Source organism: Callospermophilus lateralis, chromosome 17 (genome assembly GCF_048772815.1).
Source record: "Callospermophilus lateralis isolate mCalLat2 chromosome 17, mCalLat2.hap1, whole genome shotgun sequence".
NCBI classification, from domain to species: domain Eukaryota; kingdom Metazoa; phylum Chordata; class Mammalia; order Rodentia; family Sciuridae; genus Callospermophilus; species Callospermophilus lateralis.
In genome coordinates this window covers 65,191,350-65,258,616 of record NC_135321.1, presented here as the reverse complement: position 1 = coordinate 65,258,616, position 67,267 = coordinate 65,191,350, and the positions used below count along the sequence as shown (strand labels likewise).

Genomic DNA, 67,267 nt, shown 5'->3' with positions numbered 1-67,267 from the left:
TTTTGAGACAATATCTCACTGTGTTGCTCAGGACCTTGCTAAGTCACTGTGGCTGGCTTTAAACTTGTGAAAGTCCTTATTCAACCACAAGGATTACAGGATAAGGATTACAGGCATGGGCCACCATTCCCAGTTTACAGTGAATTTTTACTTGTATTCACATTATATATGCAATTTTTTACTACATAAAAGTAAATGTCAACACTGTCATGTAACGAATCATGTCATTATGTCAGATATCACACTATTCCACTTTACTAGAGGACCTATGTAACAGTAAAACATAATATTGGGTAAATAGTGTCTTAGTAGCCACATCTCCATTAATTCTTTTACACATTTTATTAAGACTGTATTTGGGAATTGCCATTTGCATAAATCAACTCTTTACACATTTTTTTCTGTTTGTAATGATGAACAAATTAAGAGAGTTATAGGAATGATATAAGGATATGAAAATAAGCACCAGATTTACATATCTTCAGTTTCAACGTTAACATCTTTATAGAGTGACAATACTTCTATAGGCCCTGCAACTCTGCAGAGTCATGAACTCATCTCAAGGCCCTAGCACTTCCTCCCTTCAGGGATTTGGCCAGTCTTTGTAAAGTGAGGAAGTGTCCTTGAGGGGTTAACTAGGCCAGGCAAGTTGTTAGACTAGAGCTTTCTTTGCTCTAACTTGTATTTGAAGAGCCCCACTGGGAATAAGATCTCAGAGTCTCACCTGCTTTGCCTGGGACTTCCAGTCAGGACCTGAAGTGTTGCCCCAGGACTGCCAGCTACAGGGCTTCAGGTGTTGGTGTTTACCCAATCTGGTGATGTAATTTTTTCTCTTTCTTTCTCAACTATCACTTTTGCTTCTGCTTCCATATTATTGCTAAAAGAAACATTACCCTGTATAAATTGAGTCTCTTCATTGCCTTTTGGATCTGATGTACAAAATTCAGGAGGTGCACATGTGTTTAAGACTTTCACATCACAAATACACGTATGCGTTATCTAATCTATCTAATCTAATCAGTAATTAGCACATCTTTCACCTCAAATATTTTTCTCTGCTATGGGGAGAAATTTGAGGCTATTTTCTTACTTCTGAGTACATAGTGCATTATGAATAGCTGTAGTCACCCTGTTATGTAATTGCCTCTCTGCTCTCTGGCTTTGTGTCTGTCCACATGATTTTTTATTTCCCATCCTCAAAACACAATGTCACACAGCATACTGGGACACAACAAGGTGTGTACTCCCCAGAGGCCAAACTGATGGAATCCAGATCACCTTGATCCTGGACTTTCAGCCTTCTGAAGTTTTGAATAAATGACATTTTTATTATGAAGTAATTGGCCTTGGGTATTTTCTTAGAGCAATAGAAAAGGGACTCTCACAGTGTCATTCAACTTAAATTTTTATGTATTTTTTAAACAAATAGAAATAGGAAACTAGAATGTCTGTGGTAGTAGAGTGCATATTTACCTATGTGGCTGTATTTACCATTTTTTCTTGTTATTTCACATGGGCTCAAGGTACTGTCTTTTATCCTTTCATTTATGCTTCATAGCTCTATTAGCATTTCTTGAGAGGTTGTTACAACAAACTGCTCAGGGTACAAATTCATCTTTGTCCTTTGAAGCCCAGTTTTTCCTTGAATAATTTTTCTTTTTTTGAAAATAAAGAAAAAGAATGTTTATTGCTTTGCTCACAAAGGAGAAACACAGGGGACTCTTGTCCCAAAGACAGCGATTCTCCATCCACAGGAATAGGGGGCTTTTATAGAGGTGATTTAAGGGCTACATTCCACATGTTCTCTGTTGGAGTTTTAATTCACTTGTTAAATTTGGGAGATAGTCAATTCTGAGTTCTTGTGATACCATCCCAAGAGTCTGCATTATTTTTTTCTTTGATGGGTGTGCACTCAAGGACAGAAAAATCAGCCTAGAATGGGGAAAAAAGGTAATCATGTTTCCCCTGATATTAGGAGGGGGAGAGATTAGGGGGAGAGAAAGAGACATTCATTTAAAAATAAGTTGTAGAGGGGCTGGGGTCTTGGCTCAGTGGTAGAGTGCTCATCTAGCATGCATGAGGTACTGGGTTCTATCCTCAACACCACATAAAAATAAATAAATAAAATAAAGATAAAAAATAAGCTGTAGTGGCAAAACAGGAAGGGCTGTATTTAAAGCACAAAGTAGACCACTGCTGCATTTCCCCACTGTCAAGTTCTACATGCCATTTCTATGGAAAGATGGGTGACAACATCTCCAAACTTCTTCCTGCTGAAAGGGGGGAAAGTTGGAGGAAGTGACCCAGAGCTCTTGTTCTCTATCAGCGGGGTGTGGACAGTGAAGAACCTTTATCATCATAGCTGTCCAGAGGTCCACAGTGTGAAGTGGCAGGTGAGTGGACAAAGGCACACATAGGGCAGGGATCATGCTAAGACAACAATAAAGACAGCAAATCATTACTTTTTTGTAAACAATTAGCACAAAATCAATAAGTACTTCAGCCAGTCTCTGAAAACCACAAAGATGGGAACTCATGATTACAACAGTGAAAAATAGATCACTTTTATCAGAGTAGGAAGTTAGGAAGATTTATTGTCTGAGATTAGACTCAAATCAATTCAGGACAAACTGTGACTCTAGAGTCCTTTGTGATCATTATTATAAAGCACTCCCACACAAGAACCCTTACTTCATGTTCTCCAGCCCTACTTACTTTTGGCAGGGCTGACACAAGTGTACATTGTAAGTTACATTTTTCCTTTTAAATGTCCATGTAGGGATGCTGAGGCTATACTCTCCTGCCAGGTGTTTAAAAGCAAGTTAGTCAAAACTGATCTTATTCCTATCTACTCTGAAGAGTTGGCTGAGATTCCTCAGATCACTCTTGGGGATGTACACAAAGCCCCCTTGTCCTTTAGCTTTCTTTACTGGTGGTCCCATCTACCTGGATATGGGTCAGGGTCCTGCTGTCCATATATGGCTTCTCTTGGAAGCACTGGGGGACATTTCTGTCTCTTATGATCCTTCTGTTTGCAAAAATGTGCATTGGTTGTCTTCTCTAAGTCCACTCAGTCTCCCTGATCAGCAGATCAGATGACTCACCAGAGTTGCAGGACCCAGATAGGGGGTCCCATCATTCACTGGGTCCTGGCTGACCTTAGAAGGCAAGGGCCACAATGTTGGCTGCTTTTCCCTTCGCCCTTTTACTTGACTTTGATCTCCAAGTTTTCAGTTGTAAACACCCAGTAAGCCAAGTTCACCAGTTTTAAAGAAGGAGTAACTTTAATATTTATAATTTTACAATTACCTCTTTCATTAATTGGGGCTTCTATTAGTACTGGAAGTCAGCATTATATACTATCTTTCCTATAAATGATGGCTTATTATATCAAATTAACCCAGGTTGGTTTTTTTTAGAAACACCATCTCTGCAAAATACTAACAGGCAACAGTTATAAACTTTACAAGGAAAATATAAAATGAAATTAACAGAGCAAAGACATTCAGTTTGTGTAATAACTATGAACTAAGAAAAATTATTTTTATAATCTTCTACCTTACTTAGTTATATATTATATCCCGTTTCAGATCACAGTAATCTTTACAACAAAAATCAATCTTTTGAACACAACTTTAGATGAGCTGAAGCCTAGACTATCTTGGAGCTATTCTAACATGGAGTAAGGTGGTGGCAGAGCCTTATCTCAGGTACAGAAGGGAACTTCATAAATTATACAACATCACATCTGAAACATGAATCAAAGAAAGGCTAAGAGAGCTTTTAACTTTCTTTTTGTGTGAAAAGTGGCAAAATGCTTCCATGTTTTACAATGTTCCCTTTAAACAGATCAGGCTCTCCTCATTATCTTTCAAAAATACATGTAAATTCCATTTCCAGTGTGAAGAGTAAAACAAAATTGTATATATAATTTATTGATAATAGGTTATTTTATCCAGCTATAAAACAGCAAATGACAGGAATAAATACCAATAACAATTTGTTATTTCTATACACATCTGAGGCTATTGCTTCAGATAATTTTAGTTTGGAGACACCAACTTGGCAAAGTGCTCTCCTAAGCTTTAGATTTAACTAAGTTTAACTTTTAAAGTACAATTTAGAATCCAGAGTATATGGTAAAAATAATCACAGGTCTGCATGGTTTAACCAAAATCAAAGGATAGCCTTAAATCTCAGACATTTAGGAAACAGTATTAAGGATCAAATTAACTTAATCAAAGCAAACAGATATAAAACAGGTCTTCAAATGACAGTGTGGCCCTTCTATGTCAGATACAATGTATAAAAGAGAACACTTATTTGTTATCTTGCCAGTAAACTTACATAAACTTTTACTTTATAAATTTAGTACCTCCTAACTCTGAGACAAGGCTTAGATAGATATAGTGAGAGGCATACATATACCTAGTCACATGTATTTTGGATGTCAACTGTATTGTTATAACTAAAATAACCGTTGTTTATTTAACCAGTTACAAAGTAATCATTTAAGACTTTAAAACAGGTACAAATCCTAATTCCTTTAAGACTTAGTTTCACCCAGTAATAAAACCTAACAGATACAAGAAATTTATCTTGATAAAAGGAGATGATGTTTCAGACTTTGCTTTATATCAGTATACTAAAATACAAATAACTTTAGCCAACTGTGCTAATTATAGCCAATTTAATCACAAACACAAAATTTTTGAGATTTACCTTCTGCAAACCTTCTGTGACTTCACAACTTCTTTATATCCTTAGTTTTGCCCTCTTTCATCTTTACTAGACAAAATACTTTCTTATCCAGAAACACTTTTTTTACCTTCTAATTTTCCATACTAAAGTAATTCCATATGTATTTTTTTTTTTACATTTTCTAGTTTTGGATACTTTCTTAAATTCATATTCTGGAACAATATTTATGAATGTTGTGGGTACATTTAATTTATACAACAAAACTTATCCTAGGAGAGGGTTGGATAATCCAGTATATACAAAAACTATATCTTAATATTTTTTCTCCAACGTTGCATTCAAGGGGTTGGAGCACAGGATATTTTTGACTCTGATCTGTCTCCATTATTATTTTCCTAGTGCTGTCCACTTTAAGTGGGTTCCCTGCCATCATTGTACCCAGAGGCTGCTTGGGGCTTTTTCCTTGTGCTAGTCATATTGATATGCAGTGGGGGAGCCCTTTCCATCCTTTTCTTAGGCTTCCTTGATGATCCCTTTGCAGATGCAGCCTACAAACATGAGTTGGCCTTAGTTTCTTTTTTCTTTTCTGGGTTCAGTTTTTTATTCTGCCTGTCTCCCCAGGTATTTACCTTGACGGATACGGTTATAGCAGAGATTGCTTATGCCCCAGTGATGGATATCCCCTGGCCACATGGGTTGTCCTGACAAAGCTTAAAAAGAGAGACTATGCCTGTCCCCAGGTCATATGCTGACAATGCTGAAACCTACTGCCACATTCTTTATGGCCCCACGAGCAGAAGGAGCTGGAATCAGGGAAGGGGCCAGGCTCTCTTTGGCCATTCTCCACAGCCCAGGCAGCTTTTCTGGGATTTTTTTTTCCAGTTTAGGACTAATGTCGTAGTACTGCCAAAATACTGGTGACCTTAATAGTCCCAGGCTCTCCCCTCTCTAAAGATCCATTTTACTTTTCTGGTGAAGTGACCATAATCTGTCCAGGCATCCAGAGTACCTACTCATGCAGAGATCTTACATTTCAAAGCTGAGGCTGCTGGATGGCTTCTAGGCCTGCACATGGAGCCCAGGACAATGACTGGTCTCACTTGCAGTCCTCTGAAAACCTCAGGGGCAGCGACTCTGTCAACACCAGAGTTACTGGTGATATGTTCTCTGTGGCCTTGGCTGACATTATCTTTTTTTCATTGGAAGAAAAATTTGATGCAAGTTTTAGCCCCAGGGGAACAGAGGTGACTATACTGAGACTAAACAGTCTTTGTGTCATAAATCATCACAGGAGACAAAGACATTGTGTGCTGGAAAGGATCAATTCACCAAGAAGACAGAATCAATATAAACATAAAAATTCCAAATAAAATGTCCCAATATATGAAGAAAACATTGTGGAAAGGAAGAGGAAAGCACACCAGTATACAATACTCCACTCTGGTACAGGCAGAGCAGACTGAAGATCAACAAGGAAACAGAAGGTGCCAACTTCATGTTGGACCAAGGGACATGACAAACACCAAGCACTCCTACCTAGCAATGGTAGAACAGAGACACTTAAGTGCACACATAAAAATAAAGCATTTATTTTACTTTCTGTTATTTATTCTGTGATGACAGTTATGCAGATAAGAGCTTCTAAAAGCTATCATTTTTCTTTTGCTTGAAGAATTTTTAAAACGTTTCTTGCCAGGCAAGTCTACTAGCAAAAGATCTTTATTTTTTTCTTTTAGAAAGCAAAATTTCTGGTTTGTAGGGTTCAGAATTCCAGTCTGGTGGTCTTTTTTCTCAAAATTTTAAAAACTACATTGCATTATCTTTTTTTCATTTTTCTTTTTTACTTTCATTTACATTTTTTTATGTGCCATGAGTTATTTAAGTGCCTGGGCCATATATTTTTGTTTCTTCAGTTTCTTCTGGGACATCTTTTCCCTCTGTGCAACCTGCTCTTCTGCTTTAGGAACAAGGTGCTCCTTTTTGCTGGGGGTCCTCTCAGTGCAGCAGGGGAGCTGATGTATGAATATTAATCTGGCCATGAGCTCTGTATGTGCTGAGGCACTTTGCTTGCCTTGTTCACCTGAACATGTTCAAAGACCAGAGAATCTCTACCCAAACCCTTAAGATGAGCATTACTCTGCATTTTTAATCATGAGCAGCAAAAATTCAGCACTCTTTTAGGGCCACTAACCCTGTGTCCAGCCCCACTGTTTGGCCTGGGGACAACTCCCAGCTCCACAATTGTAATGCCAAAAGGCCACACATTGCTTCTTTAAAGTGACATATTTCAGTATTTTTCAGATACGCTTGATGGCATGCACAGTTTCATGGGTGTTCTTAAAGTGAACGCAAAGACTTGAGCCTTTGATTTGCATGATTGTGTGGGGTTTTCCAGGTCAAGAGAGTAGTGAACCATTTTCACAGATCATCTCAGGCAGCCAGCATTTTCTTCTGGCTTCCATGCTTCCTGTGGATAAATCAGATGTCAATTTTATGTTAAATTTTATACACAGGCAGCAGTTTTACTGGATTGTGGAGGGAGTTTTTATAGTTGGTTTTCAGCTATGTGAACACAGCATGTTGTCATGCAGAGGCTCTGACCCAGGAAACAAGGCTCAAGGATATGGCAACTGAGAGAAGATGAAGCATAGTGGGAATCTTGGTCATTCTTTTTTGGGAGGTGGCCATAGCCATTAACCAGCTGACTGTACACTAAACAGACAACATAGCCCACCAGAAGTCTCAATGAGGAAGCCTAATTATAGACATTTGGGGCCTGCCCCCACTATCCACCCCTTTAGGATTCCTTACCCAACAAACCATACATCTACACATCTACAATCCATAATGATCCCTTAGCAAGGAGGGCAGAGCCCTGCATCCACAGGCCACAACAATAATACAGGCTGCAAAATCACGCAACCCAAAGCCAAGCCCTATCACTTATGATTACTAAAAGTCATTGCTGCTTTCATCCAATATTGAGGTGGCAATAAAAGTCTTTTCCAGTCATATCCAATTGAAGGACAGACTAAATTCACCAGGGTTGTCCAGTAAAACTCACAGACATTTCAGTGTATACCCAGTAGGACCCCTCTGCATGCCTATGTGTCCAGTTCACAATGGTGTTGGTCAGGACACCCCTACAGATGAAAGGGCAAGGCAGTTACAGGCATTAGGACAGGAAAATCACATCCATCTGGGAAAATGAATGTCAGCTTTGAATCCTGGGAAAGCACTGTGACCACCTACAGTGGCTTCCCTGGGTGGTGATAACACACCGTACAGTTTTGTCTGAACTTCAATGGGCTTAGTGTGCACCCGGGAACTCATAATTGGCCAAAGGGAAATAACAAACAGGCCCTTTAAAATCTGTGTCCTACCCATGGGACCTATCCAAGTCACATGTACCCAGGGGGTCCACTCACTGGTTACAAGGAGAACATGCTTTCGACCCTTTATTCATGGGGATAACAGGCTACCCAGTGAAGGTGGAGGGCCTTCATTGTCCAGGGCCATGTCCAATCACAGTTGTCCCCTATTTAGTCCAGGGGTGGGGCAGACAAAAGAACACTTACTTGTTTCCCAAACCCAGGGTTAAGTACAACACCTTCTGTTGTCACCTGGACCTGTACTGGGCTGCTGTGCATGCAGCGAAACTTCCATAGGAGCTAGTCCCCTCACCAGGATGCCCATTCAGAGCCCTCAGAACGACCCACAGGTGCTGGGCCCACCCCTTCGTGGGAGGTGGATTGACTGCAGTTCTGGGTCCTTGCTAAACAGGCCACTATAGCTCTCTGTCATGCCTGCAGCCTGTGGTTGGTATGTGACATGTGGCTTCCCTTGAATCTGTTCCTGAGGTGCCCAGCACTTCACACTCTGACCTGTAACGTGAGTCCCTCGGTCACTTCCTATTGTGATGGGCGGACCATACAAGGCTGTCAACACAGTCAGGGTGCCAATCGTAGCACACTGATTCGCTTGGCCGCTGGGCCAGGGAAAAAACAAGTGTGTACCATGTCCACTGCCACCAAGGCAAATAGGGTCACTCTGCCTTTGGTAAAGGGCCAATGTAGGCAACCTGCCATCGTGGCAGGGATGTACCACTGCATTTCCTGGCCACCTGGGGGCTCCCTGGTGTAGGGGGTGAGGCTCCGCTAGCAGGGCCTCCCACCCTAAAGGCAGACCCCACTGCATGATGTAAGCGGATGCAGCCTGCCTGCCAAGTTGGTAGGAGGCGCCGCTCTAACCGCGGCACTCTAGCCCAAGTGCCCAAGTGCCTGCTTCATCATTCCTGGGCTACTCCGGGGGCATGGCCAGTGACTTGTGATGTAGTTATCCCTTTTTCATGACCTATGGCCCAAAGATCCTGCCACATGGCTTAACCCCACAAAGGCCGATGCCCTAACGTCCAGTTGTCCACTTTCCATGGAGTATCCACAAGTTAACCCCTGAAAAACAGCCCAGCTGTCTGTACAGACAATCAGGGGTCGTGGTCTATGCACTGCCAAGGCGCAGGACCCAGTTGGCTGGCTGCTGTCCATTCCCACATCGTGCCACAAGGTGTCAGTAGAGGGCTGTGTAGTAACAGCAGTCCCATGGCTGAGGACCCCCTCCTAAATCCACAGGTGTACCAAGTGTAGTCACTTTCGGGGGCTGCTCATTCCTTAAAGGGCCATGGCTCTGCTGACTCTGTTGCATCAGCACGATCTGGGGCCTCCTCGGTTGCATATTGTACTGGCCCTAGAATCTGTTGAAGTTCATGGGACAAGGGACTAGTAGACAAAGCACTTTTTGTTCCAAACTTGTGCACCACTTTGCTAGTATAGGAGTCTGGGTTACCCCTGTCCTCGGGCTGACTGCCCAATTCTATACCCATCCTGCCACAGGATGCACAGTGCACACAAAAACCTCAGCAGCATCAGATGGCCTCTGAGGCCACCAGGGCCTCAAGCTTCTTCTCTGTCCGGGTGTAAGGAGCCTCTGCACCCCTCCACAACCATGACCAGACCTGCTGGTTTCCAAGCATCATGCTGCTGCTATGGCTCACACAAACCATCCTGGGTTACATGGACATCCAGCTCAAAGCGGGCAAGCCGGGTCTACTGCCTGTAGGGCCTGCATTTGCTGGATGGCTCTTTATGGCCTGAAAGCCCTGTTCAGCTGCTGTGTCCAGTCCCCATTGAGCCCCTGTCTTCACTAGGACATACTGGAAATGACACAATTGGGCTAAATGGGGAATAAAGGTCACCAATGTCCCAATGAGCCCACATCAATCTGCAATTGAGCAACCGTTGTTGGTCCCAAATAGGCCTGGATTTCATCAATAATGACTTCTGGCACAACTTGTCTTCCCCGAACCAAACCACACCCAAGAACCTGACATGCCAAGTCCCTGCACCTGGGCAATGTCTCCATGTGACTAAGGCTGGGGCTGCAAGCTCTAAATCTGCATCAGAGTCAGAAGTCAATAGTCCATCATAAACATAATGAAATGTACAGTGGGTGACTGCGTCCACTGGCCACCAAACCTGGGCTATGCGAATAACCTTGGGGCAACAGTTGAAATGTCCACTACTGGCCTTCCCATGTGAAGACAAACTGATCCTGGCAGAGCCATAGCAATAGAGAAGAAAGTGTTAGCCAGGTCCAACACACAGTGGAAAGTGCCCAGCCGCAAGGTTGATTGGTCCATGAGGTCAAGCACTGAGAGAACTGCTGCATTCAAAGAAGGCACCACTGTATTCAGTTCTTGATAAGCCACATCATGCTCCAGGTGCCATCAGGCTTCTTCACTGGCCACTGGAGAGTTAAAGGGGCCGTGTGGGCTCAATTACACCCATCGTCTCCAATTCCAAGACAGTAGCTCCAATTGCTGCATATACCCAGGGAGGCAGTACTGCTTCCTGATTTAGTCCTCCGGGGTTGTGACAGGACCTGGAACGTATGGTTTGCACATCCTCTCACAACCTTTAGAACTCTCTCACAGAGCCGGAATTCCCCACCGTGGTCTACAGCCACAGTCCTTGGAGCACATCTATACTCAGATGTTCTCTGGGGTAGGAGACACATGTACTGGAAAAATTAAAAGCGAAGAACTATACTCCAAATAGACTCGGTTTTACACAGTGGTTATTTCCCAATCATCCCCATAAGAAATGGGAAATGAAAAAGCTTCCCAATTCCTTCTAGGAAAAACTCACAAAAAAATCACAAGAGGAAAAAACTGTGAGCTGTCTTCTCTTTCCATTATTCCTTCTTTCTTAAGACAGATAACAGATGGGCATAGTGTTGCACGCCTGTAATCCCAGTGGCTTGGGAGGCTGAGGCAAGATGATTGCAAGTTCAAAGCCAGCCTCAGCAACTTGGCAAGTCCCTGAACAACTTAGTTAGAACTTGTCTCAAAATTAATAATAATAATAATAATAAAGTAGCTGGGAACATGGCTCAGTGGTTAATTGCCCTTGGGTTCAATACTTGGCACAAAAAAAACAAAAGTCTGGTTCAAGTCTTTTTGTGGCACATGCTTTCATTTAACTAGAAGTGGAATGGCTGAGTCAAATCCTAGGCTTCTGTTTGATATTTTTAAGAAGTGGTCTTTCAAGTGGTCCCAGCAATCCAGGAGAAGTCCAGTTCCTCCACATCCTCATGTTCTTGCCAAAACTCAGAGTTGTTAGTCTTTTGGGGTTTTAGACATTGTATAGATGAATAGTAGCATCTCACTGTGATTTTTGTAGGTGTGTGTGCTGGGAATTGAACTCTGGGACACTCGACCTCTGAGCCACATCCCAGCCCTACTTTGTATTTTATTTAGAGACAGGGTCTCACTGAGTGTTTATCACCTTGCCTTTGCTGAGGCTGGCTTCAAGACTGTGCAAATGATCTTCAACAAATGGTGTTGGGAAAACTGGAAATCCATATGCAACAAAATGAAACTGAATCCCTTTCTCTCGCCATGCACAAAAGTTAACTCAAAGTGGATCAAGGAACTTGATATCAAATCAGAGACATGGCGTCTGATAGAAGAAAAAGTTGGCTATGATCTACATACTGTGGGGTCGGGCTCCAAATTCCTCAATAGGACACCCATAGCACAACAGTTAATAACTAGAATCAATAAATGGGACTTACTCAAACTAAAAAGTTTTTTCTCAGCAAAAGAAACAATAAGAGAGGTAAATAGGGAGCCTACGTCCTGGGAACAAATCTTTACTCCTCACACTTCAGACAGAGCCCTAATATCCAGAATATACAAAGAACTAAAAAAATTAGACAATGAGATAACGAATAACCCAATCAACAAATGGGCCAAGGACCTGAACAGAAATTTCTCAGAGGAGGACATACAATCAATCAACAAGTATATGAAAAAATGCTCACCATCTCTAGCAGTCAGAGAAATGCAAATCAAAACCACCCTAAGATACCATCTCACTCCAGTAAGATTGGCAGCCATTAGGAAGTCAAACAGCAACAAGTGCTGGCGAGGATGTGGGGAAAAGGGTACTCTTGTACATTGCTGGTGGGACTGCAAATTGGTGCGGCCAATTTGGAAAGCAGTATGGAGATTTCTTGGAAAGCTCGGAATGGAACCACCATTTGATCCAGCTATTCCACTACTCGGTCTATTCCCTAAAGACCTAAAAAGAGCACACTATAGGGACACTGCTACATCCATGTTCATAGCAGCACAATTCACAATAGCAAGACTGTGGAACCAACCTAGATGCCCTTCAATAGACGAATGGATAAAAAAAATGTGGCATTTATACACAATGGAGTATTACTCTGCATTAAGAAATGACAAAATCATAGAATTTGGAGGGAAATGGATGGCATTAGAGCAGATTATGCTAAGTGAAGCTAGCCAATCCCTTAAAAACAAATGCCAAATGTCTTCTTTGATATAAGGAGAGTAACTAAGAACAGAGTAGGGAAGAAGAGCATGAGAAGAAGATTAACATTAAACAGGGATGAGAGGTGGGAGGGAAAGGGAGAGAGAAGGGAAATTGCATGTAAATGGAAGGAGACCCTCAGGGGTATACAAAATTACATACAAGAGGAAGTGAGGGGAAAGGAGGGAAAATATAAGGGGGAGAAATGAATTACAGTAGAGGGGGTAGAGAGAGAAGAGGGGAGGGGAGGGGGGAGGGGGGATAGTAGAGGATAGGAAAGGCAGCAGAATACAACAGACTCCAGAATGGCAATATGTAAATCAATGGTTGTGCAACTGAAGTGATTCTGCAATCTGTATATGGGGTAAAAATGGGAGTTCATATCCCACTTGAATCAAAGTGTGAAATATGATATATCAAGAACTATGTAATGTTTTGAACAACCTACAATAAAAATTAATTAAAAAAAAAAAAAAAGACTGTGCAAATGAAAGATGGTTTGTCTTACTCTGGAAGAATGAAGAGACTTTGTTCCAGTATGACTAGGAATTCAGCCAAGGTGCCCACCCTGTGGGGACATGTGGGGACATGTGGAACTTGCCATCCACTGATCCCCAAACACTGTACAGAAAGTATTGCCCCTAGCAGATACTGGAGCTAAGTGCAGCTTGGTGTTTGGGAACCCAGATTAGTAGACCCAAATTATTGAGTTTAATAAGCCAAATTATTTGAATTTATATTTAGCAGCTGATATTTTAGCACTTTAATTTTGCAAATCTATCAGATAATATTCTCTAATACATTTATAAATACAATTTATACCAAACCTCTTTTTTAACAGTAAATTTTAGGTTACACATAAAAACCACAATGTCATGAGCACAGTTAACATTTTAAACCATCTTTCTCTGACAAGGAAACATACTAAAGGCAATGGACATTATACATTAAACATTATAGAAAACACATTCTTGATTAGCTGATCATCTATAAAAATGTGTGGTTATTTTAAAGACAACTTTACTCTTTTTTTTATGTGATTCTGAGAGTCGAACCCAGTGCCTCACGCATGCTAGGCAAGCAGCTACCACTTGAGCCACATCCCCAGCCACAACTTTACTCTTATTATTATTTCTAAATCAATTTAAATTGACTTTTTGTTAAAGGTTTATTTAAGTCACATGAGCTAGAAAGTATTTGGATCTGTCTTTTTAATTTTATGAGTGCTCATTATTTATAACCCAATTTGGTGCCATGTAGATAATATACAATACACATTTGCACATAAATATACATAAAAATATAGAAAAAAACAAGGATTTTTATAGTTCTTATCTAGATTAACCACTTGCCAGGGTGTTTTTTTTCCCCCAGAATCATTTATGAACTAATATCCCCTTTAACCAAGAAGCAAAAGGAAGTGCTCTTGAGACAGGCAGAAGGGATAAAGACGGGGTTTCTTTTTCTAGAGTTTTCATAGACCAGATATTGGGTACCCGTAGGCAGGGGATAGAAAAGTTAGCACTGGTCATTAAACAAAGGGAATTAGTTTGCATTAAGAAACTGCTAAAATATTAATTCCTCCTTGTTCTGATTATGAGATTTCCCTCCAAGTATTTAATTTTTTGAGACATTTCATATTTATATAATAACTGGCACTGCAATAATGTGTGGCTAAACATTCTTAAATATAGTTTAGATTAAAAATTTTGGAACATCACCAACAAGGAAGAAATCATTTTAACTTAAACACTAAATTTCATTTTTATAATGAATACTAAATCCTTGAGATACCACTTTCTAAGATTAAATGATCTCAAATGTTGAAATACAAAAATGTTTTTATTCACTTCAAAGAAGTGAAATAAGTTAATGCATAAAGAGGGACTCCATCTTGTACCATAACTCATAGAAAATAAGCACATTAATCTGAAAAACATCAACGTCTGAGCTCTGAACGTAGGTCTGCTATGCTTTCTTGACATGGTGGTGACTTCCTTTCTGTGTCAGTGATACATGTCCATGACATCACTGCTAAGTGAACTCACTCACTCCTCCCACAGATCACCGGACCATGCTCCATTTTAGGGGTTTTAAAAATTTCAAATCAATTTGTGCTGAGAGTACCTTCAGATCTATACCATAATTCCTGGTTGTATTCCCTGAGATACACCCAGTAAAAGCTGGTTGATTGTTCTAATTTCTACACATCACAATTGTCCCCAGCGACTGATGTGAGTAAACATGAGGACAGATGGGTTCTCGACAGTTTCACCCAATATGGGTCAGGCCAGGGTCTAGGCTGGGGGGACTCTGGTTCTCTCAGGAAAGGAGACATTTGCCCTACCTGCAGGCTACGACACCACACAGCTTCCTGTGATCCACACCTCTCCTGGGTCTCCAAGCGATGCAGCTGTCAGTCAAAAGTCAAGAGGTGAACCTGGGCAGGACTCTCTGGAAACTTCTCAGGGATCCCCAGTCATACTGGAGGGCAGGAGAGGCACACTGTCTCTCTCCTTTCTGGGAGAACCCAGCCTCTCCCTTAAGAGTGTCCCCTTTCTCTTCTCCTGTCCCTTCAATAAAATTATGCCTATTACTCTGAGTGAAATCTCTGAACTCTTTCTGACTTGATGGCAAAAATCTGGGTTTGCTGGGGGGTCTTTATGCTGCCCCAGTTTCCCAGAAGGCACCAGCCCTGCAACAGTGAAGACTTGACAGGTTCTCATGATCGGCTCCAGCTCCACTGCCAAGTTCTCTGGGACCTCGGTCTCAGCCCTTTCACAAAAAGCCAAAGGAGAAAGTGTAAGACAGAGCCAAACCCCAGGACTGTCCCCCCCTCTCACACACTAGCCGGGAGGTCCCCCGGGAGATACAGTTGGACCCTGTTCCTGAGCAGCAAAGGCCCTTGGTCCCTGCTGCAGCAGCCCATGGTCAGTGAGGCCAGGCTGCTCATCACCCACAGTCCCCAGGCCATGTTTAGATGTCTCCACAAGATAGACATACGTTTCCATCACTTTTACACAAAGATTTGCACGTGAGGCATTTCCTGCTAGAGATTCACCTACACAGATGGGAAGCCTCTGCGCTGTACAACCAGCAGGATTTCATAAGAGGACCATTTCCAGCCTGCAGTGTCCAGCACGTAGGGGCTCTGGCAGCCACTGGGTCCAATAAGACCACTGTGCATTCAGTCAGTCAGAGTGAGCAGTGCTCTGAGCTCCTCCCTCCCATCCTGCTCAGCCTAAAGAAACTCTAATACATGTGGCCAATCAGAACTGACCGTGGCTCTGACACCGGTGACAGGAATCCACAACCTGGCTCCATCTGTTCTGTTCACTCAAGGAATATGTGGTTCTTCATGTGCATTGTAGATGTAGTGAAAAATGATTTGCCCAAAACTAGACAGAAATTGTCGGTTACAATTGTTTGCCCACTGACAGAAATGTATGTATACTACAGGAAAAAAAGCAAGCACTTTCAGAGTTGATTTACCCATTGAGACACAATAGGCAGAGTGCCTACGTTGCATGGAAACGTTTTATTTTGAAACCCAAAATAAATAAATTCAATCTGTCCTGGATTATATCCATCTTCATACTAGCATGGTAGGAAAGTGTAAATTTCAACCGTCTGCGCCCATTAAGGGGGCAAGTCTCTTAAAAGCCATGCTCCAACCTGTGGCCAGAATCAGGTTCTTTTCAAGGCTTTTATGGACTTAATGTTTTCCCCCCATTTTTATTATTGCATTATAGTTATACATTTACTGGGATTTTTGTTATATATTTGTACGTGCACCCATTAAAACAGTATAGTTTAGCCAACATTACTGCCCAGCAAATCCCCCCCTCTCCCCCCATTTGGTCCCACCCCTTTGTCCCTTTCCTCTCTGACCTACCTTTGATTTTTAGGAGATCCACCCCCAGCTTTGTTTTTCTTTTTCTTCTTTAGCTTCCCTAGAGAGACACACAACCCTTAACTTCTGAGTCTGACTTATTTCACTTTACGCCATGGTCTCTTGTTCTATCCATTTTCCTACAAATGACACGATTTCATTTTTCTTTATGGCTGAATAAAACTCCGTTGTGTATCCCTACCACATTTTTTTAATCTATTCATCCATTGATGGACACCTAGGCTGGTTCCATGGTTCAACAATTGTGAATTGTGCTGGTATAAATATGGGTATCCATGTATCCCTGTAATATGATGAGTTTAATTCTAGCTGGGTTATATGGTGGTTCCATGTCTTTTGAGGAGCCTCCATGCTGATTTCCACAGTGGTTGTATTAATTTACAGTCCCACCAACAGTGCAAAAGTATTCCTGTTCTTCCACATCCTCTCCAGCACCTGTTTTTATTTTTGTATTCTTGATGACTACAATTCTGACTGGTATGAGATGAAATCTCAGTGTAGTTTTGATTTGCATTTCCCTAATTGGTAATGATGGTGAACATTTTTTTCATATATTTGTTGACCACTTGTATTTCTTCTGTTGAGAAGTGTCTGGTCAGTTCATTTGCTAATTATTAAGTGGGTTATTGCATTTTTTGGACATTTAACCTTCTGTTGTTCCTTGTTTCTGTGATTATTTCTGGGTAAGTGCTCTGGGAAGAAGAAAACAATTTTGCCCAGGGTCCTCAGAAAGCCAGGCTGTACTAGGTTGAGCACAGCCTCATATTTGCCCACTGTCCTTCTGTCCAGCTGCTGCTCAAATGTCTGCCAGAGACTAACCTCCATGGAGAGACAGAGCAGCCAGCAACTCCAAAGGCAACATGAGAGCCTGCAGGAGAAGCCCCTCACTGCACACAGAGGGAAGCCAGCCATGGGGGCCCTGTCTCCCACCCTTCACAACCAGCTGGGGCAGAACTGTAGTGGATCGATGTCCCCTGACTCCTGGCACAAGTTCATCTTGTATTCAACTGAGACTGTTTCCACCCCAAATTACATTAAGCTTCTAGCTCCAAGGACAGAGTGTGCAAACCCCTCACTCTAGAATAATCTAGTCTCTATGATATGGCCATGCAGTCACAATGACATTCTCTCACATGGTAGATGAACCACATTACCTGCTAATCCTATAGAAGTAGACATCAGAGGCTTGGGTCAACTTAAACGGTTCCCAACAGCCCCACCCCACCCCACCCTCATCCTGAAGACTCCAAGACTTTCCACCCTGTGGATGGGGAAGGGTTCACTTGACTTCTTAAACCAGATGCTGCACATAGACTAAATTTCACCTCTCTCAGAAAGCAACATGGAGTCGTTGTGTCTTCCAGGAGCCAGGCTGTGGCCTGGGCTCTTTTCTCTCATAATGGGGTACTCCCTGCTTCTCAGCTCTATTTCACAACTGAACTTTGGTCTGGCCATTGCTGGTTCCTCTCCCAGTGCTGGTGGGAGATGGCCAGGAGGGACGCTGCTTCCCACCTCCTTCATTCAGCACAACTACCCCAGGAAGAGAGCTGAGTAGGGGCAAGAGACACAAAGAGGCTAAGGGGACAAAGACCATTCAAGGGAAGAGCTTGTGTCAAGGAAACAGGATCCAAGGAAGTCTGGTCTTGTGGGAAAGGGATGGGAAGGAACAGAAATCCTCCCCCATCCAAAAATATTCCTCTACCCTCACTCTGGTTTTACTATTTTGGGTAATATCTTTATATTTTACAGATTATCTTTATACTGGCTAAAAACTAGAAGGAACCTCAATATTCAAGAGGAACCATATGGCATGTTCAATTGGTACGTCTGTTCTACAAGCTCTTTTGCAGACTTAAGATGGTTGAAACATATGGATGGTTCACTCAGATAATGCTCAAATGTAAATGATGAGATTACTATTGTGCTCTCTGAGCTGCACTTCTTGAGCTAAAGGTCTTGAAGCATATACAACTACAGTGGTGCTAGGGAACTTCTGGGGTGGTGTGTAGAAATATAGAAAGATATGACCCAATTATGCCCCTGTCCCAACTCAGAGCCTCAGAACTGCCTGGGACATCCAGCTCTGCCTTGCATGCCCTGCACAGCTGTCACTGGGAACTCGGGTTTAGGAAGCTCCTCCTGGTGTGTTCAGCAATGTCCTGCCTCTTGGGAGATGAAACACCAAGAATGGTACTGCATCGTAAGAGTCCAAGTCATCTTGAGTTTTTTTCCCCTAAATACTCATGCTTAGACATTCCTATGGGGCTGAATGTGTCAGTGTTGCCTGGACATTGAGCCTTGACTCTGATCTTGGGGAGTTTACCACCCAGGGTAAATACTCACAAGTGAACCCTTTGCTCTGGCTGCTCCTCTGGCCATGTAGGGGAATTCGAAGTCACCAGACCATGCCACAAGCGACTCCCACAGTTCTCTGAGTCTCTTTCTCCCTGCTGCCCAACCCCTCAGCAGGACCCCACCAAGGAGTTCCTTCATCAGCACTGTTTAAGGCCAATGTGACAGGCTTGTTAATACGAGGGTGAAACTAGAGCCTGGTCCCCTACTGCCTTTTCTTCTTCCTGAGGCTGCCACTTGTACTGGCCAGAAAATTCTAGGAGAGAGCAGGCCATGTCTGCCATGCCAAGAGTCTGTGCCAGCCTTCAGCACAGCACCTGGCCCAAGGTCCCTGGAAGGAATGGCTGCATTAATTGAACCTCCATAAGCCAAGAGTGCACTGACCTCAGGTTGTGACTCCCACAGTCACATGGCACGCCAGGGCTGGGAGGACATTGGGCACATTTGTTACCAGTCTGAGGCTGGCTTAGCTGGGGAAATAGCCTTAGCTACGGAAGTGCCCACCCCTCTCACCAAGACCTGAGGACCAGGTCTGGCTCCCGTTAGCCTGCACTTCATGGGGGCAGGCTCATTTTCTGTCCTCCTCTCTGGCTTCCTTCCCTCTTCTCACCCCACATCCATTTTTCTCATCATCAAGGGTGAGACACCTGTGGACATGTGCCTTAAGCTTCCCAGTCAGTGCTTCAAGAGAAACATTGTTTCCATGTCATAAATGGAGCAAACTGATCCCCAAAATAACTCGAATGCAGTTTGAGAAACACACTTCAAAATACTGGAAGGAACATGGAACCAAATTGAAGGCATCATAGCCTGATGATGAAATGTCTCTAAGTGTGTTCCAGTATTTTCTGAATCTCTCCCACAGTGGAGGCTGCCAAAGGTGTCAGAGACTGAGAGGAAGGTAGAGGTTCAGGGTGCAGCACAGTGGAGCAGAAAGGACCCGACTCCCAGGTGTATCATACAATACGAAGGGATCTCGGAAGCAGGAGTCTCAAGGCCTCCCACATTTAAGTAGGGCACAGAGAAGCAGGGTGCATTTCAGTGGATTAGTCAGAGTCTTTACATATTTATTTATTGACAAGTCTATGGAGTTATTTACAAAATTAGGAAAGTCTGGAATCAGCTTTTTTGGACTCACTGAAAGCCAAACATTGTTCCTTAAAGACAGAGACCCTTGAGCTCCTCTTTACAATGTGTCTTCTCTGTACTATGTGACTTTTTGCAGCACTGAAATTTGGGGAGCAAGGTAGCACACAGCTCCCTTTGAAACAGACCAGCTCTGTTTGCATCAAGACAGGCAGGGGTGGGCAGTTCTGATGCTGTGTTTTCTCTTGTAAAGTGCAGAGTGTCCAGCTGCAATTAAGGATGCACGCTGGGCAGGGCCTCTGAGGTTTTTTAGAAAGGCAGGTGTGCACCCACTGCCTGGGATCCCTGTGACTGGCGGGAACCAGGGAGAGCTCTAAGGTTGGCCTCGGTTTGTGCAAGGCTGCCATCATGTGGCGGTCGCAGGCATTTCTCTCCAAAAGTGGCCTGGCCTGGAGCCAGGAAGCCCAGGCCCAGCTGGGTTTTACATTGGCACAGGACGGGTTTTACTCTTCTATGATGATGGCGGTTTTCTGCCTCCAGACAGAACATGGACTCAAGATATGGATTAAACTCTGTTTAGTTTAGTTGGGTTCTCATGTTGCCATCCAGGTCTGAGTCTTCCCCAGGACACTTGCCAGGCCTGCCATGAGCCTCCACCAAGGTGGGCAGCAACACACTGACAGCTTCCCAAGGGGCAGAAAGGCCATTTCTGTTTGTACCATTTTGCATAGAGAAGCAGATGACAAGTCAGCCCCAAAGGACACTTTAGGGAGGTCTTAGTACAGGAAGAGGTCCAGGTCATTGCTCTTGGAGGAAGCAACCTCAATTTTTTAGTGTTATGACCCAACAGAACGTAGAACTCTGGTGACCAGGCACATTCATTCTAGAGACAGTCCCCTATTCAGCTCACGTGAAGGGAGATGCACAACAGAGCAAGATGTTTTCTTGATGTGTACAAACTTTCTATGGTTCTAGGCCCCAAAAGTTTAGAGTGGGAGCATTTTCACATGTGGACTCAGCCCTGACCCAACCCCCTTGTGGCCGCTTATCAGGAGGCACCCACAGGTAAAAAGAACAGCCCAGAGAGGACCAATCCAGGCCAGTCCTGTGATCACCCCTGGGAAGTCCTTTGGCCTTCTCTCCCTCTCCCTCTCCCTCTCTCTCTCTCTCTCTCTCTCTCTCTCTCTCTCTCTCTCCCCCTCTCCCTCTCTCTCTCCCTCACTCTGTGGTGGGGGAAACTGTAGGCATCCTACAATGACAGGAGTAGGGTATCTCATGTTGAAACTGGCAGAATGTTCATGTTTGTACCACTGGACATGCCTGGTTATTAAGTATTGGATCCTAGTTTTGCTACACAAATATTTATCCAGAGACCTTATTCTGACCCAGCGTCATCACTGTATGGAGGCCTATGTACTTATTCACATTTACCTGATCTGGGTATAAAGATTTTCAATGGAAGTGTCCTGTGGAATCAGCCAGGATGGTCAGCGTTAATTTTTGGCCTACATGTAAGACAATCTCTTTGCAGAGTTCCATGCAGCTCCTTGTTAATTCTGTCTCCTTGGGGAAAGAGGAAATTCACCACATAATGAACAATGATATCTCTGGTCTGAGGTTAGATGAGCCTACTGGGGTAGGGTCTCCATGGCAGGAACGGGAGATTTCTAGGATAGGCCAGGACAAATGGCCAAGCATGGGGATTCCTCTAGTCTCTGTCTGAGGACTTGACCACTTGAATGACCTACATTCCCATTGCCCAAGAAATCTAGACTGCATTCCTCCCTCTGGCAACTGAATAGGTGTAAATCTCCAGATTGCACACTTTAGAAAAAACAGAGAAAACATTTTCACATCATTTTCAATGTTACAGGGGGCCCTGAATGTTCCTTTCCTGTGGCTACTGTTTTTGTTTTAGCTACCTGCCCCAGGAGCCCATGTGCCAGTCATCTCCACTTTACTTACACTCCTTTACAAGACTTAAAAACTCACACCTTTGTCAGGAAAGTGTTGGGACAAAGAGGAGTGAGGGTTGCACAAACAAGTGAGGTAAAAGCACTCTCTGAGTTTTTCAGGACTGTGCCACACCACAAAACAAATCTCTAAAGCCCCATCAGGCCAGCAGCTGTGTCCTCACCTGCCTTCATAATGTTCCAGTGAGAAATGTCATTTCTTGCAGCAGTTCAGCCTTTCAGTGCTGGTGGAATGTGACGTGATTCAATTGCATCTTCATTCAGACACGCTGCAGGGACAGAGTCTGTGTGTCCTAGTGGGCTGCCTCAGTACCATATGGCATCAAAAGACAATGCCACAGATAGGGGTTTAGGACAGAAGTTTATTTGTCCTAATTCCCAAGACTACATATCAGGGTCTGGCTGGAAGGATTTCCTTTGAGGCCCACTCTTTGACATGGAGATTGCCATCTTCTGTCTGTTTCCATGACATTTCCCTGAGCTTCTCTTCATCTTTATTGCCATTTCCTATAAGGGGAAAATATTAATTGGATTATCCCTCACCCCAACTAACTGGATTAACACTAATCATGTACTTAGAACATCCACATATGAGATTTGGGGAGAGGACACAATTCAGCTGATGACATAAAACATTATATGTCCCCCTTTGACCTCCCTTCATGCTATACCCCCAATAAAGAAGTTTCAGCTGCTCGCCTCTACAGAGCCTGTCCATCTGTGTTTTAAAAACACAGGACTTAGTGGTCTTTTACAGCCCTCCAGATCAGCCTTTTTTATAGTTGATAAACCCTGATTAACTGCACCACATTTTCAATATCAACCTATATTTTGTTGTGTAATGGTGGGTTGAGATTAATTCTAGCTGATGTTTTCTCTAATGTAAACAAAACCAGATTCCCCTGATCCTGGAATGGGAGCCCCAAGATGACTCAGATACATGAGAGGGTTCTATTTGTGGTATAATATGTAACACTCTATACTATATTATACCTATATCTCACAGATTCTGTGTTTTTTGAATAATTGTCACTTTTCAAGTCTGAAGAGAATAAGAAATATTGCATAATCCTTGTGTCTGGTGGAGGTATTTTGGCTTTGGAATGAGATGTAGCTCATCAGGATTACCAGCCTAGTTGCTTATCAGCGTGGGCCTTTGACCACAGGAGGAAACAGATATCACAGCCTGGCCATTAGGTCTAAGGCCAAACTGCCAAACGAGAAGTTTGCATTTAAAATATTTAAACAATGGAGTTAAGGCTGCGTACAGATTGCAGGGTATGTGTCCCTCACCTCCTGGGATCTCATCTTCATTTGTTTGCTGTCTGGTTTCTGCAATGGAAAAAGAACCTGTGACCAGCATCAAGTGGACACTTCCTGGTTGGAGCTCCCTGCTCTCACTCAGGGCATTGTGACTTTAGGCCTGAGAAGAAATACTAGTAAGCAACTGTATCCCTCAATGCTAGCATATAAAGGGTTAGACCAGGCCCCTTACCTCCCTAATGGAGGGCACCCATGGCTCTCAAATCAGGAATGTGGCTGCTGTTAACTGAGATATGCTGGAGAGAGATTTGAGGGTGTTGTTCCAAATAACATATACTTCACTAGTAGTATTTCTTTAGTCACATAAAGGTAATATTCTGGATATATTGGGTTATGTTATTAAAATCGATTTCAACTGTTTCTTTTATTTTTTACTGTAAATGTTAGAAAAAAATCTGTGCCTTGCATATAGTTTTCATTGGACATTGTTGCTTTAGGGGTTTGCTTCCCAGTTCAAAGTTTAATCTGTCTCCTCATGAGACCAGCAAGCAGAAAAGTTAAATGACATTTTACCGTAACTGTCATTATATTATTTTCATTCATGAATAATATGGCAACACATACAATCCATAAGTTGAGATGACATCATATGCAAGCTAAAGTGCAAATATTCTTATGGTTGGGCTTGACCCAGGCTCACTGGGCTCACACTCAGGGGGCGCGGTCTGCAGCCATGTCCAATAAGGAGCGCGTAGTGTAGTGAGCACTGACCAATCCTGCTCACGGCCGGCCAGCGGGGGCGGGCCCCACAATCCAGCCTAGGCTCTTTTCCCGGACTCCGCCATTCCTGCTCTTGGGAGGCCCGGCCTGCTCCGCCTGCAGGTGCTGACGGTTCTTGGGAGCCGGCCAGGCTCGCGAGTGCCGGGAAATGGTGAGTGTGCGGGGGCGTCTGGAACCTGCGGAAGGGGTCTGGGGAGGAAGACCCTGGGCGACGCGGGGTCGCTGCGGCGGGAACGGAGATGGCTGCCCGGACGCCGGCAGCCGCCGGGGTCTGCGGGCCTGCGCCCCGCTCTGGGGCAGTTTCCGTGAGTCCCACGGGCCAGCCGGGCGGGGTAGCTGCGCAGCCGGCCCCGAGCCGCAGGGCGTGCCCGGCTCTGGCCGGGGTCGCGGCCGCCGGCCTCTTCCCTGAAGGCGCGGTGATTGACAAGTTGGATGGCGTCCGGGTCGCCCTGTTCGTGGGGTTTCCCTGCGGGAGAGCTGCGGTCTAGGGGCCTGGCTTTCCCCGGGCTAGCAGCTTCCTCTCCTGGTTGTTTTTGGTCCTGGAGGCTGATCGCAGGGGTGCTTTACCACCGAGCTACGTCCTGATACTTTACCTTTATTTATTTGAAACAGGGACTAGCTAAGTAGCTGAGGTTGGCCTTGTTATGGTTCCATTTATAGAGATTTTTCTGTTGTAATGAAGAATGTAATTCTAACGTACATTTGGATTCCTATATGGACTTGTTTATATTGTGATTCCTTGCTTTTTTTTCCCTTCATATGTCTAATATACATGTGTCAGGTAATGTTAGCTACTTGTTTTGCCCTTGTAATTCAAAAGTTTTTTTGGGGACTGGGATTGTGGCTCAGCGGTAGAGCGCTTGCCTATCGCAGGCGGGACCCGGGTTCGATCCTCAGCACCACATAAAAATAAAGGCATTGTGTGTGTCCATCAACAACTAAAAAAAATAAATATTAAAAAAAAGTTTTTTGGCTTACTTAACACATATTTAACTGTGGATGAGTTTTAGGACTTTGTGCTTTGCGTTCTTTTATTAAAAGTAAAGCATGCTGAATTTTTTTTATCAGTGCATTACAGTTATAGTACTATTGGGGTTTATTTTGACATAATCCAACAGGCATGGAATATAATTTGCTCCATTTCAGTCCCTAGTAATTACCTTTTCCCTCTCCTCCTGCCTTCCGCATTTGCCCTCTCCTGATTATCCTTCTATTTATTCATAGATTTTTAGGTTACTGCTTCATAGATATATAAAATGAAATTCACTATGACATAATAACTTTGGGAAAATATTGTAGATTGATTTTGGGAAAAATGGTCATCTTTGTAATGATGAGTTTTGTTACATGTACACATGGAATGCTATGATTGGGTCTTTCATGCGCTTTTGATTATTTTTATTTTCTCATAGTTTCTACATTTTTTTTCTATTTAAACATGTGTACATGTGAAATACCACATGCTTGTAATAGCAATATAAAATTTAAACATGGGGTTCTTTGTACCGTTTTAAAACCGGATATAATATAAACAAGAATGTGGCTGTCCCCTAGTGACCATTTTTTCCACAGTTCCTTGTTTCTCTCTTCCAAAATGTACATTCTCCTAAACCACCCACCTGGGTTTCCCGTGTTTGTATGAACATGGCTGTTCTTACATGTTGTCATGGTGATTTCCCTACATCTCTGTGGTGGGAGAGTATCAGGTATCTTCAATAGTAAAACACTTTCCACAAATAGATAATAACAACTTAAACTCCTTCAGTTTATGAGAATTCATGTGCTTCATATCTTCATCTATACTATTTAATGTTGTCTACAATGGGTTTTATTTTACATTTTTCTAATGTCTAAAGATGTTGATTTTTGTATGATTATTGAACACAGATATCTCCTATATAAATTGGCAGTTCAAGTCTCTACCCTGCATTTGTTTTGTTTTCTCAAAGATAAGAAAATCCATCCAGGTCTGGGGTTGTGACTCAGTGACAAGAGCTCTTGCCTCTCACATGTGAGGCACTGGGTTCGATCCTCAGCATCACATAAAAATGAATAAGCAAAATAAAGACATTGTATCCATGTGTAACTAAAAAATATTTTAAAAATTAAAAAAAGAAAAGCCATCCAAAGAGGCAGGAGAGGGCTGGAGATTTGGCTCAAGCGGTAGCGCGCTCGCCTGGCATGCGTGCGGCCCGGGTTCGATCCTCGGCACCACATACAAACAAAGATGTTGTGTCCACCAAGAACTAAAAAATAAATATTAAAAAAAAAGAGGCAGGAGAGAGATTTCAGGGAGAAAATTATTTTGCTTTTTTAATCATCAAAAATGTTTATTTGCCTTTTTTCTTCTCCTGAGTGTGTACTATAGGTTCCTTCTCTGTTCTGTTTTTGGAGGCTATTTCAAATTAAGTTCTAAGGTTTATCTTTGGAAATTTTAACAGGAAAAATAAATTAGGAAAATCTCTCTTCCCTGTGGCTGCAGAAAAATGAATATATTTCCTCAAATCATCTGGTAAGGAAATTAGTGAATGACACATTCCCTAAAATATCTGCTTCTAGTTTGGAGATGTCATTGCCCATTTTTCCATAGAAATGGAATATAGAATTTGACAGTGGGGAAATGCAACAGTGGTCCACTTTATGCTTGAGTATAACCCCTGTTGCTCTGCCACTGCAATTTATTTTTAAAATGGATATGCTTTCTTCTTTTCCTCTCTCCCTGTTCCTCCCTGATCTCTCCCCCTCCCTATTCTCAGGGAAAACAGGATTATCTTTCTTTCCTATTTTAGGTAGATTTACCAGTCCCTGAGTACTACCCATGACAGGAAGGAAATAATCCATACTTTTTGATTGTACCACAAGATTTCAGAAATGACTGTCTCCCAAATTAACAAGTGAATTACAACTCCAACAGAGAACACATGGAACTTAGCCTTTGAATCACCTCTTTAAAAGCTTCCTGTTCCTGCTGATGAGAAGAATCACAGTCTCTGGGCCAAGAGTTTTCTGTTTCTCCTTTGCTAGCAAAGCAGTAAACCACCTTTTTCCTTTTTTTCTCAAAATAAATAACAACTGTTCCTCTTTCTTGAAGGTTTTTTTTCCTTTCTTTCTTTCTTTTTTTTTTTTTTTCCTGGAATGTTTTTGATAATCAATCATGCATCCTGTCATCTGGATTTGGGAACTCTAGAAACTTTTAAATTACCTTTGTGCCTCACATATCATCATTCAACATTGCTGCTTTGGGTGGGAGCCTCCCAGTTCAAAGTTCAATCTGTCTCTTCACAAGAGCAGAGAGCAGACAAAGGAGGTGAAATTTTATAAGTGTCATTATACTATTTCCATTCATGACTAATATACAGACATCTATAACCCTAAATTGAAAGGAGCTTATATGCAATGTTCAAGGCAAATATCATCCTTTCCATTACTACAAGAAAACCTTCCCTTGGTTAGCGGAGGCTTGAGGCTATGGATTTCAATTCCCAGCACCTCAAAAGAAGAAAGAAAGCTGCAGCCAAGAACCTGTCATTCTGACCCCATTCATTCCTGCTTTTAATGTCATCTGTCACCCAGACAGAAGACTCACTGGGCTCAGCCTGAGGGGATGAAGCCTTAAGCCCTGTCCCTCAGGAGCCCTTAGGTAAGCATTGTTCAGTCCAGCACACGGCCAGTGAAGAGTGCGGGCTTGGCCACCCTGGGTGGCTCCAGGGCCTGCCAGTGTTGGTGGCCATCACTAGGCTCCTGCTGCTTTGCTCGGGAGGCTTGGTTTGCTCTGCTGTGCAGGTGCTTGAAGATCTACAGGGAGAAAACTGGGCCACTCAAAAGCCAGTGAATGGTGAGCGAGCAGTGGCCTCCTGAAACAGGGAGCAAGGTTGCTGGCCACTGGCCACACTGACTGCCGTGGGAACTCACAGTTGTGGGTGGGTGGGAATCCCTGTGGTAGTCTCTGTGGTCTGCAGGGCTGGGTCTGCTCTGGGGAAGGTCAGCCCTGATTCCCAGCTGGACAGTGAAGTGGGGCATATGTCAGTGGTGGAGACCCTGGGAGTCCTGCCCTATCTCTGCAGAGTGTCTTCACCCCTACCTGAAGCCCTATCTGGGCACTTAAGTGCTAGCATTCCAGCACATTCCCGGGTTGTGTGGGGACTGAGGAGTGGGATGATCATCAGAATCACAACTACATGTGTTGTTTTCCTGCATCAGGGGGCTGTACCTGCTGAGCTTGCTTTTCTTTCTCCCTTTCTATTTTTTTTTGGGGGCGGGGCGCAGTGACTAGGGATTGAATGCAGAGGTACTTTACCACTGAGCTTCTTTCCCAGTACTTTTTTTTTTTGAGGTATTGTTTCACCAAGTTTCTCAAGTTGTCCTTGAATAGATACTGAAGTCTCCTGAGTTGCTGGGATTATAAGTATGTGCCACCTGCCTGGATCCTGCTGAATATTCTAAATGCATGGGAAGCAGATTCCAAGTCCAGAACCCTGTCTCCCATCTTAAACCTTTGGCATCTGCCAATAAATTTCTAAAATTCCAGCTTCTTTTCCACATTCCCAATGACAACGTCCCCTCTCCACAATATTATCAGCTATTGGTTTCCCATGCTATGATTCAAATGGCACAGTACTTTTACTTTGTTTTACCATGAACTTTTTAAGGATGTGTTTTCTAACTGAGTGCATTAGCATATGACTATAATCTCAAAGACTCAGGAGGCTGAGGCAGGAAGATTACAATTTCAAGGTCAACCTCAGAGATTTAGGTAGATCTGTAGCAACTCAGCAAGACCTGTCTCCAGATTTTAAAACAAGGGCTGGGGCTCTAGCTCAGGTTTAATATGCATGGGGTTAAATCCCTGTGAAAACAAATAGAAGAGAAACATTTGTGACCCTAAGGTGAACAGTGTCAGCAGTCACTAGAAGGTAGAATGATTTTTTCCTACAGTTTGTGGAAGGAGTGTGTCTCTGCTAATACTGTGACATTAGTCCATTGTCAGGATACTTAAAACATTCATAACTGAAAACAAATAACTATTATTTTAGCAATAATATTTTTGAAGATTTCTTTTACAGTAGTAAAGTTTCTTTCTGCCATTTAAATTAACCGTGTTGCCAGGTGCTCACATGGTAGATGATAAAGCTGACTAGTGGTTGTCAAAGCCATGCACATCTTTTGCAGAATATTTTTGGAGATTAGATCTTATTGTCAGAAACAGCAACACTTTTGTCAGACAACTTCTTCAATCTGAAGTATTAATATGTTCTGTGTTGTAGTCTGAGGAACATTTCCCTCTTTGCTTTACACTAAATCTCAGAATTTATTCCTGAAGAAACATTCTATAGCTAACAGTAATTTTTTTTATTATTATTTGCAGTGAACAACCCTGATCTACATAAGGGAAGGTCTGATGCTTTCATAATTTCCTGTTAATACCTGTTTTTAGTTTTGGAGATTGGTGGATTTCTTTCCTGACTCTATCTTCTTCTGGATGGGGAACAGAAAGTTCCCCTGGCTAGTGATTCTATCATCTCTTGTGTCTGGAAACGTGTTTGTGGCAGCTTGTTTTCTTGTTCTCTTGGTTTCTGACTTGTAGGGACTAGACTTTGGCTGAGATTCTCACCATATCTTTATTTCGAGACAGCCTCGCGCTAAGTTACTGAGGCTGGACTCAAAGTTGTGATCCTCCAGACTCAGCCTCCCAGGCAGCTGGGAATACATGTGTGTGCCACCACTCCTGGCAAGGATTGCATTCTTGATTTTGATATTATTACAAGTTGACTCAGGATGAGATGTAGACTTGCAAATGTGTGTTACTATCTCTATTCCTGAGGGTGGAAGATGGCGGCCACAAAGAGAGGGAATGGCTCTCCATAGCCTAAGAAATGGAAAGCCAAGTACTATTTCAAATACAGTTATTCAGTATTTAAGGTTCCCCAGACATTATAAAAATAATTGTTTGAGACATGGAAAGAGGAAGGGGGACTAGGTGTTTCAAAGTGTGAGGAAGAGGACTCTGAGAAAACTCAAAGCTGAGCTACCTGGGTATGAGTAGTCCCTGAGGTCTAACTGCAGGGTGGTAGGAGATACACAGGAATGGAAGCAAGGCTGTGAGTGTGTTTGGTGATCATGGATAGGACTTGGTCTAAGCTCCTGACCATCACACCCACCCACAAACCCACAGACATCACTCACCCCCTTTCTACCACCCAAGTGCACAATCAGCTCTGCTCCACATGCACCTGCTTGATGGGAAATGTCAGTGTCAGTGGCCCTCCAGGCACCACCAAGGCAGAACTTCTTGCCTAGCATGTGGCAGAAACCAGCAAAGAAATGATAGTCCATCTCTGTATCTGTCTTTCTCTGTCACACACAAATAAGAACAATAATAAGATTTCAGTTTATAGATAAATTGATGGATGAAGTGAACTTGGGAGTAGTGTGCCAAATAATTGGAGCACTGAGAGTATAAAAGTGCAGCAGTATTTTGAATAACCATCTCCTATCACCCTAATGTTTTATCTCATTTGCATGAAAGCAGTGTGTGTGTATGTGTGTGTGTGTGAGTGTGTGTAATATAATCTATTGGACACTCCCAAATTAATGTGTGTCAGGTTTAAAGAGAATTAGCATATTTTTATCTTTTTGTTAACACATTTAGAGCAACAGAGACCTGGATCTTAGTCCATGCTTTGGATTGCTTCTTTTCAGTTTATTAAAACCAGGCCAAGGAGCATAGTTTCCTTTATTCTTTTGTTGGTGTTTCTTTCCTTTGTGGTATAAATCTGAGTTGTATAACAGTGTGTTTAGCAATGCATATAAAGTAAAAAATCATTGGGATAGTTAAGCAGTTTAGTGTATCCATCAGAAATTATGTTATATATTCACAATGGTATATTATCCAAAAATGAATAAAAATAAACCCTGTAATGTTAAGCAAAATAGTTGGAATTGGATAATGTAATGCTAAGTGAAGAAAACCACACAAAGTATCACATCTCATACATGATAACTTAAATAAGTTTATGTGAAGGTAGAATATTGATCACTGTGGCTGGGGAGGGTGCTGAGGCATCGAGGGTGGAAGAGGGGCATTTGAATATTATCAATACATACATATGCATATATGAACGTATCACACTGAATCCCAGTAATGTATACAATTGACATGTGTGAATAAGACCCATAATCTCACATAATTACTTCATTCTGTAGTAAGAACACCTGAGACATTACTATCCTTGGGAACTTGCAGTATATGACCCAGTATTATTAACTTGGTGCTCTACAACCACCTCCCCCCACCCCCTGTTCATCTTCCCTCCACCCCAGATTCCACACACAGTCTGCAATGGACTTCTTTCTGTGTCTGTATCTTTTCACTAGGAATGAACTCCTCCAACTTTATCCACATATTGCAAATGGCAGAATATTCTTTTATTGCTGGGGATTGAATCCAGGGTTTCTCTCCCAATGAGATAAAATTTTTATTTTTCACTTTTAAGACAGCTTCTTGCTAAATTACTAAGGCTGGCCTTCAACTTTTGCCAGTATTCCCAACTACAGCATCTGCATTTTTCTTTCAAAGGCTGAATGATTAGCGAGGTGTGGGGGTACATACCTTTTGTAATACCAGGGGCTTAGAAGGCTGATGGGGGAGGGTCATGAATTTGAAGCCAGCCTCAGCATTTTAGCAAGACCCTCTCCATCTTAGGAGACACTATCTCGGGACTGGGGCTGTTGCTCAGTGGTAGAGTGCTTTCCTGGCATGTGTGAGGCACTGGGTTCAATCCTCAGCACCATATAAAAATAAATAAATAAAATGAAGGTATTGTGTCTATCTACAACCCCAAAAAATATTTAAAAAAGACCCTGTCTCAAAATAATTTTTAAAAACTGAAAAAGATTATATATGTACGTTTATATAAAAGAGATACTCTAATTTTCTTATTTAGTTATTCTTTAATGGACATATAGGTTGTTTTAATGAAATAGCTATTGTGGATAATGTTGCAATGAACTTGAGAGTTCCTAAAGGTGGATTTCATTTCCTTAAATTATTGCCATGGCTAATTTGGGCTGTCAGCAAGGGTAGATTGAGGTTTGCCTAACAATTGCTCTAGAATACCTGTGGGGGCATGTGTGAGTCTGTTTCCTGATGATTGGGTCAGAGAGCAGTGGGAAGACCTGTCATGAACGTGTGTGTATATCAAGAGGCTCCAAGCTTGAAGGGTGCTTTTTTCCTGATAGCTTTACCTGTGGACATCTGACTTCAGATTCTTCAGCCTTTGAATGTGGACTTGCACCATTGGCTCTGTGGGGGTCTTTCCACCTCAATGTTCCACCTCTTGGACTGAATCGTACCAGTTCCCCAGTTTTGCAGCCTGAAGGCAATGGTTTTAGGACTGTTCATCCTATGATCATCATGTGAATCCATCTGATAAGTCCCCTTGTATATGCACATGTACACGTGTAGATTTTACTGATTCTGTTTTTCTGAAGAACCCTGAGTAATACAGGCATATGCTCAGGAAAATATCTGGATCATGTGGTATTTCTAGTTTTACTTTTTTGAAAAACCCCCATGGTGTTTTCCATGATGTCCATACCAGTTTATATTCCTGGCAAGAGAGTCCAAGTTTCCTTTTCTGCACATCCTCTGCAGTGTACGGTGCCTACTGTCATTTTGATAAAAGCCATCCTAACAAGAATGTGGTGATATCTCACTGTGATATACCCTGAAACCATAAAACTTCCAGAAGAAAATGAGAGAAATTCTTTGACATTGGTGTTGGCAGTAGTTTTGGGTAGGATGAAGAATGAAGAGAAACAAAATAAACAAATGAGTCCATTTAAAGCTAAAAAATGCTTCTGTATGGCAAAGGAATCCGTCATTAAAATGTAAAAGTAGACTGTGAATTGGAGAAAATGTTTGGTAGCCACATATTTGAGAAAAATTAAATATCTAAAATGTATGAAAATCCTACAACTCATCAAAAAAGAAAAGGGGAAAAGACTAATAACCTAATTTAAATAATGGAAAAATGCTTAAATAGACATTTCCTTAAAACTTAAGCAAATGTATGAATATATAGAAATGCTGTTCAGCATCATTAATTATCTAAAAATACTTAAGTTGTAAGTTGTTTTAGCGTCATACAGAAGTATGAGTGCTAAATAGTGTGTATTCTCCATCCTACACTGGACATCCTGAGACATTGGTCAATTCACAAAATGCCAGGCCCTCCTGTTCTTCCTCATTATTCCATCTTAATTGCAAGAAAATCTAGAAATTGGAAGATAACTTCTTATGTGTAAATTCCTAGATAGCCATGGATTTTGAAATTTACAATAAGACCAAATAGGATACATTCATAGACCTGGTTGTAACCAAGTAGAAAATAGATCTACAAAATAAAATTTAACTTAATTACAAATATCCCTTTAAGAGGCTAACAGCTGGTCCTGGGGGTGCATGCCAGCAGTCCCAGCCACTTGTGAGGCTTAAGCAGAACGATGATTTGAACCTGGGCCTCAGAGTCAAAACCTAGTCCAAAGGCAACAAGCCAACAAAACCCCAAACAAGAACAACATAAAAGGGAAAAAAAAAATGCCTTCACTGGTGATTTCTGCCAAACTTTCACTAACGAAGCACTAACAATGATTCATGATCACTTTTAAAAATATAAGAAGAAAAACTTACCAATTCTTTCAGTAAGGCCAGGTTTACCAGATAACACATCTCAAGAATGGAAATTGCATGTCATATTCCACCACCGATTTGAGGAAGTCACTTCCTACTCAGCAGGTGTCAAGAAAATAATAATAATTGTCATGATAATAATTATAATAGAATGCTACTTAAGATATGAGAAAAGTTTATTTGAACAATAATAAATGTTATAAAACAATAAATATGAGAGTGACATTAGATGATCTTCCGAAAGAAATAATCAAGATTAGAAACCTGCTTTTGTGCTGGGGATGTGGCCCCGTGGGTGGAGAGGTTGCCTGGCTTGTGCAAGAACCCAGGTTGAATTCCCATCCCACAAAGGAAAGGAAGAGCTTTGTGTTATTAGAGCATCATGGTTACACACAGTAGTTGGATTATTTTGACAAAATCATACATGGTGGGTTTCCATCTATTCCCTTTCAGTCTCATTACCCCTTTCCCCTTCTGTCCTCCCTCCCAACATCCTCCTCCTCTGCTCTACTGATCTTCCTTTCACTCATTTACTTACTTTTGCCGGGTGCTTTCTACACCAGTAGAATTTATGGTGTTACATATGCACACAATATGATTGTGTTAAATTCATTCCCCATTTCTCTCCTTTTCTGTCCCTCCTCCCCCTCCCTCACGCTCCTTCCAGCCTTCCCTGTATCTTTATGATCTCCAGCCCCCTTTCCTCCTTGCTTTGCTCTGGCTGTCATGCATGAGAGAAAACCTCTGACGCTTTTTCTTCTGAGCCTGATTTATTTCACTTAGCATGATGTTCTCCATTTCCATCCATGTACTGGCAGGTGTCATTATTTAATTCTTCTTTATGGCTGAGTAAAACTCCAGGGTGGTGTGTGTGTCTATTAATGGGCATATGAACTGCTTCCATGGTTTGGCTATTGTGAATTGTGCCTCTAGAAACATAGGTATGGCTGTATCAAAATACAGTCCTAATCACAGTTAGCTGGGTCTGTATGGGAAACACTTGACAGATATCCAGTATTCGTGGCTATTGGGACGTGTTTCTCTGATACAAATCAATCATCCATAGGAGGAAAAAAGCAGCAGTTCCCTGAGGATCAAGTCTGGAGCCATGGCAAATGCACATAGTGCCCCTCGTTATAGAAGTGATCCAGTCTCTGGCGTTGTTTTTCCCTTTTTATTAGCTGTGGCTCACTGCTCTGTATATATTTGTATATATTTGCTACTTAGAATATAAATGCTCTGTGCCTCCTGGATCAGTTTCTGTCTTTTTCAGGTTACCATTGTGACCATGTTTAGGGGCATGATTTGATTCGGCAGCACTTAGAGCACTCACTGTGTTGTGAGCGACCACAGCTCTCCAGCTCCCTGTGTTACAGATTAAACACCCAGCGCCTTCCAGCACCATCCTGATTTCTCCTACCTCCCCCCCCACACACACACACACACTGGGGTGTGATGTTCATCAGATGGATTTTCTTTCCATGCCTTGGCTTTGTCTTAAAAGTTTAGATAATTTGACCTCTGCTCTGTGTGGCCAGTTCCTCTGATTTCTTTCCCTTACCATGTTTTCAAGGCCATCTCTGTGATATTTTAGTACTCTAATTAAACTCTTACTGAGTAAAATTCCAGTGTGTGGACATACCGAATTTTAGTCATCAGTTATGATTATGGTTGTGCCTTTGGCAGGACTGCAGCTGAATCCAGGTGTACTCTACCACTGAGCAACATCTTTAGACCTTTTATTTTTCATTTTTGAGGTAGATAATCCTTAAACTGGCTCATACTTAATTCTCCTAAGCCTCCAGGGTTCTTGGGATTCTAGTCTGTACCCCCATCCCTAGCAGTTATTAGGTAATCTGCTGTTGGATATATGGGTTGCTTGCACTTTGATTATTTTGAATAATTCAACTATAGATATTAATGTACAAACTATTCTCTATGTTTTCAGTTACATTTGGTACATATCTGGGGTGAATTCTGGTTGGTCTTGTAATTCACTGTTATTTATCATTTTATTTTTTATGGTTTATATATTTGCTACTTAGAATACATGAAGGTGCTTTCCACAGTACTTGCACCATTTTGCATTGTCCCAGGTATGTATGGAATTTTCCATTTTCTATAGCCTTGACATTTTTATTTGTCTTCTCACATTTTTAGGTTCTTGGTAAATTTTAAATACTTTCAGTTTATAGCACACAGTGCAACATTTAGATAGATAAAGTGCTGAACAATCTTTTACTTATGGCTCTGAATAAAAAAATATACCAGTACCAATACAGGGACATACTGGGATTATCCAGGGCAGGGTTATCGAAGTCTAGATCCCCAGGGGGCAGTTTGTACATTTCATTTTGTCGGGAGGTCAGTTCATGGAACCATGTTGATTGAACTGGTGGAATAATTTTTGTGCAAGTTGTCCCTATGGCCTGGCCTCTGGCATTTGGGTGATTATGGAGGATGCACAGTGGCGCTGAGAGGAAGCCTAAACCAGAATGGTTTGTGTGTGTGTGTGTGTGTGTGATCCTGCTCACCTTCTCACAAAAGGGGATGAATGGCCTTGAGCTAGCACCAAAGATTTGCTGAGACAGTTCTTCAAAAACAAGGAAACACTGTTAAAATTGTCTTCTGACCTCCCTGGTAATGTTGTTTTGCATAGAATTTTTATTTTAATAAAGACTAAACATTTTTATTGCATTTATTTTTTCAGCCTGAGGCTCCATTGCCAAATTGAAATTCATGAATAATTAATTCTGTTTTCTTCTGAATTTTTGTAGTTTTTGCTGTTAAATTCAGATGTAGGGTGCATTTCAAGATAATTATTGTATTTAAATCTCAGTCTTTTGCATGTAAACAAGCATTCGTCCTAACCTTATTTGTGGAACATATATTGAATTATCTTGAAAACCCTGTCAAATATAAATTGACCAGAGGTGTGTGGGTTATTGCTAGACTTTCAGTTTGCTTTCCTTGATCTACTTGTGAATAGTATTTTAATGTCTTAATGAAGTCAAATAAATATCATGCTTAAGGTTTTAAGATACACTGGAGTCACTAAGATCTATAAAAGGTTTTAAGATACACTGGAGTCACTAAGATCTATAATAGGTCCTGATTGATTATTTTAACTTAATGATATTAGAAATCACCCCGAATTATTAGTAAGAATAATTCAAGTAGAACATTTGAAACATCTTGAAGAACAAAGATTTTATTACATGGCAGAAATAGAAACTTGAGACTGGGGATGTAGCTCAGTTGGTAGAGAGCTTGCCTTGCATGTCCAAGGCCCTGAGTTCAATCCCCAGCACCACACCAAAAAAAAAAAAAAAAAAAAAAAAAAAGGAAATAGAAACCCATGAATTCTGTGGGTTTCTAAGATGATTTAGAGTAAACTCGCCAGATCTCTGTTGTATTCAGTACATTATCCTGGCCTTCCTGGAAACTATTGCATTCATTTTTGTGCTGCTGGTAGTAAACACAGGGTCGAGCACATGCCAAACAAGAACTGTACCACTTACCTACAACCATCGTCCCATAAAGTATTATTGTTTAAACTTGTCTGTAAGTACAGAACTATATTTAGGTATTCATTATATCTATAATAATATTACATAAAACTATATAGTTAGTGAATATTTTTATGTATTATATAGAATTCATTGATTAATGTCTCATTTTAATAAAGATTTGTTTGGTTAATATGCTTAAACTATGTAATTCTGTAATGTTTTAGGTATCTGTATATCAAGATCTACCTATGTCTCTGTACATGTATTGATAAAGACAAACAGATGTAGAGACATAAATCACACATCCAGGTATATATAGGTATCTACTGTAATTAAAGTTTCTAATTGAATTATTCTTATTAGTGCTCCTTGTTAGTTTCTAATACTATCATGTTAAAAGTGTCAATTATTTCTGAGAGTGCCCATTTTTACTTTATTTATTTATTTTTTTAATATTTATTTTTTAGTTTTAGGTGGACACAATAACTTTATTTTATTTTGTATGTGATGTTGAGGATCCAAACCAGTGCCCCGCCCATGCCAGGCGAACCCACACCGCTTGAGCCACATCCCCAGCCCAATAGTGCCCATTTTTAAATGCTGTTTTCTTACTGAGTTTTAAGAAGCCATTGTTCATTTTTTATTCCAGGCATATATTTGACAAGTATTTCATTCTTGTCTTTGGCTTGTCTTTCATTCAGTTAATAGCCTACTTCAAACATCAGAATGTTTTTCAGTAGAGTCAAGTTGATTAAGTTTATCATTTATAGATCCTGCTTTTGGCTTTGCAGGCTCACAGTCAGAATCAAATCCATGCAGAATGTCTGGTGTGTTGTCTGATAGGAATTGCAAATTTTGCATTTTACTTTAGATTTATGATCTATTTGAGTTCGTTTTACAAGTTGTAAGTTCTGTGTCTAATTATTTCTTTGCATATGGATGTCAGGGTGTCCATACATTCACTAAAAAGATTACTTCTCCACTGAAATTCCTGCTGTCTCTTCGACAAATGAATAGTTGTGTTTGAGTCTGTTGCTAAGTTTGCAGTTCTGTTCCACTGATCTGTTTTCTACATTCCTTGCCAAACGTCTCACTGTGTGGATGAGTATCACTTTATAGTAAATTTTAACATATCAGGCCTGTAAATTTATTCTGCTGTATTGCCAACCATTTTGTATGCCTTACTTTTCCACTTGACCCTTAGGATCTATTTTAAGGGGGAGGTGGTGGTATAGTTGTGAAACTGTGATATTGTGCATTTCATTCCAAATTCAAGTGTTCATTACTGATACACAGAAAAGCAATTGACTTGTAAATGAGTCTATTATTCTACAGATTTGCTATGATCTTGTTTTAGGACCTTTTTGTTTATTCTTGATGTTCTAAGCATTCCATCTGAAAGTAAGTTTTGCTTCATCTTTCCTAAATGCAGTGCCTTTTCTTTCCTTATATATTTTTCTATAACTGTTGATACAAACTTATGACTTTGCTTATTGACTTGTTAGTGTGATGGATCATATTAATGTTCAATTTTTTTTCTTTTTTTCTTTTGGTACCAGGGGCACTCAACCAACCCTTTTTTAAAATATTTTATTTAGAGGCAGGGTCTCCCTAAATTGCTTAAGGCCTCAATAAGTTGCTGAGGCTGGCTTTGAAATCACAATCCTCCTACCTCAGCCTCCTGACCACTGGAATTACAGGCATGTGCAACCACACCCAACTTGATATATGAATTTTGAACCAGTCTCCCTCATGCAAAATAATGCCTATTTGGTTCTAGTGTAAAACTGTGGAAACATAAGAACAGTACAAACCTATATCTTGTGCTAGAAGACATTAAAATTCTTTAAAAATAAAGAAATCAAAGGTTTGGGACCTATTAGAAAAGTTAATCCAAAAAATCTTCCAGTGACCCAAGGTTTAACAATGTGGGACACAAAATAAATAATGACAGCATTGCTTACTCTCACCCTAATACAGCAAATTATCAATGACTTAACATTCATATGAAATGATTATATAAGGAAGGTAGGAAGAAAACAAAGTGGGGAGAAATCATCCCTAGAGAAAAATTCTAAACAGTCAATACAGGGGAACTGTACATAATAGCAGGTCGGTAGTGGAATACCACAGTGATAACTGTCGCAGATAGTGTTCACTGAGGATATGAAATGTGGGAGAAGCAAGGGAGAACACGATATTATAGCCTAGCTTGAGGTGACTCCTCTTAAACATCCATTAACACATTATCCTCTTAATTTCTCTAAAAAACCTACGATTATTTACAGCAAAAATTTTAACCCTGTATTGTGGAAGTTATAATACACAAATAAAATTCTTAAACAAAAAGAAGAAAACCACTCCAAGATTTTTATATATTGCCATTATTAAATTCATACTATAGTATGCAGATTGTAATATGTTAAGATGTGTATTGTAATCCTTAGAGCAACTGGTGAAAATTAAAAGCTACCTCATTTGAATACTGTAAGACGTGAAACCAAATACAACAGGTATTTGTTTAAGAATGGGCATAGGCCCTGAAGTCCTAATTGTGCAAAACAGGAAAGAACCCAGATGTTTTTCAGTGCTGAAGTGGATGAACAAGTTGTCATGCTTAGCATGACAAAGGAGCATATCAGTAAAGCACACACCCTGGTTGACTCTCACAAACATTGAGTGCTGAGACAGCTGGACCTAAACTCACTTATATTGTATAATTTTAGGCAAAATGAACCTATTTTTCTGTTAGACCAGGACGCAAGAAAAGACCACTGACTCCAATTAAAATCAAATTAAAGCAAGCTAATAAGCCGGGCTGCCTCTCCCTCCCAAAACGGCGGGAACAAGACAGCACCCTAGCTTTCCTGCAGCCCAGCTTTTATAGCCCAGAAAGTTACACAAAGGGGGGTTACAGATAACAGAACTCTGACAAGCATCACACTAATGGTAGTTTACATTTTTTGCTGGCCCCAACATCAGAATTTATGAGGACCATTAGAGGCTCAGAGAGGGTCGTTGTCTGGCCAGGGAAGGCCAAGATTTGTGAGGCGTCACTAAAGTTTCAGTGAGGGCTGCTATCTGGTCAGAGAGTCAGGCATGGGTGAGTTCAAGGCACGGGCAGGCATTCCGAGCAAGTTCAGAATTTGCAGTAATTTATAGTAAAGCCGAAATTATCTTTTCATGGCTTTGTGGCAAGATGCTCAATTTTAAGAAAAGATCAGGTTGGGTCTATCAGCTCAAAAATTATAAGAGCCACTTGCATCTGGGAGAGGGAAATGTTGACTGGGGAGATCCACAGATATTTTCCTTGGGATATGGTAAATACTCTGTGCTTAAGAGCACTAAGGTCTTCTGGGTGCTTTTGTCAAAACGGCACAATTAATACTTGTCACATTCAATGTGTGTCCATCTGAACTCATTATTTGGTCTTTAAAGTAGACATGTTTACTTATCTGATGGATTTTAATATTTGGAGATGTTTATATATGTCCTAACCCTGTGGGGGGACACCCATATCTTTTCATTTCATTTTGGGCCCCATTTGGTAAGTGACCTTGTTTTTATTTATTTTCCTACATGTGTGAACCCCAAGGGTGCTTTACCACTGAGTTGCATTTCCAGCCCTTTTAAGTTTTGATTTAATTGTGAGACAGCTTTTCCCTAAATTGCTGACAGTGACATCTGACTTGCATTCCTCCTCCCTCAGCCTCGTGAGCTGCTGGGATTACAGCATGTATCACTCTAGCCAGCTTGACTTTTCTTTGGACTGAAATGTTTCTCAGTAAAATCCTTTCCCATGAGGATGCTGTTATGAGCAGGGTACCAACCCCAGTGCCCTATACATAGAGTAGTCTCAGTAAATATGAACTCGGTCCAATGAGAAAAAAGGCTCTTTGACTTTGGGCAAAGAATAGAAATTAGGCAGAGCAGGTGCTATACTTTGGATAGGTCATACCCAAAGCATTAAAGTCTTGGTTCCAAGGATGCTTTACCCTGTTAAAATCAAGGGTGACTTCCACACTACTCAGGTGTTGGGTTAAATTATAGGTAGTGGAAATGTCTTCTCAGCAATCTGTCTTGGGCACTTGCTTCCAATTAATAGGTTGTTTTAATAAGTCTAGGTTAAAAAATAATAAATAGCGTACACATACCAAAAAGAAATAAAATCATTGCAGATATATGGAGTGCAACAAACACATTTTCAAATTTAATTCATTTAATGAAATAAAAATATCATTGATATGATTTCTTAAACATAGTGGTAAGCTATTTATTTAAATTACTGCAAGTTTTCCAAAACTGTTAAGTGTTCCTAATAATAAGTACTCAGGGGATATGAATCTAAAAGGAATCCTGGTTTATTGCAGAAGCTTCCCTTCACTTCCTTGATGCCCTGGAAACTCTGCATGATTAGGGTGGTTGAGCAAAGGTATTTCAGTTTTGGAATCAGGCAGTAGTGATTCTGAGTTCCACCTCAGACCACCCTTTTAGTAGGCATGGTGTTTGGAAAGATTTGTTAATTTGGAAAAGTCATATAAACTTCATCTGAAAGAAAAGGCAGAAAGAAAGATGGAAAAATAGCACTGGTTCTTCATGCTTCCCAGTTTGCATGCCCTTGACATTGTGTTTTTTAACTGTTGTTCCTACTTACATGCAGAATCTCCTTCCCGAGCTTTGGATCTAACTTTGCCAGTAGAATGCAGTGAACAGGACAGTAAAATGTCTTGAAAGCTTCTGCTTTTCCTTTCCAAACCCCACCCACTCCATGAAGACTTAAGAAGGATAAAATGCCATAGGGAGGACAATAAAGGTGCCCCAGGGGACAGCCAACTCTCTGTCAAAAGCAGAGATATGAAGTCAAGGAACAGAACATATTCCTGATGGAGTTCAACTGAAACTAGAAGAATAGCCTAGGTAAACCCAGCCTAAACTGGCCTCCGTCAGCATCTAACACTTTCAGTCATAACTGTTAAGCTTGTGGATGGCTGTTAGGCTTAATAGCCATCAAACACACACACCCTTTGCAAACAGGATGCCAGGAATAATGGCATGCTGATTTCAAATAAATGGACAAGCACTAGGTACTGAGTTCCTGTTCCTCTGAGTTAATATTTACTATCTTGTTACATCATTTTGAGTTAAAAAGAAATGCCTGTAGACATGAAGATGAAACAGATAACCATGACATTAGGATCAAGGCTAAAATGCAAACTAAGAGTGTCTTTAGTCTGCTCCCTTCCCCTCTAAACTGTGGTGTTCAAGGTGAAGACAGATCTGAAGTTCACTTGGGATTCATTCCTTCGGGGACCACATCATGCATTATTCACTGTCTAATGTCTGCAAGGGGAATATGCCCTGCCAAAAGCAGTTGGGGAGCAGTGTTTTACCTCTGGGGACTTAATTCTCTCAGGGCACCATCTCTTCCCCACTTGGGCCAAAGGGTAGTTTGGGGGAGGAAAGCCATGTTTCCTCACCTTCATGGAAAAGGGGTTTCAGGTCATTCACTTCCCTGAGGCCTGGGCATCCAGTCCCTCAGACCTGCATGTGTAACTTGTCACCTGATGATGTCACACACCTGGAATGTGGGTGGTCTATATTGAGAAGAGCTAGAAACTTAAAATCCAGAAGGAGTTTTGAAGGTTTAGTGTCAAAAATATGTATCATTAGTAATTTTGCCTTGGTCATTATTAACATGGAAATGTTTCAGATACATTGGGTTAAATAAATTATTACAATTTATTTCACTTGTTCCTTTTCATTTATCATGTGACCACTAAAGCTCCAGTTACACACGTGGCTCGTATTTAATTTTTATGGATAAAGATGCTGTAGTGGGTTGTCTCTTTTGCAGAGATCAGGCTGCCTCTTCAAATTAGGAGAAGATGAGTTGGGTGTGGTGGTTCACACCTATAATCCCAGTTACTTGGGTTCCTGAGGCTGGAGGATCACAAATTTGAGGTCAGCTTGAGCAACTTTGTGAAACTCTGTCTCAAAATGAGTCTTTTTTCTTTTTTTCTTTTCTTTTTTTTTTTTTTTTTTTTGTGAAGATGGACACAACACAATGCCTTTATTTTTATGTGGTGCTGAGGATCAAACCTGGGTCCCACCCATGCTAGGTGAGCGCTCTACCGCTGAGCCACAATCCTAGCTCCTCAAAATGAATCTTAATGAGGACTGGGGAGGTAGCTCAGTGACAGAGTGCCCCTGGATTGAAACATGTGTACATACACACACAGAGACACATGTACAACTGGAACATGAAGGTTATAAAACCTGAAAATTTAAAGTAATTGTCACAGTATTATTTACATTTGTGAATGCATATTATTGATATTGATACAACTGTACATTCCAGGTGAAATTCGAATGTCTTCTTTGCAAGATCAGCTATTCCTCAAGGTAGGAAGCTCTCTCTGAAAGGGGTTGTAGCCAGGAACCTGTCAATCTTATGTTCTGTGGACAGGCTTTGAATTTTTTCACCTGCCACTCAGGGCTAGAGGAATCTGAGCCTGGAGCTTTGTCCAGTCAGGGATGATGGGATGAGAATTATCCAATCAGAGGCTCAGGTGGATAAGAGGGGTAAAGGGATAAAAGGCAGATAAGACTTCCTAATCTGAAATATTTTTGTCTCTGGCTCAAGCAAAGCTCTGAATCCATCTTCAGGTTCCCTAAGGTCTGGGTGTCTGTGTCACAGGCCTTGTCACTCTGATTTTTCAGGTGCTGGAGCATTTGTAGAGAGGTTGCCTGGACATAGCAGGAGTCAGGAAATGGTAAGTCTCCAGGGTTAGGTGTGGTGTAACAGGGGCTAAGGGTTGGTTTGAAGCAGCTGGGCCTAAGGTTAGGTATTAAATCTGTGAATTCCATTCCAGCACAGGTACAGCTTGATATCTGTTCTTTCTGGCCCACATGATAGCTTCACTCTGTGCCTGATTGGATACCTTGGAGAGATCTAGAGCCCTCTTTGTGAGGCTCCTTGCCTATACCTTACAGTGACTCAGAATGGGTCATGAACACAGGGATGGTCATCATGGGAGAATCCTGACTTATGTAGAAGATTCCTATTGGGAGCATCTATGGTCTGTAGCAATCCTCGTCACTCGTTCCTACCCAGAGGTCGCCTATTTTGTAGTTTTCCAAGTCTGTGGAAAGCACGGTCTTTCTAAATGCTGTATTCCTCCTTCCAGTTCACTACATAATTAAATGTGTTCCCATGCTACATTTTAAATGGCAAAGTATTTTAATTCATTTTCACTAAGTTATTCATGGCATTTTTAAAATTTTTATTTGTTTATGAGGAATTCAGAGAATAACCAACTGACACTCAGTTGTAAAACATCTTTTTATCTCTTCTCCATTTATCTTTCTGAGGCACAGATGCCATATTGGAATGTCTTTTTGAGTCTCCCCTTAGGAAACATGATAGGATGATGTGTCCTTGGTCACTGCTGTATCTTTTCCTGGTTCTCCATTAAGACCTGCAGGAGACTGACACAGGTTCCCATAGCTGCCATGTCTCTTAGTGTTCCTAGAGGATATCAGCCCCTGTTCAGTCACCTCCTCCTACAGAGCAGCTTGAGTTTCTGGAATGGAGCCTCTTGTACTAGCAACTGAGTAATCTGGGGAACATAGGAATGTTTTGGCAGAGGTTTCATCAAAGTAGATCATGGATTGGACATTAGGATTATCTTCCCCCAACTCTAGTTTCTAATCCTTGCAGACACATTTTTGGTCTAGTATTGAAGAGAACATCAAAGGTGATCCTTTTCTCTAGGTCCTCAGAGTTGTGAAAGGAGATTAAACTATTCTAGAGAACTCAGAAGATTATCCCAGTGAATTCTTATGGTTGTTTCCAAGGCAAAACTCACGTCATGCTGATACAAGGGCACAGGACAATGCCACATGGTGGAGAAGGTCATCCAGTTCTTACATGAGCTGGATGTTTATGGGAGAATTTCCCATTTGGTCGGATAACCTGACTTGACCCTTGAGTCAGTCATGTTGTGTTCCAGTCAGCAGTGCCCTTCTCTGGGTTTGTCAGTTTAAAAAAATAGATGTTCACTAATTTCATCCTCATTTTTCATAAACTATTTTATCAGTTTTTTAAAATATTTTTATTTATATTTAAGTTTATTTAAAAATTTAAGCTTAGTACTTTAAAAATATTTTAAAATATAGTGCCGAGGATCAAATCCAGTGCCTGACACATGTGAGGCAAGTGCTCTGCCACTGAGCCACACCCCAGCCCCTATCAGTAATATTTTAAAGATATGAAAGTGTTTTCTAAGAGGCAAGATACCAGTGGATTTTACTTTAAAAAAAAAATGCATAAACCAAGGCGAAAGTTCTGAGCCTATAAGTGATACTGTTGAAGGCCCAATTTTTTCTGGGAGGCTCCCCTGCTGCTGTCGCATTCTGCTCCCACCCCTGTGGGCACAGAGCACCAGGAGACTGGGGATCCAGAGGTAGGTGTGTTTCTGACTTTGTGGAACAGGGAATTGGATGGCTTTTCTGAAGGTATGATTTTTGGTATTGTGGGGCTATTTCTATACTGTCAAATGTGCCAAAGTCAGATTTGGGTAATAAGTAACTTTATTTTAAAGATGCATTGAATTACTGGGAAAGTAAGATCTCAAATGTTAGGCAGAGAATGACTTGTTTCTGTCCTTGTCCCCAGGGCTGATCCAATGACAAGAGAAAGGTTCTAAGAAAATGGAAGAAGTTTTGTTGCCTTGATAGCAAAGGAGAAATACAGGGGACTCCTTTGTTTCTAGAGGCTGTGATTATAACTGCCCTGGGGAACCAAGGCCACACAATGAGTTTCTAAGACCATGTGTAGCTGTGCCCTATCAGGAGTTATATCCTTGGGGGGCTGCAATTTCTTAGATTTTCTAGTGCCAAACCTGAACTTTTTATAAAAACTTGGTTATTTTTAGTTGTACATGACAGTAGAATTCATTGTGATATAATTGTACAAGCATGGAATATATCTTATTCTAGTTAGGACCCCATTCTTACGGATATACATGATAGTGAGATTCACTGGTGTAGTCATATCACTCTCTTTCCTTTTCCTATCCCCACTCCTTTCCCTTCATCCCTAAAGTCTTGATTTCTTCATTCCCATGGTGCAGGAGCTGAAGGAGAGATAATTAGCCAAGGGCAGGAAGGTGAATCTTGCTCTTCCCATGGTTAGGAAGGGAGGGAGAAAGAAAAGAAGTCCATTTCAAAATAAACCACAGTGGCAGAGCAGCAAGGATTATGTTCAAATCATGGAGTGGACAGCCCTGTTACATTTCGTCCACTGTCAATTTTTATGGACAAATGACTGACTACATTTCTAAGCTGCTTCAGGCTTAAACTGGGTGATGAAGGAGTTCCTAGAATGGAAGGGTTTTCTCTGTTGTATCTTTTTCTTTTGGATTTTTTCTAGAAGGGATGAAGAGGAAATTCCAGCCTTGGTGGTGACTTGGAAGAAGCAGACTCTTGTAGAGCAGTTACTGTTGGATTGATCATTGTTCATTGTTTTAATTGAGGTTTTGTTTTTAATTTTTATTTTACTATTGCCAAAATTTCCCTTCTCTGAACATGGTACAAGGAAGGGTCTCTAATATGCTATTTCTTTGTGGGTTCAATTGCTGTGACCTGTATAGCCATTAATTCAGAAACCCACAAGAGGTGATGGAGGATTAAGAAAAGCACAAACATGTAGATAGAAAGGTGGGATCAGGTTGGAAGCTGTTCTCTGATTGAGAACAATGTCCCAGAGCTGGCTGCACACATTTATTAGATAGGTTTTATTATCAGAAGGTTATTTGTGAGAAAGTTTCTGGAAAGCAGGCAGGCTTGGAGGTTACAGCATGGGTGAGATATTACGGTTACCTTGCTGTGTTCAGAATCCCAAGGGCCAGCATTGCCACAGCAACTGGGAAATCTTAACCCTGTACTTTCAGAGGGGGAATCCCAGCCCATGTGCACCACAACCACAAAGTAATCAGACACCTTAATTCTTATCATTGCTCTCCATCTCTCTTCCCCTTTTGTATTTTTGACATGCAAATGATGTGGTTTTGTTTGAAGCTGTCAGATTTCTCCTCAGAGCATGTGGCATCCGGTTGTAATAATACGAAAAAGAATTAGTAGCAAACACATAATTCCAAATGTACACCATATTGTATGTTTCAATGTGTTCCAAGGATTAAAACCATTTAAATTATTAAGTATTTGTTCGGCAAGCCATATGGGATCCACCAGATGAGTTTGAGAGTTGCCAGTGTAACTGATAAAATCTAACAAGGCTATCAAGTGCCACAGATATCTTTGTGTGCCACCATCACTGACGGTCAGAACATGACTCACAAAGCCTCAAAAAGTCATATAATTTTTTGATGTGGGTACCCCTTATCAAATCTCTGAGACCAGTTCAGAATAAATCCACTACTGCCAGAGACATTATGTGTACTGACATAATCTTGGCACAATCCTCCCATTTAGGAAAGGCATTCAATTCTATTGTATGACTAGGACAGTAAGGTATTCCTGGATGTTCCATGGAAAACTTAGGCATATCATCAAGAAGTCTCATTTTTTTTAACTGTTTGGAAATACTATTTTTTATTTTGTATCTGGAGAGTAGATTCTTTCTCTGCTTTCTGGTTCTCATGTGAGCTGCTTCTTTCTGCCACACTCTTCTACAACAAGCAATGGATCCAGCCTGCTATGAATTAAGACCTCTGAAACCTGGAGCCCTTAACTAACCTTTTCTTCCCTAAATTGTTCTGGTCAGATCCTTTAGCCACAGCAGTGAAAAAGCTGATTAAACAGTGTATAAATCACACATGATAGAATCTTAAGACTTAACCTTGTTTTTAGTGAAGATACATAAACAAAGCAATCTCAAACCTTTTTCCATTTACCAATTTATGTAAACAAACATGATATTTAAATATACTACCTCATGGAGTTTAAGTGTACTTAATTTCATATTTAATGATATTTAGCACTTTGAATTTGTAAATTAATCAGATGTCTACTTTAACAGACATGTCTAGGAAAATTAATCTCATTTATGTTAATTCTGATTTACTTATTTTTAACTGTAAAAACCACGATGTCAAACAAATGTAGTTAACAGTATTAGTCATCTCTTTCCTGTTGAAGAAAAATCCTAGATATAATGGATATGACATCTGAGATAGTTTATAGAAACAAACACTTTAGTAATTGCTTGAATACCTAGAAAAATGCGAGCTAGTAATTTTAAAGACATCTTTATTTTTTTATTCTATTTACCCAATCCAAATTGAACTTTTTAAATTTTTTTATTTTTTTTTTTAACATTTATTTTTTAGTTTTCGGCAGACACAACATCTTTGTTTGTATGTGGTGCTGAGGATCGAACCCGGGCCGAATGCATGCCAAGCGAGCGCACTACTGCTTGAGCCACATCCCCAGCCCCTTGAACTTTTTTAAAAAAATCATATAAACTAAAAAGTATTTGGATCCATTTCTTATTCAAATTTTAATTTTTGAGTACTCATTTATCTCTGTGTCTATTTTGATCCTATGTACATGAGATATGGGCATAAGGACATATGTAGTCACAACAGCACAATACACAGGTGTGCACACATACACAAAACAGGGAATATTTTTGTAAGTGGAGCTCCACACATAGGAGGCAGTGTTATAGATGTTTACTAAAATCTGTATTAGATTTAACCTGATAGAAATTTAAATAGAGCCCATCTAACATTTATATTTTGACTTAATTATAGAGCAGTCCTGTACAGCTGGAAATGCCAGATGTAAAATTTAACAGCTATGCAGACACTGAAAGCAAAGGTTCAGACAGACAGACAGACAACCATTTCTCCTTGATGGCTATTAGATCTGCCCCCAACATCAGCATGTTCATGTCCTTTTTAGGATTTAGTAAAAAGAATTTTTTTAAATGTATTTCAGAGTTAACCCTAGGAAAATTGGCCTCTGAACAAGACATCCCTCTCTTTGGATCCTGTGTGTTCCTTATTTTACATCTGACTATATACTCACACTCCATACCTTTATTTAAATGATTCCGTCCCCCAGAATTGTCCCCTCAAGTACTTGTCAAAGTTCCCTGTGTCTAGGTCCCTGTTCGGGTACCAACTGCCACGATCTTGTAGCTATTAATTCAGAACTAGTGAGGGGTGATGGGGATTAAGAAAAGACATGCGTTTAGAGAGAAAGGTGGCTTCAGGTGGGAAGCTGCCCTCTGGTTGAGAACAATGACCCAGAGCTGGCTGTACACATTTATTGTATGGTTTTATCATCATAAGGTTGATTGTGAGAAAGTTTCTAGAAACAGGCAGGCTTGAAGGTTACAGCACAGCAAAACATTATGGTTACCTTGCTGTGTTCAGAATCCTCTGTTCCTAGAAGCCAGTGTCGTGACTCAAGGTTAAAACTGGCATCTCTGGATATTTTCCCAGAGAGACCAAGGGCCAGCATTGCCATAGCAACTGGGAAATGTTGACCCTGTACTTGTGCACAGGGAAATGTTAACCCTATACTTTCATATGGAGGAATACTAGCACAAGTGTACCACCACCACAAGTTAATCAGACACCTTGACTCTCAGAACCACACCCCATACTCAATTTAGTCCTTGTGCTGTGAAACCCTTTGAGGAGAGCATTTGGCAAACACCTATCCCACAGCAGGTGGGTTTCTTGGTATATTTTAGCCACCGTCTTTTTTAAGGTCTGGTTGATGATTTCTGTTTTCCTGTAGATTCGGATCTCCAGAATACATATTTCCATTATATATGCAATATTTTGCTCACTCATAGGTCAGTTCTGCAATGAAAGATAGTCCCTGTTAGTTTATTTTGAGGGGAGCCCATAACTTGGGATCAGCTCCTTTAAGAGGACTCTAGTTTTCTGAAGTTTTTCTGTTCTAGTAGAATCAGCCTGACTCAGAGAGAATGTATCTACCAGTACAAGCAAATATTTATAAGTTCCTATGAATGGGCATTTGGGTAAAGTATGCTTGTCAGTCATCAAAAGGCTTTGTTTTTTATACCCTAAGTGTGTATTAGATTTTGAATTGTATGAATGCAGAAGACACAGTTCTGAATCATTTGCTGAACAGTCCACTGGAGGCGTGGCCCTCACAAGTGGGCTTGATGAAATTGACACCCTTCCCCTAGTAGCACTCTCCTCGGAGTGTTTCATCAAGAACAGGGGGTGCTTCAGGAAGAAGGGTGAGCCTGTGCGATTTCTGTCTGCACCTGGCACTGTTGTCCCAGAGTCCCAACTCCATTCTTTGCCCCTTTTCTCATTACCCTCAGTATAAACAGATTTGGAATTGGTTTGCTACAAGCTGAGATACTAGGGCCCTGATAAAGGAGTTTGTCCTTCCTGACTCTTTTGACTGCCCTGTCAGCAGCCTGATTTCTCCTGGCCCCACAGGTATCAGTTGTCTCAAGGCAGGATAGTGCAGGATAACCACCTGCTATGGGGTGGACACAGCCTGTATTATTGACAGTATTCTCAAGGGCATCCTTAGTGTCCTCTTCTCAGCTGTGAGGAGTCCTCTTTCTTTCCAGGTATCTCCATGTGCATGTACCATCTTAGAGGCATGTTTTGAGTCAGTAAAAATGCTTACCTTCTTTCCTTTGGTCAGTCAGAGCTCATGTGAGAGAACTTAGCTTGGTTTTCTGGGGCTGATGTTGTTGGCAGCAGAGTCATGTGCCATGACTGCAGAATACCCAGGTATCCACTGGCCATTGCCTATGAACTTGCTTTCATTAGTGAAGACACTTCAGTCTGGCTCAGTGATAGGCTAATGAAGCAAGTCCCACTTGCCAAAGAGTCTCCAAGCTTTCTGAGCAGTCACATTGTATTAGTCCATTGTCATCTGCTGGCAACAGGTTTGTTTAATTTTAAGATGACACAGTTTCTCTTGAAGTTGACATTTAGATTGTCGAAAAGGATGGCCTGGAATCTCCCTACCCTCCCAGCAGTCAGCTGACACCCATCCTTCTGTTTTAGTAGGACAGGCCTTGATGAGCAACAAACCCAGTGATGGATTATCCGAGTGGGTTTCTCAGCCTCTTGTGGCAAATCACTGATGTCGGTCACACCCCACAGGACCCTCCTTTCATGGTGTGGTCAAGCTGTTCCCACACACACGGCTACTGGTTGCAGTATACCTCCAGTGTGTGTAAGAGAACTTCAACATCTGTACCTTGTTTCTCATTCATGAAGAGTCTTAACACCTACTGTGAGTCAGGCAGGCCTAGGGCAGGGGCTCTCATGAGACTTTGTTTTAACTTCTCAAAGGCAGCTTGGCCTTCTGTGTATAGTGAAATGTTTTATCTGTTCCTTTTAAGGCCTCATGCAGGAGTTTACCTACGAGCCCAAAATTAGCGACCCAAATATGCAGCATGCTGACCGTTTTAGTCAGCTTTTTCAGTGCTGTGACCAAAATTCCCAACAAGAACAATTTTAGAGGAGGAGAAGTTTATTCCAGGGTTCCTGGGTTCAGAGATCTCAGTCCATAGGTACCTGACTGCATTCCTCAGGGCCTGGGCTGAGGCAGAACATTGTGGCAGAAGACTGGTGGAGGAAAGCAGCTGGGAACATGGTACCAGGGAGCAGAGAGCTCAACAAGGAAAAAATGTAAACCCCAAAGGCGTGTCCCCAGAGATCCCCCTCCTCCACCACACCCTGCCTGCCTACAGTTACCATGCTGCAGCTGTCAGGGGTTAATACACTGACTAGGTAAGACTGTCATAACTCAGTCACTTCATGTCTGAACTTTGCATTGTCTCACGTGAACTTTTGGGGGACACGAAATATCTAAATCATAACACTGACATTTCCAGGAACCCATGAACCTGTCTCTGGTTTCTGACTTCTTTAAGGCTTAAGCTAGCCTGCTTCTGATCTGACATCAAGATTCAGGTTATTGGCTAATCTGGAATCACGGGTAGGTGACTTGTTTACAAAATAAGCCACTTTAGTAGACATTTCATATCCACATGAGGTGCAGTGGTTTAGCTCAGCAATAGTATTTGAAAATCAGAATTCATAGTTGGGGGTTGGCTATAAGCAGGTCATCTTCATATTGTGAAAGGATTCCTTTATCCAGCTATGACTCTCACAACTAACACTTTAAGACTTTCATTAAACAGTACAAAAGATTTTTAAATCTCTGAGATAATATACTCCAGCAATCCTGGATGATTATTTTTTATTGAAGTCCTGTCACTCAAAAGCAAACAGTGATTAGGGATTCCTTTTCAGAGTGTTGCAAAAGAACTCATCTTTTAAATCTAGCACTTTGAACCAGACACAGTTACCTGACATCACCATTAGTAAGGTGTATGGATTAGGTACTGTGTGACTGAATATCAGAAACGATATAATTTATAGCTCTCAGGTCTTGCCCAAGTAAGTATTCATCAGTGTGTGTGTGTGTGTGTGTGTGTGTGTGTGTGTGTGTGTGTGTTTATTAAACAGCCAGGATTGCGGTATTACAGGGTATTTGGCAAAACTAACCAAATCCATCTTTTAAGAACTTGTCTACAATAGGCTTCAGATCCTTATCAATGCTTCCCTCTTGAGAAAGTATTGTTTCTTCTAGGGGCAGTTTACCACCTCCTTAAACAAAATCATCTTTGTGATGACATTGATCAGCCTTCTCAGAGTCTCTTTGACCCACAGAGTTATTTACTTTTTTTTTGCTTTGGTATCAGGGATTCAGCCCATGGCCGCTTAACCACTGACCACATCTTGTTGTTTTGTTGTTTTTTTTTTAATTTTGGAAAAAAAAAATTTGGGACAAAGTCTCACTATGTTGCTTAGGGCCTTGCTAAGTTGCTGAACCTGGCTTTGAACTTGCAATCCTCCTGCCTCAGCCTCTCACCCTCCCAAGCTGCTGGGATTATAGGCATGTTCCATCATGCCTGGGTCAATAGAGTGTTTTTAAAAAAAAGGGTCTATTACAAATTGATTTATAAATTTTTTAAAAATTGAGTATATTCTTTTCATCTATATGAAAATTTATTGTTTTAATGTATAAAAAGTTGACATTTTTGTCTTTGTACATAAAATATAAATATCATTTGATCAATTTTGTTAACAGGTTTCCATTACTGTGCTCATTTATAATAACAGCCTTGCTCTGAAAATTCTTTTAACATTCACACTTTCTTTTGACCTTAATGTTCTTTTCTTCTGAATTTCAGATCAAATAAACTTGGGTAAAAATAAACCCTGCCTTTTACTGAATGCTTCATAAAATGTTATAAAAGATAAATCTCTTTTTATTTTTTTTAATATTTATTTTTTAGTTGTAGTTGGACACTATCTTTATTTCACTTATTTATTTTTATGTGGTGCTGAGGATCGAACCCAGGGTCCCACACGTGCGAGGCAAGCACTCTACTGCTGAGCCACAACCCCAGCCTGATGAATACTCTTAATATCTCATTATTTGGGGTTTTACGGAGTAAGATATGAAAAACTCTTAGGGTGATTTGTACACATTTCAAATGATCAAAAGGATTGTTGTTGCTGTTTGCTATTTTATTAACACACATAAATCCCATAAAATATTTGAAGTAAGACTCATCAGTGAATGTTTCCTTCAGTGGTCTGCCTCCTGGCAATTCAAAGTTTATCTTGTATGGCTATTACTGGAATCACTTGAGAGCTTACTGCATATTCAGAAAACCAGGCTCCATCTCAGAACTGCTGACTCAGAGTCTTGTTTTAATAAATTTGATTTATTGTTGTACAATTACAATTTGAGAATTACCCTTCTAAATCACCATAACACTCTCACATGAGGAATATACACAATTTATTCTGATATATAACATAACAAAATGTATACACTTGTTTTGATGCTTACTTACTTCACTTTTTCCTCAGAGTTAGATCATATATAGGATCATTGTATTCAAAAGTATCTTATTATATAATGGAAGTCCCTCACCTACAAGAGAGCTATTTCTACTAGATCTCATTTCAACTTCAGTTAAATTTTTAAAACTCTGTGAATGACTTTGTGGTCAATGTGCAATTTATATACCAATTTTCATTCCAGGAACTGATGACATTCAGGGATGTGGCCGTTGATTTCTCTGAAGAGGAGTGGAAATGCCTGGATCCTGCTCAGCAAAATTTATATAGAGATGTGATGTTAGAGAACTACAGAAACCTGGTCTTCCTGGGTGAGGATGACTTCCCTTCAGAATTCCTAATTATTTTCAATATTTAATTCCCTTTCCTTGCAGAATATCTTTTGAGGTGTTTTCTGTAAGAATGAGTTTCACATTTGTAGTTTCAAGAAAAAAGGGCATTTTGGGGTACAGATAGAATACCAGTTACATTTCTTTTAGTCTTTAATCTCTCCCTTTCTTGGTGTGACATAGTACTCTAGATAAGTGGTACTTAGAGTAATTCAGTGATGTAAACTATTGTGACCTACACATAGCAGAGGACACAGTTAAGAGGCCCAAAGGTCAAGGAGGAAGCCAGACTTCAAACTGTTGATTGAGAAGTTATCCCAGCAGAGAAGATATTTCAGATGCTTAGGTTTCTTCCTGTTGTTGTCATAGAAGAACACGTACTGCCCTGTCTGTCATGCTTTCATATTCAGTAAAGCCTCCTGATTGTCCTCCACTGAGGTCACAGTTCATCCCAGTCACCCACCACAACACTTCCCTTTGCTTGTGAGGGTCAGCATGATCTAACAACTCTTCCTTGATTTTCAGGTCTCTAGGAAAGCTGGGCACGTTTCCAGAGACCTCCAGGTCAAACCATTGTAAAATATTAACATCATCAATCAGTTTCTCTGACATTACTTATATGTTTATTCATTAAAATTCCCTGATCAGAGCTCTTTCTGAATATCTATAACGGATTTCCTCGGAAATTTTCTGCCACGTAATGTCAAGATTCACAATGGCTGCTCTGTTTGGTCTATAGTCACAGGTGTAAATTGCACTTATACACAAGGGTTTGTAAAATAATGCGTCTGTGGTTATTTACAATTTTGTTGGTTAAATTTTTTTTCCTCTCATTTTGTAGAGTAGGTTTCGTGTTGTAGAGTAGGTTTCCTTACATCAATTAATAGTGTTATATTTTGTGATTAGATGACAATTTTCATTACTTCACAAATTAGGACAATGTAAATTGAAATTAAGCTATGCATGAACCTTGTTTCTGTTACCAATAAAATTTACATGTGCTTTTGCTTGCTTGTATAAATATTACACCTGTATTTTTAATGACTTTTATATTTTATCTGGATTGGTTTTTCACCTGCCAATGTACATAGTGATGGAAATTTCCTATATGTGAATGTGATGGAGATTGAATTCAGGGGTGCTCTAATAATGAGCTACATCTCCAACCTCTCTTTATTTATATTTGGAGAGAGGACCTCAGTAATTATCATGGATGGCTTTGAATTTAAAATCCTCCAGCCTCAGAATTGCTAGTAGCTGGGATTACGTGCATTCCCATCATTTAAATATTGTTGAGTTTGTTCTTATTTATAGGAAAAAGACCATAGCATTTTCATGGTAGCTTTCAAAAATTTTGTAGTTCTGTTTATCAATTTATGTTGTTTGAAATTTTAATTTTGATCAAAAACAAAAAGCAAAACTTGTTTTCTCCAATATTTCAAGTTTACTGTTCAGCAGTGTTAATTCAGTTGTTATGCAGTGTATCTCCTGAAAGTTTCCTATCAGAAAGCTAAAAAATCAATTCCTATCTAAACAAGACTTCATTTCTGTGTCCCCCATCACAAACACCATTCTCATTTCTGTTCAGAAGGCATTTTTTTGTTTTGTTTTTAGTTATTATATATCTCATATTAATATAATTCTGCAGAAATTGTCTGTTAGTGACTTATTTCAATTAACATAATATACTCAAGATTTATCCTCATTATAGATTTTAGAAAGTTTCTTACCTTTTTTGACTTAAAAATATTTTATGCTTTTTATATTCCATATTGCCTCATCCACTCATTTCAAGGAATATTTGGGTTGCTTCCACATGATGGCTCTGTTGAATGATATTGTAACAAACGTTGCTGTGCAAATGTCTCCATTTGCCATATATGTGAAAGCTTATTATCACACTCAGAATTCCTTATGCCTATTTTTCTAACTTGATTTCAATATTAACTATTGAATCTGGTAGCTTTTAATATATTTTTAAGTCATGAAACAACAGTCTTCCAATTTTATTTGTATTTTGAATACTTTTGAAGTAGTCACACAATTTTGAGTTGCCAGACAATTTCTAGAATAGCTTTTTCTGTTTCTGCAAAAAGTAACATTGGGAATGTGATAGATATTGTATGGACTTTCCAGATATTGTTGAGTAATACAAACGTCTTTCAGTTTTATCTTTCAGTTCTTGAACAAGGCCAGTTCAAGAGTATTTAATCCAATCTATTAACCTTTGTTTCATTCCCTACAAGTTGGTCGATCTAGTATAATAGTCCATTTGCTAGTGGATATTGAGTACATACGTCAAATTGATTTAAATGTCTTTCAAAGTCTTCTGTTTAGTGATTAACATTTTATTCGACTTTTCCTTTACAGAAAATGGGGATTGGTGTCTCCTAATATTACAGTGTTGCTTTCTATTTCTTCATTCACTTCTCTCCATCTTACCTTTTTATATCGGGGAAATGTGAGTTGAAAGTCTATCTAGTCTTATTTCGGTATCCTAGGGAAAGGTTCCTTTTATCTTTATATAATATTCTACTTTACCTCTTTTCAAAGTTTTTTTAAGTTAAATTCTATTTTATCTCTTATAACTTTTTGTTTTAAGCTACATTTTGCATATCATGACTTTGTGGCCTGGCTTTCTTGTGGTCATATTCTCATATTCATATTTTCATATTTTTTTGCTTTCAGTCTACTCATGTCCTAGATTTAGAGTATCCTGTAGATTACATACCATTGTGTCTTAGTCAAGCTTTTTGTTTTGATTAGTGTTTGGTAATAATGCATTCATAATCAAGTAAATTTCTACAAATGAAGAACCCATTCCTCCTACTTTGTAAGCTATTTTCTTTATTTCTTATGATTGTTTTACCCACTGTGTGTGTGTGTGTGTGTGTGTGTGTGTGTGTTGCTGGGGAGTGAACCCAGGGCCTTGTGCATGTGAGGCAAGCACCTACCAACCAAGCTCCACCCCAGCTCCTCCCACTTCTCTTAATGGTCCAATTTGTGGTTCCTTGCTTTTCATGGTGACAAGCTTTCATTCCTCCTCCACTTCTGTTTACACTTTCTATGGGAATTTATTCTCTCATTTTTCAGTGAGACTTTATAAAGTTTGCTGTAAGTTCACACTATATTTTAAACTGGTGACAAATTAACTTCATTATAAAATTCGGCATATTAATATATTCATTCAAAATTGTATTGTTGAAGATTTTGTACTGCATTCCCATTTAAAGTTTATGTTGATTTTTATGCTTTTGTCTTTGAAATTCTGTTTCAAAATTAATTTATAACCCATTATTAACAGTAAAATAGAATTGTATGTGACTTTTTTTTCTGCCAAGAAAACTGTATTCTTTTCTTTATGAGTTGTGGTGTTGTGCAGATTTATTGTTCACTATGAAAAATTCCCCTAGTGTTTTTGGAGGACAGCTCTAGTGATGGTGAACTTTTGAGCATTTTTGTATTTTAAAATCTTTTATTTATTGACTTATTTTTTCACTTTTGAAAGATCGTATTTCTGGATATAGTATTCTTAGTTGGTAATTTTAAATCTTTTACCCATTTGGCAATATTTCCCATTCCTTTCTGCCATGTAAATTTTCCTTTTTAATTGATGCATCTTTTTCTCTGTGCTCTTCAGATTCTCTTGAATTTTTTAACTTTGATTAAATCATTCTTTGAGACTTTCTGTTTGCCCTACTTTGAGATAACTGAGCTTCTTGGATCTTGATTTGTTTTATTTATAGTATTCATGATTGCTGACTTTCTTGTTGGTACTGGGGATGGAACTTAGTGGTGCTCTACCACTTAGTTACATAACTCAGCTGTCTTCGTATTGTAAGTTTTTCACAGACAGTACATTGCTGAGGCTGGCCTCCTGGCTTAGCCTCTCAGATTGCTAGAATCAGTTGTGCACAACCACCGGTGACTCAGACAGTCTTTTAAAAAAAATTCTTCACATACACAATTTCTGCTTATTTCTCTTAACAAGTTTTGTCTGAATTTTATTTAGTTTTCTGTGTTCCTGGTTAGGTCACTTTACTTTTTCAAATGGGGAGTAGTATCTTTCAGTAATTAATGACTCCCACTTTCCTCATGTTTAATTCTTAATATTTTATTACCTAGGTTAAGCCATCTTTGTTTTTGTGTGCTGTACTATTTTAATTGATTTATCCATTTAAAAACCAGTAAACAGTAGATTATACAGTCATTTTTGTAAATAGTATGGAAGTGTATAAAGAAATGAAAAATAGGCAACCACAGTGCTACATGCTTGTAATCCCAGCTAATTAGGAAGCCATGCAAAAGGATTTCAAATTCAAGGCAAATCACAGCAACTTAATGAAACCATGTCTCAAATGATTTTTAAAAGGTTTCTGTTGTAGCTCAGCGATGCAGGACCCATGGCCTTAATCCCAACCACCACACATATAAAAACATTAACAATAGAATGACCCTGTGATCGAGAAATGCAGGTACTAAATATGTATCCACAAAAGAAATCGATCAGCATATTGAGGAGATACCTCCACTACCATGTTCACTGCAAGCATTGTTCACAATACTGAAACATGGACTTATGTTCTGTGCCCATCAATGACTGAATGAGAAAAACTGTGGTATTTATACATGATTATTATTTAGCCATAAAAGAGAGATACTTCATCATTTCAACTGACCTTGAATGAATATGCAGGATTTTGCATTAAATTAAATAAGGCAGACAAAGAAAATCAACTGAAGGAGCATCTGACTCACAGGTGGAAGTCAGAAATGCAGAGAATAAAATCGTGGTCACCAGGTACTGGATTTTGTGGACTATTGGCACAGTGTTGGTCAAGCTCTACACTTTTTTTAAAAATATTTTTTTAGTTCTAGGTGGACACAAAGCCATTATTTTTACTTATTTATTTTTATATGGTGCTGAGGATCAAACCCAGTGCCTCACCTGCTGTACACAAGCACTCTACCTCTGAGCCACAACCTCAGCCCCTACACATTTTTAAAATTGGACAATCAGGTCAATAGTTGTAGTTGTATTTTACCACATGGTGAGTGTGGTGTGCTGTACTCTTGTTAAATACTAATTGAATGAATGCAATGCTTTCTAAGCATAAGACTGATAATTTTATGGAATAATGCATGCATTAATTCACTAGGATTAGTCATTTTACCATGTACGTGTACTTTATAATACATGGTATACTTAGTATATACACAAAATTTAACTTATCAATGAAATAAGTCTACAAATAAAAAAAATTTTAAAACATGAAATACAAGTCCTGTGTCTTGATCACCATGTATTGGCTTCATCCAGGTAATGTGGTCATAGGCTGTGCTAGGTTTTTATTGCCTCTCATGCTTTTTTTTTTTTTTAATGGTGAATCTCTTTTGAAGAATATGTGTGTATATTTTCAACTTATAATTTAGTTCATATTTCTTTTTCAGAGTCCATAGGCTCTTTGCCCCTGTTGACCATCTCTATGGTATTGTCAGCCAAAATCTATCTCTTATCTTCAAGTCTTTATGTCATGACAGACAGAAACTAGTTTTCAGACAGTACCTAAGAAAGCCGTAAATGTTTGCATGTGCTTCATATTTCCCTTGTACTACTGAGATTGAAGGGAGTCAGTAGATTTTATTCTAATTGCACAATGCTATATTATGGAGGAGGGTAGAGTGTGATTGATAAAAGGAACATAGTTTTCTTCCTTCTGCTATATTCCTTTCCTTAGTAATGTACTCATCTTGGATCCTGTGTTCTCTAAGATGGCTTGGGCAGTTCTCACAAAGTAATTTTGTCTGAACATTTTTATTTAGTCTGCATATTTCTGGAATAATGATGGTCTTGGATTTACTGCTGATATCCTGACATGTGTATAATTTTATGTTATTGTTGCAAAATATATTCATTCAGTCCAGTAAGTAAAATGATTGTTATTTTTATTTATTTCAGCCATGACTTCTCATCATACCCATGAATCTCCACCAAAGCAGGAAATAAAATATTTGTTTCAAAAAATGATGAAGGGAAGGTATGGAAATTGTGACTTTGACTATTTACATCTAAGAAAAATGTGGGAAACTACAAGTGAGAATGAAGGTCAGAAATCATATTACAAGGGACAAAACCAATTAGTAGTGACTATTCATAATGAAAACTTCACTGCCAACAGCCATCAAGAACATTTAATACTCAAAAGAATTCAATTTATGCCAGTTTCTTTTGAGGAACTATAAATGTCTTTTTAAGAATATATCCAGAGCAGTTTTGAAGCATATATTTCCTCTGAAAGGAAGTGTGGAAAATCTGAAAAGAGATCTATTCCATGCTTCAGTTGTTAACTTGACCCTTTTCAAATGTAGCATTGAGTTAAACTTCTAGTCAAATGTTTGTATAGACAAGAGATTAAAAGTGAGGGGGACACAATGGGCGGGAAGCTAGTGAAGAATAGAGCTACTTGGGTCAGACGGAGGGATGGAAAAGAGGGAGAAGACATGGGGTAGGGAAAGTAGAATTAATTGGACATTATTACTCTATTTGCATATATTATTATATGACTGATGTAACTATATAGTGTATAACCAGAAAGATGACAAGTTATGCTCCATTTATGTATGATGGGTCAAAATGCATTCTACTGTCATGTACAACCATTGGAACAAATTTTAAAACATTAAGGACAAGTTCTGAAAGTGATCTTTTGAGAGTTTCTTTACACAATGTCCATTATCCTGCAATAAAGCAATAATTCCTCCTTGTGCTCAAACATACAATTTTAATGCTTTTAGGGAGTCCTTACTTACCCACTATTGCTTAATGAAAATTCAGATACAGATTTATGAAAAGTATCTACATATGTAATGAAACAAGTAACACCTTTAGCCAGGTCTCTGCCCTGATTACCAGTGTGCTTTTATTAGTGATAAAAATTATGAATATAGAGTAACTTATAAAAACCTTAGTATTGGTTGCAGTGCCAGAAATCATTAATATGTTCACTTTTCAAAGAACATGTATTAACAATGTGGGAAAGCCTTACTTCAGTGCTCAAAACTTACTCCCATCCAAATATTCATAGGCAAAACAAGCCTTGTGAGTGTAAGGTGTATGAAGGAGCTCTTCATCAAATTGCAAAACTTACTCTATAGAAGAGAATTTATACTGGAAAGGATTCTTATGAGTTTAAAGAATATATTAAAAAAAGTTTTTAATTAAATAAAATTATAAATATAAAAAAGAGAAGGTATCAAAGCATTTCATTGTTCAACCCTTTCTAAACCCCACAGATACCATGACAGTGATAAACCCTACAAGTTTAAAGAATGTGGCAAAATTCTTAATCAAAGATCACTTCCTGTTAAACATGTGAAGATTTATGCTGGAAAGAAGCCTTGTGAATCTAAAGAAAGTGGCAGAGCCATTAACAATTGCTCAACTTCTTCTAAACATCTCAAGCAGCATAGCAATGACAAAATAAAAAGCCCACTTGATCCTCAACACCTGATAATATCTTCTGCAGGCAGATCCTACAAATATGAAGAATGTGCCAAGGTCTTAAAAAATTTTTTAATTCTTACTCAACACCAGAGTACTCATAGTGGAGAGAAACCCTACAAATGTAAAGAATGTGGCAAAATTTTTAATCAAAGATCATATCTTAAGGATCACCAGAAAATTCATACTGGAGAAAAGCCCCACAAATGTACAGAATGTGACAAAGCTTTTGTTCACAAATCACTGCTTACTCGACACCAGAGAATGCATACTGGAGAGAAGCCCTACAATTGTGAAGAATGTGGCAAAGGTTTTGTTCAAAAATCGCTGCTTACTCAACACCATGGAATTCATACTGGAGAGAAGCCTTACAAGTGTGGAGAATGTGGCAAAGGTTTTTATTACAAATCAAACCTTACTCAACACCACGGAATTCATACTGGAAAGAAGCCCTACAAATGTGAAGAATGTGGCAAAGATTTTAAACAAAGATTATCCTTGAAAGATCACCAGGGTATTCATACTGGAGAGAAGCACTACAAATGTGAAGAATGTGGCAAAAGTTTTTATTACAGGTCAAACCTTACACAACATCAAAGAATTCATACTAAAAAGAAGCCCTACAAATGTGAAGAATGTGGCAAAGTTTTTGAGCAAAGATTATATTTTAAAGAGCACCAGAGAATTCATACTGGAGAGAAGCCTTACAAATGTCAAGAGTGTGGAAAAGCTTTTAAACGAACAGATAATCTTTCTCTCCACCAGAGAATTCATACTGGAGAGAAGCCCTACAAGTGTGAAGAATGTGGCAGAGCTTTTGTTCATAAATCACTGCTTACTCAACATCACAGACTTCATACTGGAGAGAAGCCCTACAATTGTAAAGAATGTGGCAAAGCTTTTCGTCAAAAAGAACATCTTATTTGCCACCAGAGAATTCATACTGGAGAGAAGCCCTACAAATGTGAAGAATGTGGCAAAGATTTTAATACAAAATCATTGCTTACTGAACACCAGAGAATTCATACTGGAGAGCGGCCCTACAAATGTGAACAATGTGGCAAAGCTTTTGTTAAAAAATCACCACTTACTCGACACCAGAGGACCCATACTGGAGAGAAGCCCTATAGATGTGAAGAATGTGGCAAAGATTTTAAGCAAATATCAGCTCTTAAAGGACACCAGAGAATCCATAAAGGACAGAAGCCCTATGCATGTGAAGAATGTGGCAAAGCTTTTTATGACAGATCAAACCTTGGTCAACACCAGAGAATTCACACTGGAGAGAAGCCCTACACATGTGTGCAGTGTAGCAGAGCTTTTGCTCACAAGTCACTGCTTACTCGACACCAGAGAATTCACACAGGAGAGAAGCCCTACAATTGTCAAGAATGTGGCAAAGCTTTTAGTCAAAAAGAAAAGCTTATTTACCATCAAAGACTTCATACTGGAGAGAAGCCCTATATATGTGAAGAATGTGGACAGGCTTTTATTCAAAAATCACAGCTTACTCAACACCAGAGAATTCATAGTGAAAAGAATTCTGACACTTGTGAAGAATGCGGCAAAGGATTTTATCACAGATCAAGCCTTACTCATCACCAAAGAATTCATACTGGAAAGAAGCCCTACAGATGAAACATTCTCCCAATGCCTCAAAGGATGGTTCAACCCTTATTCTACACAGGAGGAATCAACAGAGAGAAATAGAAATGTAAAAAAAGTGGCAAAGTTTCCAACAGTTGTTCATTCACACCATATTCAGCCCCTGAGAATTCATACTTTTGAGAGAGAATACAAGGGGAAAGATATCACAAGACTTTTAGCCATTGTTCAAACATACTAAAAACTGGAGGATTCGTAATGCAATGAAACCCTAAAAAATGTAAGTAATGTGTCCAAGCCTTTAATCAAATTCCAAACGTTCTTTAAAATATGAAACCTCATATCTGTAGTGAATGTGGAATGACATTTGTCCAAAATATAGATAACAGGAAATATTTAAAGTTAAGAAAAATCCATTCATATACTAGAGGATATGAGGATAATTGAGAGTTATCACTTTAATAAAGAAAATGGGTAATTGACTTTAACTTTTCCAAAATTCACTAAACCTCATTAGCTGACATGGTAGAAATAATGAAATCCTCACAGAAATAGTCTAGTTCCGATAGATTATCACTGAAAGGGAATTTGTTTATTGTGATTCAAACATTACCAAGTAGCCTCACTTTTGAAAACCAGAGAACACACGGTACCACAGTTGATTATATCAGAAATGTAATTGCAGGAGGGAGCTTTCCAGATGGCAGAATAGAAGAGGTTCCTTTCCTGGCTCCTCCATGGCATGAAACCAAGAAAGACATCTTCTCTGCAAGGTGGATGGATGAAAAGAGGGTGAATAACTGGGAATTCATACTGCAGTCAAACAGTGGGACCTATGGAAGTTGGACGCAATAAAATAAGGAAGAAATCCCCAGGGCCAGCCAAGCAAAGTGGAGAGGTGGGGACATTAAAAGAACCCATGTTTTTTGTAGACCTGTGACATGTCTGGGTACAGAGAGATCAGAGGCTGGTCACTGGGGACTAACATGACAGGCATGCTGCACCACATCCTAGTGCCAACAAGGAGCCATCTTTCAGCTGTGCTGTGGGGGCGGGCAGTTGGGGGAATTGATCCCAGGCAGACCCAACTTGGGCTTAGGATTCAGGCTGGCAAACCCACAACACATGACAAAGAGTGCCAAAGTGACCAGGAGAAAATCAGATGTGCAGAGGGGTTTACACAGGGTAATACAGGTCATGGAACACCCCCCCTGTGCCCCTCACGCCCCAGCCCCTCTCCCTCCACATCTGAGTACAGCAGCTCACAGGACCTGCTGGGAGAGACTCACCTGGCTGGGAATTTGAAAGGGCAGGAGTGGGCATACTTTGCTTTGGAGACTGAACCTTAGAGACCAGAAAGCATGGGATCAGTGGGTAATGGAGCGGACAAAGGATTGGCTTCTTAGCCACATGAGAGGAACTGAGGGGAGGTACCTGGGCTGCAATCAACCATCATGAACCAGCAACTGCTGGGCCCGGAGGTGTGCTGATTTAAAATCTTCAGATCAATTGCCATCTGAAAACGAACATGGAATCCACCTCAGCCTGCACCCCACCTCCAGAATCTCCACCTTTGGGATCTCTCTCACATTCAGCCCAGCCCATCCAACACTGCTGAGAAGGGAAGCCAAGAATTCTTTGAACTCCAATGGAAATAATTCTTTAAATTTTCACTGAAATCTTATTTCTGTTTATTGTGACCTGAGTGGTTCATGGACACTTATACATATGCATCATTGTCACCTTTTCTCGTTTCTGGGATCTTTTGAAGGCAGTTATTTTTTATGACTCAGCATTTTGAGGGCTAGGATTAGAATATTTCAGATTTGTTTTCTATTCTTTTAGGTTTTTTATTTTTCTTTTACATGTGTTCTCTCACTTTTCTGTTTCCTTTCAGTCTTTTTTTACTTCTGTGTTCTCTCCTCCCTCACACTCATCCCATGCTACATCTCTTCCATTCTCTCTCTGTTCACCATTCAAACTTGTGAATATCTTGGTTCTGTAATTTTCCTGACATTCTGTTTATCTCAGCAGACATGTAGACTTCTTTGGTGATAAGAAAATTTCTGTTTAATAAGAGACCTTTCCTTTCCCCTGAGAATATTTATGAGAATTTTTTTCTTAAAAGGGAGCTTTGGGTAAACTAAGGGATGTACTTTTATAATGGACTAAAAATCTTTAACTAACAGAGTGGATGTAGATGCAATAGTGAGCAATAAACAATCTTGCCAGGGTCTTTGCAGTTGTTATTCAGTTGAGATGAGATCAAACTGAATTACAATTGACCTTCAACCCAAAGATTTCTGTCCTTGTAAGAAAAGATAATACATAGAAAGTCTCAGAGAGAAGCCAGAAAAAGCCAACGCAGTACCACTCCAAGGAACCCCACTAACTGCTGTCATCACCAGAAGCTAGGAGGGAGGCATGGGACAGGTTCTCCCTTGGGACACACAGAAAGAACCAATGTTGCCTGGTGTGTGGTTCTGTGCTCTGGCCACTGAGCTGCGAGGAAAATAAACGTGTTGTTTTGAACCACTTGGTTCTGGTCACCTGTATGTGGGTTCTAGGAAACCAGTACAACACTGTTTCAATCAGTGATGGAAGTTTGTAACACAGGGGGTACTTTATGAGTCAACTTGACTAGGTTAAGGAATGCCCAGATAGTTGGCAAAGCATAGTTTGTGTGTGTCTGTGAGGATGTTTCTGGAAGAGATTAGCATTTGAATCAATAGACTAAATAAAAATGTTCTCCCTTGCCATCGTGGCCTGGGATCGTACCGTCCATGGAGGGTCAGCCCAGAGAGCATAGAAGGAGATGGAAGGGCAGATTTCCTTCCTATTCTTGGGCTGGGGCTGCAGTTTTCTTCTGTCTTCAGACTTCAAATATCCTGGTTCTGTGCCCTTGGGCCCTGGGACTTGTGCCCTGTGGCTACCCACTCTGCCCATGGTTTGGGATTTAGGACCCAGATTGAATTATACCAAAGCTTTCCTCTTGCTGCATCTTACACATGGAATGGGACTCCCCAGCTTCCAAAATTGAGGGAATTATTTGACATACCATGTCTACTCTTATTTGTACTAATCATCCGTCTCATACTGATTCTATTTATGTGGAGAATTCTAATACACCTAACACCCTGATTTTTCATCCTGCATATCCCATGTTTCTTTTATTTCTTTCTCCAGATCTTTAAATTTTTTTAATTAAAGTATAATTTTTTTGCATTTTATTTTATTTTCTCTCTCGGTTTTTCACCTAAAATTTCTTATTGTGTATGTATAAGTGATTGCCTGAAAGATAACAAATTGACCCCTAATCAGAGTCTACCTATAACAAATATTTGTATATAATATATGAACTTACATATGTAGCATTTCACATTTAATGAGGTTTTTGTTTTGTTTTTTGTTTTTGTTTTTTTGCAGTGCTGGGATCCTACCCAGGGCATTGAGCATGCACAGCAATCACTCTACCAACTGAGCTACATCCCCAACCCTCACATACAATGAGTAAACCAGTTGCACCATCTGTCAGAATAGTCAAGGCCTCACCAACCACATGTGGCTTCTCTTGGAAGCATCAGGAATATTTCCATCTCCAGTGATCCTCCTTTTTGCAGAATATGCACTAGTTGGCTTCCTGCTTTTCTGGAGTACTCTAAATCTCCCTGATCAGCAGATCACATGACTCACTAGAGTTATAGGGTCCTGAGAGGGGTCCTGTTATTCCCTGAGTTCCAGTTGACTTTA

General features: G+C 40.1%; 1 protein-coding gene across 3 annotated transcripts; it reads left to right on the top strand.

Moving 5' to 3' along the window:
• Window positions 1–24,037: 24,037 nt before the first annotated feature.
• On the top strand, window positions 24,038–66,126 carry LOC143382896 (uncharacterized). Of its 3 annotated transcripts, none has more exons than XR_013089071.1 (5): window positions 24,038–24,114; window positions 54,267–54,393; window positions 60,371–60,449; window positions 61,705–63,797; window positions 64,203–66,126. XR_013089071.1 is itself a non-coding variant. In XM_076837200.1 (5 exons), the coding sequence occupies exons 2-5, from the start codon at window positions 43,937–43,939 to the stop codon at window positions 63,548–63,550; spliced, it is 2,055 nt and encodes a 684-aa protein (XP_076693315.1). In that variant the 5' UTR covers window positions 24,095–24,114; window positions 43,887–43,936; the 3' UTR covers window positions 63,551–66,126. The 3 variants fall into 3 exon arrangements, 2 of the variants coding, with proteins under 2 accessions (XP_076693314.1, XP_076693315.1); XM_076837200.1 differs by adding an exon at window positions 43,887–43,939 and having other exon boundaries at window positions 24,095–24,114; window positions 61,705–66,126; XM_076837199.1 differs by having other exon boundaries at window positions 61,705–66,126.
• Window positions 66,127–67,267: the final 1,141 nt, after the last annotated feature.

Bases quoted from the DNA above. Each gene is read 5' to 3' on its own strand.
- LOC143382896 (XM_076837199.1), top strand. The intron at 54,394-60,370 runs GTGAGGATGACT...TATTTATTTCAG, and splicing joins CAGAAACCTGGTCTTCCTGG to CCATGACTTCTCATCATACC. The intron at 60,450-61,704 runs GTATGGAAATTG...TAAACCCCACAG, and splicing joins CAAAAAATGATGAAGGGAAG to ATACCATGACAGTGATAAAC.